Here is a 72,089-nt window from a genome sequence, read left to right on the forward strand (position 1 = left end):
TGGGCCACATCACACACGAAAGGTACGTCTAATCTGTTTAGGTGACTGTGAACGTTTCTTATCTACTCATACCTTGGTTGTAGTTCAATTTTGAGGGTTAATTATGTGGACCGATCATAGCCTTTCGTTGATTGTAAAGAAAAGGAAAGAAATATTATTGTGGACGTTTCTCCAGCTATCTCAAAACAGTATCGAACAATTGCTAGCAGTTGGATAGCTAGCTGCTTCCCCTTCAATTTTTTTTTTCTGAAACTACTGTACCTTAAATCATAGACTAATGCATTACTAAACATTCCAGTGCAGGTATTGAATGAAGGTTTTGTATCACAGCTACTTAATTTATACTAGTAATCATGCACGTGCAATACACGTTCTTCTTTTATATATTAACATGTAAAAAAAAATCAAGTAATCAACTTTGCTAATGGGAAAGGGAAATGATTTACCACCCATCAAAAGACATCTTTAAATCCTAACCGTTCATTCTCTCTCTTCCATTTAATCCAAACCCTTCATTCATTTCCCAATCCCAATCCCACCCTCTATTTCCTATTATCCAAACACACCCTTATGTCTTGTGTTTCATCAAGATGACTCTAAATCAGAAAATAACACCAGTGTAACATAGTTCCAACAGATGGTAGGCTATGAGCAAGCTATATGTTTCAAGAGAAAAGAATAGAATATGACTGTTTGGTGCAGAAAAAAAAACAACACCTACATCATATATATGGAAGCACACACAAGAGAATAAAGTAAAAAAAAAAAGACTGATTATACTGTCTGCTTACTACATGGGTCAAAAGATGACCTCAAGCATAAGATTACACTTATCTTCAGCTAAATCAAAACAAAAACCATAATTCCTAATTTGATTTCAAATCATTCACATCAGTGAATCCTAAAAAGGAAACAACAAACATGCCCCATGAGAGTAAACATAAACACATTAATTGAAAGTCTAAATTCCCAAGAAACTTGCGCATTTTCTGGATTTTCAATTGATGTGGTAAATGTGGCACACATTAATTTGGTTCTCCAAGGTCCAAATGCCTCTACATGGAGTGTTACAACATTAGCATATTGATCTATTATTCCTCCATACATGCATACTGAAAATGCAACTCTCAATGAACATATTATGTACACATGACCTAGTGGACATATTCTGTAAACATGACCTTATGAACCATAAAGGAGGACAAAGCAAATTTTCATATCCATGTAGGGGCATTTATTTCAACTGTGCATCTTCTGTGTGAACAGCAAATAACCATATAAATGAGTGAAACAAGTGTTATATAGTAGATGTATTTTACCTATAATAACATAATGAAACATGTGGTAATACTTAAAATATAGCATTCATGTTGCAAATTTTTTGAAATTTAGATTTAGCTATCTTCCAATCACTTTTGACTCTGGCTCCAGTCCCTAGAATGTGGCCCAATGTCATACTTCACTCTTTCTCCTGCATGGGCTAAAAAGAAAGAAAGAACCGGTTGTCTAAATTTTCATGGTACTCTGCATTCAATAGCACAACAACAAAAGAAATCCTCAACTATATGCCATCATCTGTATATATACTTATTGATCTTATTTCCAGCCTAGAAAAGAAAAAAATCACAAATAGGACTTCCAATCGATTAGGAAGCATTTATTAAAATTTAAAAATGGTCTAGCATGCCACCTCCAGCAGACAAGTTGACAGGAAGCTAAATGATAGATGAATAGTAATCTGGTTTGCATGCCAATATATGATCATGTTATAATAGATCGTCATAAAGGGTAGATTAATATCATGATCTATGTTGGATGTACACAGACATAAAAGATAATTATAGTTGTGATTGGAAGATAGCTGAAGACATGGAGATTAATTATGCCACAATATCAGTTCACCAAAAAAGCCCACATCCGTGAGGTTACAGTGTTACACAACAAAACAGCATTTGTGGAGCAAAAAATTTGCATTTTGTTTACCTTCAAATAGCCATTGTCAAAACATAAATGACCAACTGTCCAACTCTAACTGCTACACCAAACCAACCATCACAAGCTATAATTTGCACACCTTGACCCTTGTCCACACCTGGAAGATTGTACAGATGCCATTGTCGAAATGATGGAAGAGAAATATGAGGTTAACTTAATGACACCACAACTTGCTATATCGAATTAACCAAATACACACGGAGGGTAATTATTTCAGTTATCAAACCAGAATTTAAAATTTTGCACGAAGTGGTCCATAGGTTATACTAATTAGTTGATTAGTTCCAGCCCATTTGGGTAAGGGAAATCCCTCTGTACCTTTATATAAAGGGAAGCATACAATCATTAGATCGGATAGAAGGCTATAACCATGCATATGCTTTGCCGATAACTTAAGCTGATGTTTCAATCTTTACTTATAGCTTTAATGGACCAGGGTTCGAGGAAAACAAATTACCTTTGAAGGATGAGGTGAAATTGCTGCACATCATCCTACATAATTGTTGGTATGGCTAATGAAAGCCATCCTGCATATGAAATAATCATGCAAATGAATAAAGTATATTTTCAATCTCTGCAAGTTCGTAAGGAAAAAAGATGAAAAAAACATGAGAAAACATCTCATAGTCACATGCATGTACTGTATAGAAAAAAAGTCGTACAATGAATTCTTTCAAAATTACTCATCGCTGGATATGGTGCTCATCCACGATATCGTGTACAGATGCTGAGAAATTAGAGGAGCGAGAGTGATTGTTACCATATTCTTCAATCTGCGCCTTGACATTGCTATGCATTGTTAATACGTCAAGCATCCTTACTAAGGCATCATCAACTCATGGACTCACCTAGACAAAAGTATATATAATAAGCTGGCAGCCAGTCAAAAGACTAAAATTTCGCTTGGCTCAACTTTTTTACAGCTGGTTTTGAATTTCGCAATTTGATTTTGGAATGCCACAAAAGTGCTACCATTGACAAGAGCTGCTTCTGCCAGCAACCTGCAGCACCCTTGGACTCCGAAGACCTCTTGTCATTTTCTCTCCCCAAAAAAATCTCCTTTATTTCAACTTCTTTTTCATCGGTATTGTGTTTGCGCATGCTGAATTGCAAACATTGGTTAGAAAAATGAAGATGAACCCAGCTAGCTAGGTGCATGTACGTTAAAAAAGGGTTACATTTTTTACAAGCAAATGGTATACTTCTATATGCTGACCCGGTGGAGATATTCATATTACCGGGAAGTTCAATACAATGCACAAAATTGTTTCTCTCAGGATTTAGGAAGCTTGCTTAGCAGTACAAATCAAGCAAGCTGAATTATGTTTATGAAACACTCAAAAAATCTAGATATCAATTCAAATTGCAACTGGAGAGGCTGAAATGCAGCTCAATGGATTTACTGGAATGCGAATTACAAGCCAATTGGGAGTAGGCACTAACCTGGGACCCTCTTCACATGCAGATCCAACGGCACTGCCATCCAAAAGTGTTGAACTCCTAGCTGTGACCTCTGTGTGGCGTCCTTCCATCGAGTAAGCATTTCATCGAGCACTTTCCATGCATGCCAGCATTGCACACTTGTGGAAACAAAGAGCACAAGAAGACAGAAAGTACATGGGAAGGTAAAGCATAGGATCCTTCAATGCAATGCAGAGATAGAGCAGAATGCCACCGTTGGTCTGGAGGAGGTTCTCATCTATCCAAGGTCCAGTAAGCAACGATGGGTGGGTTTCTTGGTTTGGCCTACCTCTCGGTCTTGTAGACACCAAGTAGGCCCTTGCGCCTTCGTGTGATGGGTTTGGCAGAGTTCACCAGAGAATTGAGCACAATGCAGTGGAGGAGGCCTCTCGCCGGCACTACGGTTGAGGAAGACCAGGCGCGGGGAGGATGCGATTTGTGGTGGGAGGATGCGGTTTGCAGCGAGAGAAAGTGATTTCGCGAGAGGAGGCGCACTGCAGTGGTAGGATATGTGCGGCAATGTTGGTGGATTGGCTCATCGTGTGAATGATGGCGTGGCGGCGGGGTTAGTGCAGAGGATTTTGCGGCGGGGGTGTCATCGCGCTGATGAATTCTGCTGTGTTGGGGATTCTGCGTGTCATCATGTGGGCCGGGTTTCCGAGTTCACCGTAGGATTGGTAGGGGTAAAGATAAAGATCTCCGAATGGACGGTAGGGATTGAACATATTGATTTCACCTGTAGGATTGGAGGGGTGAACTCCTTCTTTTATATTAGTATGTAGTGGAGGAGGCCTCTCGCCGGCACTACGGTTGAGGAAGACCAGGCGAGGGGAGGATGCGATTTGTGGTGGGAGGATGCGGTTTGCAACGAGAGAAAGTGATTTCGCGAGAGCAGGCACACTGCAGTGGTAGGATATGTGCGGCAATGTTGGTGGATTGGCTCATCGTGCGGATGATGGCGTGACGACGGGGTTAGCGCGGAGGATTTTGCGGCGGCGGCGGCGTCATCGCACTAATGAATTCTGCTGCGTCGGGGATTCCGCGTGCCATCGTGTGGGCCGGGTTTCCGAGTTCACCGTAGGATTGGTAGGGATAAAAGATAAAGATCTCTGGATGGACAGTAGAGGTTGAACATATCGATTTCACCTGTAGGATTGGAGGGGTGAACTTCTCCTTTTTATATTATTATAGATGAATTTGTTCTTCCTCTTTCTTTTATACTGGTGTGTTGTGACATCAGCGCCCTTCCTCTTCGGCACCTGGAACTAGCTTGAGCGGTATCTTTTTGGTCGGTTTGGCCAAAAGACAGCCAACCGATTGCATTAAGATAGTTCGGAAGGAAAACTACAACAAAAATAATTACAAACGTGGACGTCTCAACTGAGAACAAACAAGCGTCAGCTGTCTGACACTGGATGCTACTGTTCTACAGCATGAAACAATGCAGCTGCACGCCATAGCATGATCTCAGCTCAAACTTCCCCAAGCATGACTGCTGCTGATTTCTCTCATTGTTCAAAGATTTAGCATTTCATTCCTTCCAAATCAACCAGGTCACCAACAATCAAAGTGAATAGAAAGCTTAGCTGAATTTTGCGCCAAAACGCTTTCCTTGTTATATTCCACCAGTCTTCGAAAGGACAGTCGAGATCACCTGATAAATGGAATGCCACGTTAACCCAACCAAACACGCCAAAACAGTCAGATTATGTTTGTGTAAACACACTTTACAGCCAGAATATGTTTGTGTAAACACACTTTATGGTTAGCATGCTGACCAAAGGGATTTGCTAGATGAGTTATGGTTTAATTTTTGTGAATGTGCAAAGTAGGCTAAGGGTGTGTTCGCAAGTGCAGGATGGGAACCCATCCCTCCTGCACGTAAAACGGAGTGGCCTTTTAACACATGATTAATTAAGTATTAGCTATTTTTTTTAAAAAATGGATTAATTTGATTTTTTTAAGTAACTTTCAAATAGAAATTTTTTTGCAAAAAACGCACCGTTTAGTAGTTTGAAAATCGTGCGCGCAGAAAACGAGGGAGAGGAGTTGGGAACATGGGGTTGCAAACACAGCCTAAGAGCAGGTACAATAGCAGACTATAAGCCAGCTATAAACATATTTTAAAGAGATAAAAGAAGAGAGAGAAGAGCAGCGGGATACAGATCGCACGGACTCCAAGAGGTAATGTGTGTATGACAAGTGGGACCAGGTATTAATAGTATAGTAAGCAACTATTGTATGAATTGACTATTACATTGGCTATAGATTATTTGGAGTTAGTAGTTGGCTATACTATTAAACTTGCTCTAAGTGATATGTTCTTTTCAGATTCTTAGCTGAGTTGAAGGATTTATTTGGGGTATCAATTGATGTGATAAATTCAAACTACAATTACTGAGAGCTTAGGGTGTTGTGTGGTATTTATGAGAATTTTGGTGTGATTTATTGTTGCTTCAATTATTTTTAGGATTTTTCCTAGCAAAGGGAGATAATATTGCTATGGTTAGCTTTAAGCTTAAGGCTAGACCATAATAACTAAAAAAATCATTTTATACCTTGGTAGCATATATGTGGGTCTTTGAATCTTGCATGTCAAAGGGTGAAAATATTTTTTTTCTAAGTGGGTCCGGCCTTAAAGCAAAAAAAGACTACAAGCATTGTAGCCTATGCTATTAGCAAAAGGTCATATAACTGTGGGTCTCACCTTATGTGCTATATGCATCCTAAACATTGTGGATGCTCTTAGCTTTATAGAAAGAAGAGATGGCCAGATAAATATAACCTATTATGATGCATAGCTCGGAAGTGGATGGACGGATATCGTTAGAAAGCCACAAGGGATGTGTAACACTCTTGCTATCATTTTTCTTGATCTCCTCTTGTTTTTTTCAAAGATATAAATGGAGGTGCCCCAACCTTTTGCTCCATATAGGAGCTAGTTATCACACGCAACTCAGCAGCAATCCTATCACTGTGGACAGTAAATCTTCGAATTTATCTTATGACGTGTAAATAGCCTATTTCCTCAAGCCTTAGATGGTGCAGTACAACCTTCCTAGTTCATTTTCAATCTGATCAGGGTGTTTGCCTTATCTATAACTTGATATGAAAATCTAGAAGCTAGAATCCTATTTCTACCAAACACACCAGATTGTAACTTGAATGGTATAGAGGCTGCTCCAAAAATGTTGTCAACTCAAATAAGTTATGGCAACCAATATTGTAAAGCATTAATAATTAAAGAAAATGTAAAAATGTTCATCACACTTAAAAATTCTATATTGTTTCAAAGTAGATGTGTAGAATATCAGTTGAAAGCTAAAAAAATGTGAAATACATTAATTGCTGGCATACAGTATGACAAATGATATATCTAGTACATTACAAGCATTTCCTCCTGGCGGTACAATGACATCCAATTTAACAAGTAAAACATGTAATTTCTGCTCCATAGAGAGCAAATGGAGGAGATCGTTGCAAACATGAATCGATTTATGAAGACATGGCAGCAGGGACCACTATAACACATAAACATCAATCTAAACCCCCTTATCATTGTTTTTTAAGAACCGGTTTATGTTAAGAAAACAACAATCATGCTTGAAATAACATTCCAAGTTTTTAATAAAAATCAGCAAACATAAAAATTGAATTAGATACCTCGCTCCACACAAGGCCCCCTTCCATCCTATCCTATATTTTCGTTCCTCCCCCTCTGGCCCTCCCTTCTTTCCTCCAGATGATGTACCAACTCTTCCCTTCAGTCGACCGTGCCACTAGTTCTGTCTTCCTACCACCTTCCTCCCTTCCACTCATCCTAACCCTATAAAATGCCATATCCAGCCCGCACGAGTTCTGAGGTGGCCAAATCCAGCAACTATGAGCTCGGGAGCAACCAGATCCATGGTGCCCCAAGCTAATGCCACCTGGATTGGCAGGAGGGGAAGCACTCGTAATGTAGTGTCGCATGGCATGATCTCCAAGGACCTTTGGCATCAACGGAAGCTTAGAGATTCACCGATGGCACATGATGGCGATGACTCTGAGGCCGACATGCAATGCTCCTCATCCGGGACTGCCAGATCCAATGTGGGTAGCTAGGGGCCACCGGATGCCCCTGCTTGGTGGAAGGCACCCTGCCTATTGGGTCTTCGACGAAGAGGTGGAGGTAGGATGTGCACGGTAGCTGAGGAGCGCCCTCTTCAGCGTCCACAGGACAGAGCTGTCCACACTATCAAGTACTTCATGCTCATAATTGTCAAGCTTATTTTTTTTTCCTAAAAGCTGATGACACGATCTGTTTTTGCTCTAAATAGAAATTAACCTTGCTAGTCAATACAATGTACGTCTGCATTTGGACATATGGTGTTGCAGTTAAGACAACGTTAAATCAAATAAGTGCTTATCTTGAATTCAAAGAAGTTATGGAACACGATAATAAGAGGGGCATGCATATGTGGAAACTTTATTTGAATAGCCAAGAGTAAGACAAATTATCGCACATGAAGTCCAACAACAATCCTTCGGAATATTGTTATTTTATTTTAGTTCAACATTTTTCAAACACTAGAATGAACTAAACCAGAAAGTTGCATATGTATATGTAGTAAACCGAAGTGAGCGCTATGATTGCCCTGGTAGTTAAATTCTTTTCAAGAAGCTTTAGTAATCAGTGCTGATAAAGGAGTTCCATTGTTTCTTAGAGTTTTTACAAGTTCTACCAATTCCATATCTCGATTATTCTGACCATCAGCAAAGAAGGCAAGTGAGGTCAATAACCAGCAAGGCTCTCCTCAGACACATCAACGAGAGTCCTTAGGTTACATCTAAACAAGTTCTTGACTAAATATCATATGTCATCTTTGGTGTTCCCCTCTGGAATGGTCCACCACAAATAACTCAATAACTACTGTCCCTGGCTAGACGTTGATGACCTCAAAGTGGACAGTCCCCTGGCTAGACGTTGATGACCTCAAAGTGGACAGTCAAGGTAGATGAGTAGTTTTGGTGTAATAACCCAAAAAAAAAAAGATCAACCGTCAATACCATTACAAATAAAGATCTTTGAAAATATGTGCAAATTTTGAAAAAAAAAATGATAAAATCATTATTTTTGCCCCTAAAGTTGGCATATTTCCTTATTTGCTCCCATTCACTCAACAATATGCGTGTCGAAGGCCTACAAGTCAGTGAGACATTATGGACAAGTAAGGTATCACGCAGATTTCTAGTGCAAAGGTACTTATAGAATTTTACACTTATTTCATTCTCCATAATTAAGTATATGTAACGTTCCATTATCTCAAAAGATATCTATATCATGTATCCCATAGATTACTTTTGATAGCAATAACAAAACAAAAGAAAAACATGGATAGATGATAAATATTGAATTGTACCTCTAGCATATGATCGCTACCAATAAACTTCACACGGAGGATGTGTTCATTATCATCAACGAACTGTAACCTCTCAATGCTCCTTGTGGCCAGGAACCCACTTTGAACACAAACCTCCCTAACACTTCTAGTATCAATGTTTTCTCGCATTACACACTTTCTGAGAAAAGGTTTGAAAAGTTGTGGTTGATCAAACCTCCTCACCAGTGACCTAAACCTGCATAATCATGAAGAGGTTGAATGGTATCAAATAAAAATATAAATAGTATCATGAGTAGCTTTCATAGAAGTTGCAAAAGATAATATTAGTTTGAGTGGTTTCCACAAGTATGGCAAAGGAGCATTAGCTAGCTTCAAAGTACACGCTTTTATGTGAGGGAAAAATTTAGAGTCTACGTTAGATGCAACACACACAAACTGCCTATCCAAGAGTGTGTGTGTGTGTGTGTGTGTGTGAGAGAGAGAGAGAGAGAGAGAGAGAGAGAGAGAGTGTGTGTGTGTGTGTAGGGTTTTGAAGTAAGCCAATATATAGTGTACTCTAAAATGATATTATATAATGAATAAATATTGAAAACAAATTAATCCTGCTGTTAATACTTCATGTAATTCTAAAATCAACTTAATTATTGGTATCAGTTCAAATATATCTGAAATAAAATTATACATATATTCACATGATACATACAATTTGAACATCAATGTGCATTGTACATTTGACACATTGAATTCATTAAGGTATGTTTCATGAATCCCTTTCTTTCGAATTGTATATAAAGACAAATAAGTGACGTTTTGGAATACATGTAATCAACGTGTTTATCGCTTTGAGTATTTCAAATTCAACCTTTTAATTTGATATGGGTAGATGTTTCTTTGAAAATAGATTCAGAATATTAAAACCATCCTACATTTTCCATAGATTTTTATACTAGTAATTAGTAATCAAACAATTGTCTTGTTGACCGTGTCACCATCCCAAAGATGGCTTATTTGTCATAGGAAGGAGAATTTAGACAATTTTCTTAAGATGGCAGCTTGGCATGCTAATCCGCCAACACAAAATCTACAGAGCTAAAACTCGGGCATTATCAAATTGCATGTGAATCATAATTATTCTCCTAAATTGAATTGTGCGATGAAATCGTATATATCGACCACCCAAAATAATTAATAATAAAATTCATTTATTCCATATCATGATTATATATAGCTACGTAATCACACACACAAAACCAGATGATTATTGCTATTATTATCACTACTTACAGTTTGGTGGGCGCCCTGACGTGCTTGGTGACAAAGGAGTTGTATTGGTTGCTACCGGGTTCGTGGCTGTGGAACTACTGCATGTACTCCATCTCCTCCTCCCAGATCTCACAATGCTCATCAGCCAGTCTCTCCTGCACCCGCCGGCAGCCTCCCTGCCACCGCTCCTCCTGCACCACTTGTGGCACCGATCATTACCGGTAAGCAGTAGAAAATCAGCAACACCAATAAGGAGAAGGGGAAGAGGTCAGCTGCTAGCTCATAAAGTCGATCGATTGAGGTGGAATGGAAAAGGCGAGCAAGGACAAGGGTGGTAAGCATAGCTCTTTCAGTGATCTGCTTCGTGATTGTGTGAAGCAAACCGTGTGCTTGGCTTGTCTTGAAGCCTCGGTGATAGCCACTACAAGGTCATGAGCTTTATCATTGTGATGTACTTACGTGAGGTGGTGGAGGAAGAAAGCTAGCCGGCTGGGTTGATGCGAACGTGCAAGGCATGTAAGTAACCAAATGTGTCTTGCACGCTTTTGTTATCTAACATAATATATATTTGACCAAACTGTTGGTGATCTCATGCCATCCTGGGTTGTTTATCATAATCATCTTGATATTTTTTCCTTAGATGCTATCGTATCTTTGGTTTGTTTGGTCTCGTAATTGTTAAAATGCTAAATTTGATATTACTAACCCCATTTCGAATGCAAGGATTTCATTTGTTTGCAATACTGCCTCCGATTAAAATAGCTCCCCTGGTATAATGCTCATTATCTTTTAAAAAAAGATCATTTCCTAAAAAAAATTCCAATGAAATTATTATATTCCTAACCGGTTAACTAGCCGAAAACTAGTTCAATTCTCCTAGAGCCTTATTAATAAGAACATGTTTCTAGCTAGGAATCATGTGCAAGATAAACGCTACTTCAGTTCAAACTTGAATCCTGGGTGCAAAGGCAGCTGGTGCAGGCTACGTACAAAACTGAACAATTGCTTGTTCACATGCTACATGAAATGATCGAATCATTTCACATCCTCTGAAACGGTAAAGATCGATATGGACTTTATATTTGGACATTTGAAACATGTGCTCTCATAGCAAAGGTAGTGGCACATCGTTTTTCTTTTGTACCTATGAGTTAACCCATGTCATGAGAAAACTTAATGCTTGACCCTTCACATTTTTCGTGAACCACCAACTCAGAAGGTGTATACGTCAAATAGTCATTAAGTGTCACAGTACTCATATTTGTTCAGGCATGCATCTCACTACATATCACTTAGTGTTTACATTCACAGTTAATATGGAAGCTTTAGCTATGCTGCCACACATTTCGATAAAGAAACAATTGAAAGCAAGAACAACAATATTTGTGAAATGAAGGGAGTACCTTGTGCTCATCAAAGAAAAAAGGGTTAGACAAGCCATAGATTTAGTGACCAACAAAGGTGATATCATTAATTTTTCATCTAGGAGAGAACCATTCGAGGATGTTACTAGCGCATAGAGGATAGATTAAAACTAGAACAAAGTGTTGGTTTAAAGTTGTTTTGTTTACTTCAAATTAAGACCACCATCCATCGGTTCAATTCGACTAGGAAAACCGGTGAGCTATGTTTTTTTTTTTTTGAAAACTGAACTACTATGATGGTTTTGACTGAGTCATAGAATTTTTTTTTTCACGTGAAAATATGAGGGATGATCGAGATGACATGGACATCAGTCCTCTTAGCACAATTTGACTTTATATGGCCCTCCTATGGAGACTAAAGTTTCATGACGTGAGGCTAATAGCATTCTTCACATTTTGCTTGCACTCACCCTCCCTACCTCCACCCCCATATTTGGTTTGTTGATTTCATTGCCAACTTAACTATGTCCACTATTGTTCTTCTCTCTTTATCCCAAGTGTTGTCTATAGAAACCAGGCCATGATTCAATAACCCACATCATCACTATCAGTGTTTAGATTTATGATTGTGTTGAGTCGATTGGCTCAAGATCCTTGGAATAAAAAGTATGAAAAGGTTGTCGTTCACTAAATGTTGGTGTTGGATCTGGACATATGATGTTACAATTAAGACAATGTTAAATGAGATAAGTGTTTATCTTGAACTCAAAGAAGCAATGGAAGATGACACAAAGAGGACCATATATCTATGGGAACATTATTTTCATAGCTAAGAAGAAGACATATGAATTAATGAATAGGAAATCTGAATACAATCCTTTAGAGTATCAATGTTTCATTTCAGTTCAACATTTTTTGCACGAGTGAAGTAAACAACAAAGTTGCACATATGTCTGTAGTAACTGAAGTGAGTGTCTTGATTGCTCTAAATTCTAAAAAAGAAGCTTTAGTATCCAGTGTCGACCAAGAAGCTATGTTGTTTTCTAAGAGTTTCAATACGGTCCACCAATTTTATATATGGATTATTCTGATCATTAATCAACTAAGAAAGCAGGGTGCGATCAAGGATTGGCAAGGCGCTCCTCTGACACATCAGCAAGGGTCCTAAGGTTACACCTGAGAACGTTCTCGATGAAATAGCTTATGTCATCTTTGGTGTTCCCTTCTGGAACGTCCACAATAAATGATTCGACCACCAGTGTTCCAAGCTGGCCATCGATGACCTCAGAGTGGACGGTCAGGATGGATGAGTAATTCTGTTATAATGGCAAACAAAATTATATTGTCAGTTTCACTACAATTAAAGATCTTTCAAAAAAGGATAAAATCATTATGCTCCCCTAAATGATGACATGGTTCCTCATTTGCCTCTCATTCTCTCAATGAAAAGTGAGTCTAGGGCCGAGATATTAGCGATACATCATAAACAAACAATGAATCTCGCAAATTTCTAGATGCATATAAGGAAATGGTGTCAAGCCACTACTTATGGAATTATATTGTTACTTCATTCTCTATAGTTAGGTATACATATTGTTCCATTAGCTTAAAAATATCTATATTGTATATCACAAATTCATTTCATAGGAAAGACAAAGCAAAAGAAAACCTTAGACATATTATCAAGATTAAATTTTTACCTTCAACATATGATCTCCCCCAATAAACTTGACTTTGAGGATGTGTTCATTATCATCAAGCAACTCTAACCTCTCAGTGCTCCTTGTGGCTGGAAGCCCGCTTTGAACATTGACCTCCCTAATACATCCGGTCGCAATAATGTTTTCTCGCATTACACAGTTTCTCACAAAAGGTTTGAAAAGTTGTGGCTGATCAAACCTCCTCACTAGTGACCAAACCTGAATAAATATAAAGAGACCAAACAATATTAAATACCAATATGACTATAGAACCTTTGTTTCATGAGTGCCTTTCACACAAATCACACAACATTTTGGTTTGAGTGGTTTTCACACAAATTGTGAAGTCCAAAATGTGTGTGTGCGTGTGCGTGTGTGTGTTCGTGTGTTGGGGTGTGGGGTTGGGGTATTGAAATAAATCAGTACATAATACGCCATCATTCCCAAAGTATAGGTAATTCTTGCGTTTTAGATTTATCCCAAAACAGAAGAAATTCTTGAGTACTAAATCCTCTCAATCACTCGTTTAATTTGACCCAATCTTACACAGTACAACCCTTCGACTCCCACAACCACCCTTTGTTTTCATCTTTAATCCTTTTAAGAAGTCCATACATCATTATATTTTTTGGCAGAGAGAGTACACTCAAAAATGATATTGATTAATTAACATCAATGTTAAGAATTAATCCAGGTCAAAAAAAAGTTAAGAATTAATCCTACTAGGTAGTGATCATACTTCGCGCAATTCTTGAAACAAATTATTTACTGGCATCAATTCAAATTAATATATCTAAAAAAACATTGATATGTATATTGACACAATACAAAGCCATATGTAGCACATATCATCTAGAAAACAAGCTGTTAAGCACCTAATTATTCCAAGTATCATGATCAATATATATAGTAAAATTATCACACACGCAAAAATCAGATAATCAGATAATGTTTGCTATTATCTCTACTTACGGTGTGGAGGGGCGCCTTGATATGCTTGGCGGCGAACGAGGTGCACTGGTTGCTACTAGGCTCATGGCGGTGGAACCGCCGGATATACTCCATCTCTTCCTCCCGGAGCTCACACCGCTCGTCCGCTAGCCTCCACTGCACCCGTCGGTGGCTCACCATTGGCAACTTCCCTGCCGCTGCTCCTCCCGCCCCACCAACGCCGTTCATCTCCGATACACAGTAGCAGCAGCACCAACGATTTGGAGGAAGAGAGTGAGACTGACTACTGTTGAATCCAAACAATTGATGGGATGAAACAAACCGCCAAGCACAAGGGTGGTATATACGCCAAGCACAAGGGTGGTATATATATGGCCAGCAACATAACCCTTTCGGCAATCTGCTTCGTGATTATGTGAAGCAAACTGTGTGCTTGGCTTGTCTCTTGTAATTGGAGGTAGCCGCCGGATGGAAGGTGATCATGAGCTCGATCATGGCAATGTGCTTACGTGAAGCGATGGAGGAAAGCAAACCAGCGGGCCGACTAGGTTCTTGCAATAGTGTGCAAGGCATGCAATTAACAAACGTGTTTGCGTGTATCCTTGATTATGCGGAAACCGAAGATGCCTTGCACTCTTTCTAAAATAATATTTAATTGACAAAACTATTGGCGAGGTCTGATGCTATATGAAGCTGTTTTTTTATAGTCATATTGATCTTTTTCTGTGATGTTACTGTATCTTTAGCTTGTCTGGTCTACAAAACTAATAATGGTAAAAGTGATATTATTGACACTATTTTGGATGCAAGAATTTTATTTGATTGCAATATGTACCGCCTCTGATTAAATAAGTTCATGCTAGATAGTGCCCATTGTCTTTTGAGTAAACATTTCTTAAAAAGAAAATACCAATGAAATTATTATATTCCTAACCGGTTCTTAGTAGCTTTCTAGAGCATAACAAAGTTAAACAAAAAATAAGCCCAAAACCATTTGAATTATCCTAGAGCCTTATTAATTATTGCCTCTATCCCAAAATATAAGCATTTCTATAGTTGGACATGGGTATTAAGAAAGTAGATGAAATTGATTGGGGAACATTGGAGCATAAATAAAAAACTTTTATTGACTATAGCATGGTGAAAAAGCAAACTTAAAAATAATTCTTTTATTTTAGCGGTTGCAAAGATTGCATATTTGTGAATCGGAATCATATCCTCCATTACATAGTAATGTCAGCACGTGACATTCTCTACATCCAACCCATTCATTCTAAATCAATAGCCATAGATTGATTGATCTGTAACTAATTAAACTAATCGCCAAATTATTAAGTTAAATATAAATAAACCCATAATTAGTGGGATGAAAGTAGGAAGTCATTTCTCTGTACTCATTTGTTGATGCCACCAACGGCCTACTTGTACTTTCCAGCACCAGGTGCATTGCTTATGTCCTTAAGGCACAAGCCAGAAAGAGGTAACTCGGATTTTTAGACCACGGCATAGGCTGGCAAACAAAAAACCATGCATCAAGGGAACATGTTGCATGTTCTTTTTTTTTCCCTTCTCGTCTTCACCTTGTATAAAGTGGTATAAAGTGCCAAGAGCAGTAGCGTGCACTACACAAGGACAAAAAGGCTTTAGTTCAAACTTGATGCGAATAGGAAACTTGGTGCATGCATATGCAAATCTACTACATGCCTGTACTTTTTTTTAGTGCTAAGTACATTTTTCATGCTGTGAGACATGGAACAAAAGTAACCTCTTACATTATTTTCGTTAATACGCTCCAGCCCTCTCCTGTCTTCACCTTGTATAAAGTGGGAAGGGCTCTAGCATGGATAAACGCTACTTCAGTTCAAACTTGAATCCTGGGTGCGCAAGCGGCGAGTGTAGGCTACGTACAAAACTGAACTATTGCTTATTCAGATTCTACATGACATTATCACATAATCTATCTTTCTCTGAAAAGGTAAAGATCATTAGGGGCTTCATATTTGGATGTTTGTAACATGTAGCCGTGTATACAAAGGCAGTGGCACATTGGTTTCCTTTCGTAGATATGAATTAACACATATTATTATGAGCAAACTTAATACTTGACTCTTTATATTTTTTTAATGCACGGCCGACAAAAAAAAAGAGTATAAATGACAAAAAGAAAAAGGATGTGTCCTTACAATTTAATGCAATACATACTTGATGAGTTCAACATAGTTCCACACTAGAAAATGAACGCGCACGTTGGCGCGTAGGTTAGTTATTAGCCCATGTATTTTAAGATTAGTAAATATTTTTTGGATCGAGACTATTATGTTTAACTTTGACAAATGGTTATAGATGTTATTAGAAAAAGATAAATAAGGTATGTTTTCCCAAAATTGTAGTGATTTCATAATACCTAAAAACTTTTCACATGTTTCTTGAAATTTGTAGTCTAGCAAATACAATATTATAAAATGGATGGTTCCAAATGATATAAATATTTTTTTACATTATTTATGTCATTTAGTTTTTTATTTTCTATTTTTTTTTCTTTTTCCCTTGTTTTATAGCGCTTCTGTGCACGGGATGGATTAAATAAGGCTAATTAAGGCAACATGCAAGGGCCCTAGCAATCAGGCCCAGCTGCACTGAGTTGGAGTACAGCCCAGCTAACCCAAAGCATTGCGCGGTTTCCTTTCGCCTTTTCGGCGCGACGTCTAGATTGGTCGAGACGTTCGCATTCACCAATCACCACGCGAATTCACCCATCTCCCGCAAATTATAGTGCCACGTGGACCAATAAAAAAGCTGGTCGAACAGCCAGCTTTAGAATAGTAGATTCAGGGCTGCTCAGATTGTAGCCAAAATAAACCTTACCAAAATTTAGCATTACCAAAATTTTGGCAAGTTGATAATATTGTCAAAATTTTGGCAATTTTAAAAAAAATGGTATGGTTAAAAATGACATTAATCTGAACAGCCCCTCAGTGCCTATGCAAGTGCCCAAAGTTGAAGAGATTCTACATTTGACCGAGATAAATTTTCTTGCTCTAGAAATTTGCTATTCAGTGAGGCTCTAGGATTGATTGTCAAGATGAGGCTTCAAAGACACTGCTTACTAATTTAGCTTGTAATGTTTTTAGCATTACATATACTAATTTAGTTGTTAGACGTTTTAATAGGTGGCAATGCGTTAGCACTGACATTAAATTTGATCATTAATCTCTCACTGTATAATATGTGTACATTTGTTGCTGCAACATTTTGCGTCGTACTCAATATTGAAAATATTTTTTGACCAATTTTATAGGAATGTACAGTTTGGAAAGAACTGGTAAAAATATATGTTAGTCAGAGTATATATTTCTATAAATCCAGCAAAAATTATATATATTTCCATTTTTTTTCAATGAATGTAATAGGTTCAGCTCATAGCAAATCATGTGCGTGGCACGTCGCTAGTTTGCTATAGTGCTGTTCGTGTGAGAGTAGGATGTCTACTCAGATTCTACTTGCGTAATATCGAGAAATATCTGGATTCCTTCATTGCTTCCTGCTCTCGCAAGGCTAGCTCAGTATCCACCGTTGATCTCACACGGCAACAGCGCGCGCAAGGACACAGGAATACCAAGACACGTGGCAATATTTTAGAGATGGTTAGCTCTTTTTTCCAGCCTGCCACGTGACCCAATAGCATGCTAGGATTAACACCTTGCAATCGGTTTTAGAGATTTTGGATACATTGTACATATAGAAGGCCAAGTCAAAGCAAACCAGAGTTGAGTTCCAACGAAGGCATTAAAACTAAAAAAAACAATTAATTGAAGATGTTGATATAAAAACCCATGCATGCAGACAAACCTAATACGAAACATGACAAAACTACAAGTATACATATTCTTGATATTTTAGTATATATTCATGGCTCATGCGTGCGCTTAATAGGGATGTGCGCTTGTGATAGTTGGGACATGTGTATAGATGAGTTCTTAAATTTGTCGTTTGCTAGACCTGATACATATGGATTAATGGATATTACGCCTGATACCTATTAGTAGCAGGCATGATACTTATCAATACCAATTATCGGACCTGATACCTATTGGTATCAGACCTAATACCTATTAGTACCACTATACCTATCAATTCCGACGCTGATACCTATCAGTACCGGACGTGATACCTATTAGTACTGGGCCAAATATTTAGAGTTAATTTGATTCATGCCATTGCAAAAATACCATTACTTTTATGATAACACGTACATGCTATTACAATTATGTAAAATTGGAACCATACAATTACTATCAGATTATGTCATCTTCTTAAAAAACCCATTCTTCTTCATCCCCTCTATAGTTCATCTTCCCCTCTTCTCGCTCTTGGATCTGGCGGCCGGGGCCATGGCTTACAGCTTGAAGAAGCAAATGGCAACAGTGGTGGAAGGGTCAGCGAGGCAGCGGTGCACCTTCGAGGTGGCAGTGATGGGTGGATGGGAGCAGGACTTGGATTTGTGGCCATCCATCCCCACCCAACCCAAGCTCCATCCATCCTGCTATAAACAAACGAATCAGCTTTGATTTGATGGTAGTGGAACACGAGCAACATAGAAATGGCGGGGCGGTGGAGAATGCTTATCATGCTGCTTTGGCGGCGGAGACGGGGAACACGGAAGGGGAAAGAGAGCACTTGGGGGCACCACACAGGCAGGGCATTGCAGACATCATCGCAGTGGATGCGGAATTGCGCCGGCGAGGTGGAGCCGTTCAAGGACAGGGTATTCTCCGCGCAGTTACCGGCTTTCCTGACTCCACCGGCGATGATGCTGGCCATCAACCGGGTCTCTTAATTACTCCATTTGGCAGTTCCTGTGTACATGGAGATTTAAGCTTCGGTTTTCTTTTTGTTATTTGATTTGTTCAATTTTTATTGGTGACTACTAGCGTTGATCTGTGTACAGGAGGATTTGCTCTGTGTATAGAAGGATTTGAATTGTTTTTCCTTTTGTTTTTTTTAAGCAGAGATTTTTTGGTGGAGCTTCTCCACCTTGTGGCCGATGATGAGCTTCTGCCACAGCGGCACTACAGCAGGCAAGCACCACCCATTCATTGCCACAACCGCATTCATCATCCATGCTGCCACCACAAGCTGCCATTGTGGCCGTAGTCATAGTACTACAGAAGTGCAGAGGAAGAAGAAGATAAGGAGGAAGAAAGCATGCCATTAGACAGAGATTAACACAATATTCGACAATGATAGCATGGTTCCAATTTTAACAAATTCCAGTGGCACATAGAAGGTATCATGAATAGTAATAGTATTTTTTCAATTAGACAAATTTGCACTGGCATGGATCCAATTAACCCAAATATTTTTGGGTACTAGTGTTGGTATTTCTTAACATCACAGATAAAATCCGCAAGTGTACGGAAGATACCGATATAGCACTTCACCCGGGAGTATTCCAAAGAATCGATTTCCACAGGGAACATGTATGCTCAGCTCTTCTTTAGGTTCATCCAAGGACACAAAGCAAATGTAGGCAAAAGGTAGAGAAGATTTCCTAATGAGAAACAGTGTCTACGGAAAGCTCAGTTTAATCCTAACGTGATACTTCAGGCACTAGCCAACCCGTTGTTCCCAGATATCGCTCTTCTACGTACCCGGACAGAGAGGACTTTAGGTATTTGAGGGCTGTCACCATCTCTACACCCACCTCAAATGGAATACGAAACAACAATCAGAAATTAATTACCCAGACACCGCGTCTACAGAATTAATAACTACTCTAGTGTTTATAACTCACTAAAGTAATCACTATATTTTAATGAACTATAGTGAACAATGATCTCGCACACTAATTAGGAACTAACCAAGAATAATTCTCACAAAGTAAATCTTAATTACTCAGAATGATATTTCTATTAAAGCAGAGTAATCAGCAAGGTACAAAAAGTAAGAAGAGAATTACCGACAATTCCGAAATTCCTCCGATATCTTCTACCTTACTCTCTTCATAATCTAGTACACAATAAAGTACAATAGAGCCTCTTATAATTCAGCTCATGCTTTAGTGTGTGTGACAGTGTGAGAATAAGGGAGGAGAGGGGTATTTATAGGTGGAGGTTGCTTGGGAGGATAAGGATGCTCTATGGAATCCAAGGAGCATCTTCCATCTAACTTTATCTCCTTGTGCCAAGTGTCCTCTGGTGACAGTTGGAGCGCCGAAAACGGTCACAACCATCATTGAGAGGTTAGTAGCTACCTAACTGAACTTGGGCCTGGACTATTGCCTCTGTTAGGATTCGGCCGAACCCTGGCCAGCTCCATTGGCCCCCAATTTTCGGTCTAGACACTCATTTTGGGGCTCTCAATCCATTGCCATGGTGGTTGGGCATATTTGGAGGTGTTTAATTGGGTTTTTGGGTCCAAAACTCCATAAGTTTGGATATGAGTTTGATTCTCCTCCTCCTTCATGTATATTTCCTCTCAAGTTTGGTAGTTTGTCACCTACATCCAAATATACACCAACACTCGTAGAAATTGTTAGAAATATACCATACTACTATGTTGGATGTTTTATGTAGGTATTGACGGTGTGAATTTGGTACTTAACAGCCGTCAACAACCAGGTCTAGTATTTAGGGAGTAGGTATCGTCGAAATTTTCAAGAGAATATTATCTATATACTGATCTCTTCTTCCACCTGAGCAGTTGTGCAAGTAATACATTTTCTCCCCCCCCCCCCAATTTGTTTTGGCCCTATTAATAGTAAGAAGAATATTTCTTGCTTCCTCCTCCCAAATGAATCCAATTAGTAGTATTTGTGTATTTTTTTTAGAAACATGTATTTATTTTCAAATGGAGGGATACTTATAATATTAAATGATTTTCCGTGAAATTTGTGTGTTCCGAATGTCCCCCCCCCCCCCCTCCCCCCCTCCTTTAGGAGTTCTCTAGCACCTTCCTAGATATTTGTTTGTTGGACTTTTTAGTTTTAAAAATGACCGGTTAATTTTTCCTGTAAATGTAGAAGATGACTTTGGACAAGTGCATAAATAATCTACCATAGTTATTGCGTCAAATTTAAGAGGTTATGCAAAAAATATTACAAATGGCGTTCATATAGAGGGAATTAATATTGGCTATTGAAAAATGACCTCATCCTCTCTTTTTCCCCTTTATTTTGCTTCAAAGAAAATTCAATTTAACATATCCTTCTATAGATAATATTTTTAAGGGAAAACACTGTGGGGAAGCCCCCACAGTAAAAATATATTAAATAAAAAAAGAAATTACAATAGGTTTATCCAATGTGAAAGGATAGCTCTCTCATGTACATTTAATCTATAAACCAAGAGGGGGAGATCACTCTCCAAAAGGAAACAAAAGGAATACGTTATCAAAAAAATTAGTCAATAATTGTGCTATATATCCAATTTTCTTACACACATCCCATTTGCATTCCCTTTGGCTTTTGATTAGGTTAACTTGGATTGGGTCTATTGCATTAATGGATTTGGAAAATATCATTTAGAGAGGTCGAAAAGAACCATTACGTTCACTTTAAAAGGGCTAAAAATCACTATATTAATCAAATAAAAAGATAAATACTTACACCATTAGATCGTTGCTGGTCGAAATTATAATGATTAAACAAAATTGATCGATATAACTATATATAAAATACAAAATACATTTTGTATCCATGAAAATAAAAAATGAAAGAGTTGTACATTGGATACGAAATGCAATTGTACCTATGTAGTATTAGAGCAGGTACAATACTAGACTATCCATCAGCTATAAACACATATTGAGGAGATAAAAAAGGAGAGAGAAGAACAGCAGGCTACATATTTGTAGCCAGCTAAACACGAACTGTAATACGCAATGTATATATAACAGGTGGGACCAGATATCAATAGTGTAATATATGTTTATAGGTAATTATTGTATGTATTTGCTATTAAATTAATTATAGATGATTTAGACCTAGCCGTTAACTGTAGTATTAAACTTGCTCTTATAACAGTTAAGCATATATCAAATCCAACTGTACCATAGTTTACAATCATGCAAGGACATGAATGCAATTTCTCTATATTCGAGGCGATATCCCGAGTTCTCGCCCTCATCACGGCAGCAGAAGTACCCGCGGAACTGCGGCTATTTTATACTGACCCCCCTCCTATCTTTCCAAAATTTTCTCGTGTTACTGTCGGCGCCGTTTAGACTTGAGAGCTGTAGCCGAAAGACACCAAAAGCAAATTATCCCTTATGTAAGGGTGTTTATGTAAAATTGGTGCCGCACGAGTGGACTGGGAGCTCCCTCCCTTTTCCTTGGCCTCGTCTCGTCTCGTCGTCTTCTCCCTGCTGCTGGTACTGTGCGTGGGCCGGAGGGCGAGAGTGAAGCTTGAGCCGTCTCGCCGCGGGCGCTGCTGCTGCTGCTGCTCGCGTCCGATTCCGACGAGGTTAGAGGCGAGCCCCGCCATGGGTGCACGGTGATGATGTGATAAGCTTCGTTTCTTGGATCTTTAATCTACCTACCAACTTACCGAGTTTATCTCTCCTTGGTCGTCGGTGTTCGTTTGTTTGTTTGTTTTGGGGGGATTGTTTTTCTTTCTTTTTTTGTTCAACTTTGTTCTTTAACTTTATGCTAATCGCGCCCTTTTATTGTTTTATACATAATTGTTTGCAGTATTTTGTTGATTGGATTTATGGGTTTGTTTTGGTGGCGAGGTTTTTATGGGGGAAGTTGGGGATAATCTGGGGACTCTTTGTAACAGTGATTTAATTTATTTAGGTTCGGTTCCATGTTCTGGGATAGTTATATGGGTTTTACGGATCGATTACCTCATTGATTCTTCTTTAATCGAAACGTTATTATTGAATTTTCATGTCTCTGATGATAGACTGATAATATCTTACTTTATTACTAATACATAGAAACTAAAATTGCAATACCATGAAAAACATAATGATGAATTTAGCAAAGATAGTTCTTAAATTATTTTTGTGTATGTATAGGGTAGAAGGATGATGGCCCCTAAAGCAGAGTTGCAGTGATGACATTTTCTATTCACCTTAAAAGCCTTGTGTTGAGATAGTGAAATTATTAATTCAACATATGAAAATCTTTTATTGCGTTGTACATCATAGATGTTTGGCTGAGCATGGCACTTCTTGTTTGTTTGAAAGCCATGGTTAACATGTTGCAGTAGTTAAGCAATTTGGTACTTTTGAGTCTGGGGCTCTGGGCTGCTTGCTTATAAGAGTTGTTCATGGCTGTAGCCTGAATATTTTGTTCCCTTTTCTTCATGTTGAGCCAGAGGCTGGGAACTTCAAAGCTGAAAAGGACTAATGGAGGGTGGAGGCGCAAAAGATGGTTCTGCAGCGGCAGCTCAAACAAGGGGGAGTGGGGATGATGGTTCCCACAAGCCGCTGCCGCCTTGCTGTCTCAAGGCGAAGGCTGCGGCAGCAGAGTCTGAGGCAAAATGCCATGCCACAGTGGTGTCAGGGTGGTTCACGGAACCCCGCTCGCACTCTGGTACATCACAATTGATTGCATTTCTGGGAGATATGTTATAAACATAGGAGTATCTGTGTATTTTTCTACAGATTCTGGTATCAAACCGAGTTGCTAAGACATTGTTTATTCGTATGTGCAGGTAAAACAAGCAAAGTGCAGTACTTCAACAATCCAATGTGGCCTGGTATTTCTCTTGTTCTTTTCCCAGTCCTTTTCCATCAAGATTGGTCCCAATTCAAATTCATCATGATTTTCCTGAAACAATATTTGTACTGATGTATGTGAGGCGTAACCTGATCGATTCCATGGATGTGTGGACTGAATCTATTTATTAATGAGAAGTTTAGCTGGTTAAATTAAACTCTGAAATGCTCCTGTAGTTGTTTCTGATTTAGAAATGTAAGCCTGAGTTATAGCCAATTATCTCTCAGTTAAAAAAAAATTAAAAATCTTGGTGTTGCTGCACTTAAATCATTACCCCTTAGGTTTTAGATAGTGTATTCATATCCTAAATTTGAAGGCAGCTTTGATATGTGAAGTGATATAAATCACTTTGTTCATCTTTTTTGCTGGGTGGGCCAAAGATTGGCTGGCCAATTTCATGAAGATTGGGGGGAAATAAAAGTTTTAATTACAATGACAAGTCTCAAGCAAACTTAAGCCAATGTTTTTGTCAGGAAATTTATGTTTCTAATACGAAGCATTGTCTATAAAAGTTCTCTCTTCTTTACAAAAGCACATGCTGAACTATTCTACCTCTTTGAGCCTGTCAAGAATATTACTGATGTTTTGTTTTTATACACAGGAGAAGCTCATTCTCTGAAAGTAGAGAATATTCTGTATCAAGGGAAATCACCATACCAAGAAATCTTAGTTTTTGAGGTCATTCTTCACCTGCTAGGCTAGCTGTGTGCATACTACATTACTTTTATACATAAACAACTAATTTTGTTGAACTATTTTTTGTATAACCTGTCTATTTCTGTATGCAGTCCTCAACCTATGGGAATGTTCTGGTACTTGATGGTATTGTGCAGCTGACCGAAAAGGATGAATGTGCATACCAGGAAATGGTTACTCACCTTCCACTGTGCTCGATTCCATCCCCCAAAAGTGTATGTTTCTTATCTTTGCCATACCATATGTTTGCAAACCTGAAAATAATGAAAGATTTTGCAATGCAAAATGTTTGTTAGATTATTCCAGTACTATGTTGATTTCCTATTATCTAAGAAATTTCTTATTGGATTGAAGTTATTAAATTAACTGGAGAATGTTGTGCATTTTCCATGGTGGGAACTTCCTTGTATGATATATGGGGTGGTCCTGCTCCATACATTCTGATGTATACTCGGCTACTTTGATGCAGGTTTTGGTTGTCGGAGGTGGTGATGGTGGTGTGCTACGAGAAATAGCCAGACATGCCTCAGTGGAGAACATCGATATATGTGAAATAGACCAGCTAGTTATTGATGTAAGAAGCATCACTTTATGCTTTAGAGTAGAATTGTCAAATTATTGTTATTTTAATGATTATTATGCTCTCAACCTATGCAGGTCTGTAAAGATTTCTTCCCACAACTATCTGTTGGATTCAAAGATCCCCGTGTTCAACTTCATGTTGGTGACGGTATGTTTAGAAGTTCGTGCCTTGGTGGTATTTTCTATTATCGTAGTATTCCATAGGATATGCTACTTATATTTATTAGCTGCTCATCCCTTTGCATCATCTTTGCTTCCTTTGGGACTATCCATGTGGCCTAGTTGTACGTCACAGCTGTGAGGTTGAGACCCTAGTTTCAAGACTCTACTCTTTTAAATAGATGATTTATCTTGCGTGTTCTTAATCTTTTTTGCATGCATATATGGTGGCTTTGGATTTTAAAATTGCCTTTATATCTTCATAATAGACCTGTTTTTATTTTGCAGCTGTGGATTTCTTGAGAAATGCCCCTGAAGGGAAATATGATGCTATCATTGTTGATTCATCTGACCCAATTGGTGAGATCTTGCTATTACTAAATCACCATATGTGTGTATCATGCTTCTGCTTTATCCTCTTATAATGATATATTCCAGAAAGGTTGCTTCTTTATCGAGTTCCTTTCATGCTGTTCAATGGTTCACGACACAATTATTATTTTCCTTATTAATTGATATTTGTTCCCCTCTTATTTGGATTTAGGATATTAATTTTAATTGTTTACCTTTTCTGTCTTGGAATTGTCTAGGTTTCAGTTTTGTGCTCCTTTTGTTTTTGTACGTCATGAGGATCCTTCTCACATTATAGGGCCAGCTCAGGAGCTTGTGGAGAAGCCCTTTTTTCAGACAATTGCTAGAGCTCTAAAGCCTGGTGGAGTTCTATGCAATCAAGCTGAGAGTATGTGGCTGCACACACATCTAATTCAAGATATGCTTTCTATCTGTCGTGAAACATTCAAGGGAGCTGTGCATTATGCCTGGACAAGCGTTCCTACCTATCCTAGGTCCGTTGCTTTCCCTTTTCTGTTCATAGTTTCCATGTACCTCATTGTTATCGTATATATATGTCTTAGCCCTCAATAATTTATGCACTTTCTGCTAAAGACTCAAACATGAAAGAGATAGGAATTAGGAAGTTTGGCCAACAGGGTTAGAGCATATATACCTAAATGAGTTGTTGTTTTTCGCGAACGCGCAAAAGGATTGCACGTCAATATATTAGAAGGAAATACCTAAATGAGTTGTAATTGGGATCTAAAATGTTACTAGTAGAATTTATTTTTTCTCATATTTGGTTAACTTGCTTCCAAGATAGTAAGTGCCATAATAATGTAGGAAAAATATCTTAGAAATCCGAGCATTTATCTGGAGTTTGAATCCATAACATACTCAAATAAGCAGAACCTGCAAAAATCTTTTACTCACAATGTTGAAAAATTATTGTTATATTGCTACTTCCTGTGCCAACTTTTGGCCTGTTCAGTAGGCCTAGCAGCTGCAGTGCTGCAGCTGCGCTGCAACAGCAGCTACAGCGGTTGGCCAGCTGCAGCCGTTGCACTGGGCTGTGCAGAACAGCCCTGCAGAGCCGAAAACGCTGCAGTTTAGACCTACCGAACAGGCCCTTTTATTGTGGAAATTGGTCTAGTGTACTATAGCTTTTGCTTACTGTATGTCAAAGCAATTTGTTGTTAGAGGTCCATATATGCAATCTTCAATTATTTTATACTTTTGGTGATGCAAAGCGTGACAAATATTTTTATCAATTTCATGTAGCTGTTAATGTTTGGACTTGTATTTTCGTCTTTTTTTACGCACCATAAGCTAATGAATCATGTAACTATTTGGATTTGCAGTGGTGTCATTGGTTTTTTGCTATGTGCGAAAGAAGGTCCAGCAGTGAACTTCCTTTCTCCTGTGAATCCAATTGAGAAACTGGAAGGAGCTATGGAAGCTGGAAGGGAAATCAGATTTTACAATTCAGAGGTTCACTAACGTTATTTAATTCTGCCATTCTCTTTCATAAGCTCTTATTCTGTACTTTCCCTCAAATATGTATCTATTTTCACCCTAATGCAAGATTTCCATTCAACTTTGTTGTTTAATTGTTAGTCATTGATGAACTGCTTGCTTAATAGGTTCATCGGGCTGCTTTTGTTCTGCCAACATTTGTAAGGAGAGAACTGGAATCACACAATACTTGTGCTGAAAAGGTAGGTTACTTACTGCCTGTTGCTATTTCTTTTCTTTTCTGTCTGCGAACTGCGATGCTATTTCGGATTGTTGTAATGGAATTATTGCTGATATACATAATCTTGATGCCATAACAGGATAAATCAGAAACCAAGCCAGTCGCGAAACCAAAGAAGATGAAAATAATGCCGAATAGTGCCATTCCGACTGCTTCCTAGATTCGGGCGGCCATATGCGACAACCATGTTCGACGTCCTTAGCTACAGTATATGCCAACTATAAGAGGAGAATGTCGCTGTAACTCTTCTGTCTTAAGTATGGTATGTTATGCCTGACTGAATAAAAGGGAGGAACAGATGAGATGTGAACCAAAATAATGTTCTTCCTGATCCGTGAGCACTGTTGTAGTGTTGCCTGTTGTACAAATGTATATTGTCACAGCACTGATGTGTTTATTATATGGATGTGGAGTGAATCGCATGGATAATGTGCCTTTTTATCCCCTAAAATCTGCAATCTTCCCTGGTTCAGTGGTTCCTTGCTGGGTCTGATGAAGTGTGACTGAACTTGTGACTGAGATTTTTTTGAGATTTAAATTATTCTTAATCTTGGTGCATAAACATATATTATGATTATTTTGGGATGGAGGGAGTACCACGCAAGGAGCATAAGTGCATAACCACTCAGCATCAGTCATAAATATTTGATATTTATGATAAAATTTGATCAATTTTTTAAATGAATCATTTACTATGTAATGATAATACTTTTGAACACGAATATACTCATGAATATCAAACTACGAATTGTTTTAAACTAAGGATTTGAGAAATTATACAACAAATGTTTGGAAAGTTAAATTTGACCAAATTTTATCCAAACGCGAAATATTTACGAGCCGAGCGAGCAATACACAGTGGAGTATTACGCTGAATTGATAAAGCCCAGTGGAGAGGCCACGGCCGCCTGATTGGCCTGCACCGGCTGCACGCCTTCTCCCTCGCCGTCGCCGGCGACGACGTCCTCCTGGCGCAGTGGCTCCGGCTCCGGCGCCGGCGCCAGGATCCAGCCGTGGCGGCGCAGGCCGTCGGCGACGAGGTCGGTGACGCGGAAGTCGTCGCGGAAGGACTCGAGGTCGTCGCGCATGGCGGTGATGGACGTCCATATGAGCTCCTTCTCCCACTCCTCCAGCCGCGGGAAGCCGCAGCTGCGCTCGCAGAACTCCTCGCCCAGGTCGGGCACGTCGTGCGCGCGCCGCCTCGCCACGCCTGCGGCGTCCATGGCGCGGGCGTGCTCCTCGGCGGCGCGGAGCATGTCCCCCGCCGGCGGCAGCGCCCTCCTCCCGGACAGCACCTGCGCCACCCACCTCGCCTGCGCCTCGAAGAACCTCGTCGTCACCATGTTCGGGATGCCCAGGAAGGAGAGCGACGGCGCGAGCTCCGGCGGGAACACGTGCTCGAACAGCGGGCCGACGCGGTTGTCGTCGTCGACGGTGACCTTGCCGCCGGTGTCCAGGAACGGGTAGGAGTAGGAGTACCCGGTGCAGTAGACGACGGTGTCGGCGGCGACGCGCGAGCCGTCGGCGAACGCGACGACCGCGCCGTCCTCCTCCTCGCACAGCCGCGCGATCTGCGGGCGCAGGTGGAGGTTGCCGTACCTGGCGAGCATCTTGGACATCGCCGGCGAGGCCATGGCCTCCTCCGTCGACCTGACGCTGAGGTGCACCTCCCTGGCGACGCGGCGGAGCTCCAGGGCGATGTCCTTGCCGCTGAAGCCGCAGCCAACGACCACGACCACCTCGCCGCGGAACGAGTCCGGGACGCGGTACGAGTGGCTGTGCAGCTGCCGCCCCGGCCACGCCTCCATCCCGTCGATGCTCGGGAGCCTTGGCTGGGTGTAGCTGCCGACGGCCACGACGACGGCGTCGAACACCTCCTCCGTCTCCACCTCGCCGCGCCTGCTCCGCACCGCCCACCCGTCGCGGTCGGCGGCGACGCGCAGGACCCTGGTGTTGAGCCTGACGACGTCCATGAGCCCGAACGCGTCGCAGAAGTCCCTGAGGTACCTGAGGAACTCGGCGTGGGAGGGGAACCGCCGCGCGTCGCCGCCGCCGGCGACGGTGGTGGGGCTGAAGGGGAAGTCGGAGAACCCGGTCACCTCCCTCGGGGTGATGAGGCGGAGCGAGGCGTAGACGCTGCTCTGCACGCCGGCGACGCCGAGCGGGTCGGCGCCGTCGATCGCCGCCGTGTGGTCGTACAGCCACTGCCCGCCGACGCCGCCACGCTGCTCGAGCACCGAGACGTCATGGCCCTCCCGCTGCAGCTCCCGTGCCGCCGCCAATCCCACCAGCCCGCCGCCAACCACGCACACCTTCTTCTTCATCTTCGTCTTCTTGGGGCTTCACTCGTCTAAGACTGTGTTTGAGGAGAACGAGACAGAGAAAATTGGGAAGAAACTTAAAATGAGGTAGTGAGCCATTAGCGTATTAATTAAGTATTAACTATTTTAAACTTAAAAAAAGATTAATATGATTTTTAAAGCAACTTTTCTATAGAATTTTTTTTAAATAAACGTATCGTTTAGTAGTTCGGGAAGCGTGCGCGCGGAATACGAAACAAACTCACTCTCTTCTCCAAGCGAACGCAGCCTAATGCCCGGTTTGTAGGAGCTTGTCCCATCTGCTAGAAGCTGCCCCAAACAGTCCACTGTAGTTACATATTCTAAGAAGCCAGAAGCTGGAGAAGCTGGGTTTCAGAGCTTTTTCAGATTCTCAGAAGCTGGCTACCAAACAGCTGCTTCTCAGAATTTAAAGCTCCCCAAACAGACCTAATACTCCCATATTTTTGGTGCGCGCTCGTGGTTCACTAATTTAGCTACAGGTCTGCTGCCAAGGAAAAAACAAACAAAAATATATAGACATGGCATGATGACTTCGCCCCGTTCTACTCCCTCCGTCTTAAAATAAGCACGGCCATTAGTTTTCGTTTCCAACTTTAATTGTCAATCTTATTTGAATTTTTTTATGATCAGTATTTTTATTGTTATTAGATTATAAAATATGAATGATACTTTATGTTTGACTTATTTTTTTAGTTTGTTTTTTGAAAATTTAAAATAAGACGAACGATTAAAATTGGACACGGAAACTCATGACTACGCTTATTTTAGTACGGAGAGAGTATTCTTTAACTCCAAACTTCAACTTTCTCGTTTTCTGTTAGCACGCTTTTAATTTCAAACTGTTAAGTGATGTGTTTTCTCAAAAAAAAAAAGTTTTTATATATAAGTTATTTAAAAAAAGCAAATAAATCTATTTTTCTAATTTATAATATTTAATACTTAATTAATCATGTGCTAATAAGATTTATCGTTTTACGTGCAATAAAAATCTATCTCTAAAATAGGTGATCTAACGGGGCCTTCGTGGCATTAATTGCGGATATCACAAAAATCAATGTTTGGAAAAAAGACACTATCAAACTATGGTTACACGATTACAATTCAAATATTCATTTTCTTTCTGTTGAATAGGAGACTAAGATTCTGTTTGAGAAGCTTGAGATTATTAAAATAAGTTTGTCGATAGTCGGCGACGGGCCAGCAAGAGGAGCCGGATGTTGACAAGAGAAAGGGGAAATAGGAAGGAATATGAAGAATATGACAAATACAATTAGGGACATTTCCTACATTTTCATTTCTATTCAATCAGAAATGAATATTTTAATGAACATAGCGTTTAACAAAAACTAGTTATATTTTGGGAGTATCTCCTCTGACAAATAAACTTTTACTTTGTCCAGAACTAAACCACGAAGTCACACCGTTCTACCTTCTACCCAGCAAATTTTGCTAAAGAAAGCAAAACACACACACACACACATATGCAAATGTATCTGAATCATAGTGACACTGACTGCTTTCCGATATGTACAGTAATTCAGCATGGACAATATTGGATAGCTCTCCAAATTCAACAGGGCTCACAATCAGCACACATTTATGTAGTGATGCAGACGAAAAAGGATGATGGAGACCTGAAGCTTAATGTCGACGGAGCCTTCAATACAACAAATCAGGAGGATGGTGGTTCGTTTTTCGATATTATAAAGGGGAAGGTCTCACGTATGGCAGGTGCAGGGAGGCTATCATGACCTTGATTGTTAAAATGCATGATAGCAAGCAGTTAGAACTTAGAATGGCAATTATAGAGTCGCATAAATAAAAATCGTAGAGTTCCTGTGGAGATTATGGGTATTCCATACCCACATGGCATGATTATCCGACTGTCGTAGAGGGTAACTTATATCTATGAAATATGTAATGGATCATGACTTGGGTATTACGTTTTCTTGTATATTACGGAACGGCATAAAGTTCTGGTTTGATAATATTGTAAATTAGATTTAGGAAACCGATACCGTATTGGTTAAGGTTTCTATTTTGTAATCCTGCCCCCATCCTATATAAGGTGGGCAGGAGGCCCTCTAGGGGGCATATGAGCACATAAGATCATCAGATCTATACTACACCCGGCGGATTCAAATCCCCAAACAGGAGTAGGGTATTACCTCTCATTGAGAGGGCCTGAACCTGCCTAAATCCTTGTCTCTGCATCCATCCACTTTTAGGTCTCGTGCGCTACCCCTTTTATTATTGTCGAATTCATGTTTCGACAGTTACACCAATAGTAGAATTAGAACACATTGATTAGAATAGTAAAATAATCACAGAGCATGTACTGCTGAAGCTGAAACATATCTAGCGGCACTTTCGTGCTGCGTCGACTCGAGGTGTTTCTCATGTGGAGGTCAAGAAGATTCTATGATTCAGGGCTGTCTATATGGGATTCGCATAATTTTTTAGACTTCCATCATGCAGTATTTTAACAAGTAGATAAAAAATGTATCTTTTAAAAAAAAGTTGGAACACAATCAAATCACCCCTTAAAACATTTTGCTACAACGTATAAAACAACGGTTCCGAATATATTGAAATATGAAACAAATTCGAGTACATAGAGAAAAAGTCTATATAAGATTCGCATGATTTTTAGGCTTCCATCATACAGATTTTGAAGTAATCGGGCATTGTTTCACCAAGTATATCGAAAATATTTCAATCTTTTAAAAAGCTGAAATACAATCAAATCACCTCATATGAAACATTTTGCTACAACGTATGCAACAACGGTTCTAAATATACGAAACATGAATGATTTAGCTATCAAAGATCATTCAACAGCCATTTAGCCTTTCCGTTATTTTTTTATACAACGTGCACGAGATAATGTGATGTTTCGTATTTGATATAGCAGTAAAAAAAATGCAACCACACCACACACGTATAGAACTGTAACCTGCTACTGCAGAGCAGCAAAACACCTAGATGAATGGATCTTCAAACTACACCTCTAGGGAGGATACGATGCTGAGAGTGTTCCTGCCGCCCGTCAGGGAGAGAAGACAGATTCCGTAACAATGCCCAAGGAGGAGGAGGATGAGGTGTGTAATACACCGTATATTAAAAGATATTTAGGTTTTTTTTAAGTTTGGGTTGGCTTTTTAAAATAAATATATCAACAGAAATAAATAAAAGAAAAATATCTTTAGACGTAGGCTAACATGACAAGGCCCCTAAAACCTAGAGAGAGGGGAACCAAATCCCACCTCCCCTCATGGTGCCGCCACCCCTCTCCCTAGCCGGCGCCTCCTTCCTCCCCTCCTCCTGTGTTCGCATCTCTCGTCTTTACAACAAATTGCTCTCTCTAGATCTCCGCCTTCATAGCTTGGATTAAGAAGCGAAGTAGAAAAACGGAACGAGGAGGAGGAGAGGAGTAGAAGGAGGGGTTAGACCGGAGTCTCCCCTATTGTCTCCTCACAAGTTCTCTAAAGAAACCTTAGGTGAGACTTATCCCCTTATTATATCAGTTGTTTTAGCATGGCTTTAGTGCTTTAATTCGCGGTTAGGGAAGACTAGAGAAGGAGTTTGGGTAGTTGCGGTTCGGTTTGTTGCAGTTCTGCATGTGGGCAGATTTGCAGTGCTTCAGTGTTTTGATGTTTCAGGGCTCTAAATGTTATTTTATGCAAAAGTATATTACTAGGAAGTTGTAGATAATGTTTGGATCTATCTTCTTACCAAAGGGCGCGATTATATCTCAAGTGGTTTAGGAGATATAGTTTTTTTAGTATGACTGTTGTTTTTGTGTCATAATCTGTATAGTAGTAGATTGAACTGTTTTTGGAGGGGTTAAACAGTGGAATCAGCCAGGCTGCCTATAGACGAAGTTGTAGAGGTTTTCCTTAGCTTTCCATATTGGTAAAGTACACCCTGATTGGGCAAGTAGAACTCCAGTTATGGTTGTTTAGTGTGGACAGTCTAAAATTCTGGACAGATTCTGAAACCTGCTTTCAAGCGCAAATTAGACCATTTTTATGGCAGAATAAAAATATGCTTTCTACATCAAAGTTGTAGGTATTGTTCTGTAGATTTTCAAAATGTATATATTTTCAGTCATAGCCTTTTCATATTTCAAGATATAAAGGTTTGAAGCAGCAGTCTTGTATATAGTCCAAGCGGCGTTCCTTGTTATTGAGTTTTGATGGGATGGGGCAATAGGTTCACCTTTTTCATTGTTTTATACGTCTGTTTGAATGTGTTTGCTGAGGTTTTATTTGTGATTTGGTGATGGTCCATCTGATAGTGCATGATACCAATCCTTCGTTGGAGGCAAGTGCATGACGAACTAATTGTGTGATTTATGGATTGTTTACTCTATCTATTTATTTCTGATATATTTCTACATCATAAGTAACTGCTTATGTTCATATTATTGTTCACGCCATTTAGATTTCAAGTTGATCTTATGTGTACGATGTTATTCTTGTTTTAATATTCTAGATTCTGGTTCTGCTTAAATAATTCAAGTTCCCTGCTTGCCATGGATATGCAATATGGTTTCAATTTGGTTCTTTGATTCCCGTTTCAATTATTCAAGTACCATGCGTAGTCATGGGAGTGCAATTTGGTTCTTTATTCAAGTTCCTGTGGGTAAGCGCTGATCACGCTTACTTGGCTTTGCCGACAAATGCTAGGATGTATTCACTATTGTTCGGAATGGAAACTATTATTTCAATTCATGCCTGCCCGGGATGGGAACTACTATCTTCTTTGACTTGGTGTTTGAAAATGTGTTTCCTATCAAAGAAAGAAAGCCTTTTGTTCATACTTTATTGCCAATGATGTGTATATGTGTTTTCTAGTTTCATATTGTACTTGCTGAGTATTTTTATACTCACTCTTGTGTTTTATTTGGTTTTAGGTACGTATAGAGACTGACATGCATGGGCGGGAAGTAGCACCCTTATATACACATTTATCTGCACACTATCAAACTATATTGCTTAGGTCCATAATGATACTTAAACTATATCATAGTTCGGTCTTGTAATAATCTTTTAGATTTCTAATAGTTTCTTCCCCATGGATTATAAGGATGGATCGTATTGTGGGAATGATATTGTTATTAGTTTAACTTATAATTGCCTGTCATGGATGTCCATATTTACAAGGGAGATTCTGCCGAAATTTCTAATAATTTTGGGAGTGTTGATGAAAAACACGAGGCCTGGGAGATCTGCTTAACTCCAGTGCAGGTCCAAAACTCGCCTTCGTGTATGCAAGCGTGCTAGTTGATTTGATCCTGCAATCAACAAGAAACAAAGACAAAGAAACCGTGGTTAAACCTATAAACGATAGCCGATCGGCTAAGTGCCGATGACATATCATTTATCTTTGAGCCGATGTCATGTATGTATCGATCGACAGTTATAAATAGATAATAAAGAACTAAACCTACCCGATCGGCTGTAGATATTAACAATATATAATCCTTATATCGATATATACTTAAATCAAGTGATTGGGATAGATCGGTCGCCATGCCGAGACAGTATAAATCACTTAGATTGAAATATATACTAACAACAAGACTATATATGTTCATAGCATAGCCGATCAGATAGATTTAGCATGTATTGGCTAATACTCCGATACCACTCTATGTTAAGATATTAAAGCAAGCAGAATATATCAAACAAAAGCCTAATATACTTAAATGCAATAAGATCTTAGCATAAAGGACAGATTTAACACATCAATAAAACATATAGAGTAAATATAGTTAAATCAGATAAGATCGGCTGAAACCCCGATACTACCCTAATCAGCAACCAAGAAGCAGGCTAGAGATTGAGATTCTAATCATGACTCATAAGATCAAACTTAACTGATGCAGCTATATGTATGAAAAGAAAGACAATATCTAGACAATCAAGCCGTTGGAAGTTTCATAGAGTGGTGGATACCTTATATAATCTAAGTCGATAACAATATCTAACCTAATCGGCTGCCCTCTACCGACAGATGTTAGCCGATTGTAGATTAGATAGCGATATTACCACAGAGATTATGTAAGATATATGATAACTCGACGAATTACATAAACAAGATCAGAGTATCATAAAGATGGAAGCACTAATCCCGAGAACGCAAGCCGCCATAACAAGTTTTACCTCTTGTTGAAGATCGAAACCGATGCAGCTCAACCCGAAAGCAAGAACTCGTCGAAACAAAACTAAAGCAAAAAGGGTGGCGATGCACCGAGATTGTATTGAATGTGTGTTATTTGATTACATGGGGTTGGGGGTCTATTTATACCTGAAAATTACAAACTATGTCCATATCGGACAGGACTCTTATCTCTAACAAACTCTAAGATACCATAAGTTTTTACGGCAGACTTTTGCCCAAACATATCTCTAAGAAAATTACATAAAATATCTTATTTAATAGATACAATTGCCTTCCCAGGACTCCATCCATACGCGGCAATCACCTTGAAGCATATCAACTCAACCCGATGTCGTATACCAAGTCGTATTGTCGGAATCGGCTGTAACACCTGACCCAGTCTAACTCGGACTTAGCCGATCCAATCGTAGCCGATCCGGACTCCAGCCGATTCTTACTCTGTTTCCGCGACAATCTTCATCTTTGATTCCGCTTCGATCTAATCTTCCTTTCCGATGCTGATATTACAAAATTTGGTCGTTAACAGGGAGTTAGTGGTTTGAGTGTATTTTGGTGTGGCACTATAAGTACGTGGTTACCTGGGGTGTTACAAGGTGCCTGCAAGCTTCACTGTTGTTGGCCCAAACAAGTTAGGCTTTCGCTCGTAATCCTCCTTCCGTTCCATGCCGAAGTGAAAGCATTAGCAACCATCACCATATATATTCGAAATTGCTAGAAAATTATCGCAAGTTTTTTGAGAAAAAACTGTCAAATGTAACTATATTATAGTTGTAGTTTAACTACAATGTAATTACACTATCGTTACATTATAATCTCTATATAAGTTAGATATAAAGTTGCATATATTATTTTAATACTTATATGTAAGTTATATTATAGTTATAGTATAGATATAGTGAAATTATGTTATAATTATGCTATAGTTAGATTTGAAAGTTTTTCCTAAAAAACTTGTGGCAATTTTTTAGATAGTACCTCTATATTTGAGCGCTATCAACGCGTAGCCACCCGCGCCAGCGCCTCGCCGCCAGCTAGCCATCAAGTAGAAGCGCAACATCTGGTGCACTCAACTCCATCCACGTATAATTGGGTTAGAGATGGAGAGGGTCAGAAAGAAGAGTGGATCCCCTCTCCCCTACGCTAGCTTGCTAACGTGGTCAGCTTGTGGCGGTAAGGCACCGCAACAAGAAGAATAACATTTGGAAAGAGTCTGCCATAGACCTGCGCCGATGGCAGCACCGCCACCTCGGTTAGACTACCCACGTAGTCGCTGCCTTAGGCCAACTGTCCGCCTCGCCCAGTTGCCCCATGTTGTCATCGAATCTCCCTGCAACAATGCCATGGGCCACAGACCAATAGCCTACAAAACTACCATCCCAGCTGGCGTCACCCCGTCGTTGTTGCGCTGGGCTTCGGCCTCCTATCGGCCTCCACCTACCGCCACCGTGGACGGCTTACTCCTGTGTCGCGTCGGGTTTATGCTGTCGCCGGCCTCGGCCTCCCATCAATCTCCTACTATTGTCGTCCACATCACGCCAACCAGGGGGTGCACCACCTCGCCTCCATGGCCACACCACACTGCCTCACCTCGCCTTCATGCTGCACCCCGCTCCTTCTGGTTCTAGCAGCCTCACCTCCATCGCTGCACCACATCACCTCTCCTTGCACTAATCATTTCATTGTGCTCATGATCTAGTTCATCTGAGACTTAGGTGGTAAGGATACTATTGAAAATAAGAAAACTATTGGTGTAGATTAATTGAGTATTCATTATTATAAACTTGAAAATTGGATTTATCTGATATTTTAAAGCAACTTCTATATGAAAAGCTTCCGTACAAAATACATTATTTAACAACATTATTTAATATTTTGAAAAGCGTGTTAACCAAAACCAGCTATCTTAACTTGAAAAGAACGGGGCCTTGGTAGAGGGATCCGGATCCTATCTTCTTATATAGTTGGTACCCACTAAGAGGTATTTACTCCTATAAAGTAAGACATGCAAGAAGCCACATCATTAACAATTTTAAGACATCAGATCATATTAGTACAAAGATAACAACAGTTGGATCAAGAAACTACTTATTCATCTGGATCAAGAAACTACTTATTCATCCAATTAAATCATTTATTATTAGTTATCCATTCACCTCCTTTTGCTCCATCTCATAGTCACACGTAGCACTATTACATATTTTGTGCATAACACCATGTTTTCCTAATACAACTCAAATTATTGTTTAATATGTGTGTTTTGTTTTATTATGCATGATAAGATAGCATATAATTATTAGGTATCGTTATCTGAATCCATTTTCAGAAAAAACTTAAGTGAAGTAGAGAGATGCAAATTGTCTAACTACAATGATACCCACATTACGCGAAAATAATATTCATATATTATAATAATACACAATGATGCTTGGAAAAATAAAGCATGAATTGTAATAACATAAGGCATATATAATTCCACATTATCATATGTTTGGTATATACATAGAGTTTCACCTAACCATTTAAAACTTAGTTTAAATGTTTGGTATGATTTTAAATGAATTGTTTTGTATATGTTTGGTATGATTTCATTTGACAATAAACTAAAAAACCTGCGACGAAGATGCGGGGTGCCAACTAGTTGGTCTGATGTTTGGACCCATCCCATCCCAGAGTTTGTATCTCGTTTGGTGGCTCTTGATATATCTAAGAAAAAAAATTGTGTAATAAATAGTTGAGCTTGATGATTAAAAAGAAAGTGAATACTCCCTCCGTCCCAAATCACATGGCGCCCTCTTTTTAAGGAAAATAACTTTTGGTTAATAATCATAATTAACTATATTTATGCTAAGAATTATTATGCATGTTATATCACTAGATTAATATTTTAAAGTACTTTTATGTGATGCTAATTTCATATTCATTGAAAACATAACATGAAATAAATTAATGGTCAAAATATGTCACTGAATATCGTGTAAAAAAATATGCCTTATAATTTGGGATGGTGGAAGTATTTAGGGGGTGTTTAGATCGAGGAGTGTAAAATTTTGGCGTGTCACATCGGGTATTATATAGGGTGTCGCATGGGGTGTTCGGGCACTAATAAAAAAACTAATTACAGTATCCGTCAGTAAACCGCGAGACGAATTTATTAAAACTAATTAATCTGTCATTAGCACATATTTACTGTAGCACCATATTATCAAATCATGGAGCAATTAGGCTTAAAAGATTCGTCTTGCAAAATAATTGCAATATGTGCAATTAGTTATTTATTAGCCGATATTTAATACTTCATGTAGGTGTTCAAACATTCAATGTGACAGGGTGTAAAATTTAGGGTGGGATCTAAAAGGGCCCTTAATTAAGCACGCGAAGGAGATGTAGATTAAATAAATCATCGCCAAATGTTACATCAAGCTGAACGTTTCTTCCTCTGATTTTCTGTTTGGTGCCTACTCCTACCTGCGTGCTTTTCCCGAATTTATAGCTTGACAAAACATCAGAAACGCTTGCGATCGGCCATCCGATGAAAACCAAAATATCGGACACCTAAACAATCAACGAATCAGATGAGCTCTCTCCCTATACACACTCGTAGGCACATGCGGGCTTCCTACACACACTCACACACACGCACACCTCTCTCATTCTCTCCCCTACATGCACAATCATGCATTCTCTCTCTAATTTATGTATGAGGCTATACTTGGAAACTTCAAAAATTTTGTTCTCCTAAATCATTTACCCAATTTATAATCTAATTATACCGTTGTAATCGTTCCAATTAAATCTTTACAACAAGACCACACATGATTATTTTCATATTAAATATATATGTGTTTGATGTTTCATGTGTGAGAAACATGTGTTTCACGGAGAATTCGACATTGTTGCATATTTTATATTGTTATGTTGCAATTTTTTTAAAAAAAATGCAAACGGTGTTGTTTGGATGTCTCAATAAGTTTTTTTAATGTTTCACTAGTTTATGTGTAAATGTTGCACGTGGTATTATTTGAACGTTTCAGTAAGTATTGTGTGATGTTACACTAGTTCATTCACAAATGTTGCACTTGATGTTATTTGGATGTCTCAGTAAGTATTTCGTGATGTCTCAATAGTTATAACTTGATGTTCCTTATATGAGAATATTTAGTTAGAAATATAATTATATATTTTTTATTAGAAACATAAGCATGTGAGATCTTGTTTTAAAGATTTAATTGTAACAAATATAGAGGTACAATCAAATCTCATAAAAAGATAATTAGTTTATGAAGAAAAATAGTTTAAAGTTCATTTAAAGGTTGGTCAGAGAAGAGAGAGAATATGTTTACCATGCACCTAGTTGTGTGTGTGCAGCAGCTTGCGACAGTGCATGCGGCAGGGGAGTAGTGCATGGCCCATAACAACATGCATGGGGTAGTTGTGACTTGTGAGTGATGTTAGTAAGCAGGGATGCGGGCATCCGATGTTTTGTGTATTATCGGACGTCCGATCCGTAGGTGTCTCCACAAAACATCCCGCTTATTCCCGACAACAAGATGAACAGCTATAACTTCTAGATGGTGTACCATCCATCTACTGTACCGTCTAGTGGCAAAACCCCTAGCTAGTTAGCTTCACCTTAAACAAAGTTTGATTTTTTTTATCTTTGGAATTCAATTTTCAAATAGTTTTGGGGATCTACTCCCATCAACTTATGTGAAGCTCTCATTTCATGATCACTAACAAATGTGGAAAATCTAATTGTTATATTCTGATGAATTACATCGACCCTCTCATGGGTGTGTGTATGTGTGTATAAATAAGACTACATAGGAGATAGAGGCTTCGAGTGCAATATAAGTAGGAGTAGATTTATCTCTAGGATTGTATCTTTATCTCTAACTAACTAACATCCCCCCTCAGTCGTAACGGGAGCAAAGCGAACGATTGCAACTGGATTTGAAATCTTATATTTCTTCATTTTCTTCGACTCACCATCATCGGTCGCATCTCTGATGGACGGTCCTCCACCTGGTGCATGCGTCCCCTTCGGTATCGTCCCTTGACTCTCCTCTATTCCCTCCCGCAGTCATAGCGGGAGTGTCATAGACGATAGCGATGACACGAATGCTTTGACTAGAATTTCCGTCAATGATTTTTGTTATAGACATTCCTCGATGTAGCCGATCATGAAGTAGCCGTGGTTGTAGGTGTAGCCACAAATAGCCGAAGGCGAAAAAAATATTTACGCCATGGTGTGAAGACGAAACTGCAATTGTTAACATCTTGCAACTTGTAGATGTCAGAGAATGCCATTGGAGACGTCTTGTGAATGTCATAGGACGTCGTTGGCAATGAGGCCACCACTTTGGTTGGTCCTTCTGCACCGTGTAGCGGTCATCACAATAGCGTTGCCGAGTTGACACTACTACAGAAACCTTTTTGCAAACGGGCCGGAGCGATTCTCGCATGCGCCAAATCGTCTGCGAAAATGTAAATCTTTGCATGCGGCCAGGGCACCCGCATGCGAAAATCCAATTTTCACATGCGGGCGCTTAAGCCGACCGTATGCAAAGAGAAAAAATCGCAATAAACAATAAATTCCAAAAATAAAAAAATGAAAAAAAACCTAGTGCCGCCCCCCGCCCGAGCTCGTCTCAGCCGCCGCTTCCGCTCCCGTCGTCACCGTCGCCGCCGCTATCGCCCGAGACCGCCGCTGCCACCGCCACCCCCAGATCCGCCGCCGAGCGCCGAGCGCCGAGCTCCACCGTAGGGCGGCAGATCCGGCCCTCTCGAGGATGGCGCTGCCCGATCCACCGCAACGTCGCCGTGCCCGCCGCCGAGCGCAGAGCTCCACCGTAGGGCGGCAGATCCGGCCCTCTCGAGGACACCGCCGCCCGATCCGCCGCCGCAAGGCATCGCCATGCCCGCCGCCCGCCGCCTAGCACCGAGCTCCTCCCTAGGGCGGCGGATCCGGCCCTCCCGAGGACGGCATCGCCGGATCCGCTGCCGCAGGCTATCGCCGTGCCCGCTGTCCGCCGTCGAGCGCCGAACTCCTCCCTAGGGCGACGAATCCAGCCCTCCCGAGGACAGCGCTGCCGGATCCGCTGCCCTCGCCGCCCGCCGACGCCATCGCCATGCACCCATGCCCGCTGTCGGCGAGAAGAGAGGAGAGAACAAAGAGAGAGGAGAGGAGAGGAGATAAAGAGAGAGAGAAATAAATGGGGTGGTTGTTGATGGTCCTTAAATCATAATATTTGACCGTCAATACCTGCATATAATGAAATAAAACATGGTATCCAACTTAGTGGTAGGGATTATTACTAATCAATTCCACTAGTGTTGGTGAAATATGTGTATGCAGGTATTTTAAGGATAAAACACACCTGTCATGCGAGGAAACACACTTCCGGCCAATCAGACGCAAGTACACGGATTGAAGGGCCCACAAGTCAGGTGAAACCACCATGGAACGGGTCATAACTGCCATAACCGTCACCATGGCTCACCAGTCAGTGACCCTGCCAAAGGAGAAGCCAGGAGATGGGGCCCAGGGTTCGGTCGACCAGGACACCACAAGCTCCTCTCATCCTGGCCTTCCACGTGTACGATGCTGATGCATTCCCAATGACGGATAAGGGCGTTTTGGTCGCTTCCCATACCTGTAACCATTATATGGAGGCTATAAATAGAGCTCCTCTCCCTTACTTCACGCACACACAACTTTGAGTTGAATTACAATAGGCACTATTGTATCTTTTCTACATTAGAATTAGGTAGAGAGTGAGGGGAAGCTCTGGAGGAGTGCCCGAAAGTTTGGCGCTCATCCGACTTCTACCTCGACGAGTGTAGCTTCCTAGGAGGAATTCTGGAGGAGTACCGAAGTTGTCAGTACACTCTGCTCCGGGTTCAGAGAAAATTCTTCTATAAAGTAAGCATTCGTGTTCCTTTCTTATGTTATTTAATTACTTTGTCTAAGTAAGATAGATTTCCATCTTCTACTCCAAGAATTTGACATAGAAGTTAAGGATAAAAAGGGAGTAGAAAATTCTGTTGCAGATCATTTGTCGCGTATGCAAATCACTAACATGCAGGAGCTACCGATAAATGACTATCTGCGAGACGACATGCTGTTGAAAGTCACAGACTCTGACCCGTGGTATGCAGCCATCGTCAACTTTATCCTTGTGGGGCATGTACCACCGGGAGAAAATAAGAAGAGGTTGATCTACGAGAGCCGCAGGCACTTGTGGGATGCACCTTACTTGTACAGAGTCTGTTCAGATGGTCTACTACGGAGATGCGTTCCGGTAGATGAAGGCATGAGGTTCGGTGAGAAGTGTCATGCTGCCCCATATGGAGGTCACTATGGAGCATTTAGGACACACGCAAAGATCTGGTAGAGTGGATTCTTTTGGTCATCAATCTATGATGACACAAAGGAATTCGTTCGGAGATGCACAAGGTGCCAGAAGCATGGAGGGATCACTGATCTGGATGCGATGCCACTGACACACAACCTTCAAGTCGAGCTTTTTGATGTATGGGGCATCGACTTCATGGGACCTTTCCCAAAGTCCTATGACTGCGAGTATATTCTGGTGGCCGTTGACTATGTGTCCAAGTGGGTAGAGGCAATGCCATGCAGGGCCGCAGACGCCAAGCACGCCCGCCGGATGTTCCATGAGATTATCTTCCCTCGTTTTGGAACTCTGGGGATGGTGATAAGTGACGGAGGGTCTCATTTCATCAATAAGACCTTCCGAAAATTTTTGCAAAAACTTGGGGCTCAGCACAATATTGCCACTCCATATCATCCCCAGACAAGTAGATAGGTAGAAACGAGCAACAGACAAATCAAGAATATTCTACAGAAGACTGTCAATGAGATGGGGAAGGCATGGAAGAAAAGGCTACCTAATGCACTTTGGGCATATAGGACTGCTTATAAGACACCCATCGGCATGTCACCATACTAACTTGTCTACGGGAAGACTTGTCACCTTCTAGTAGAGTTGGAACACAAGGTGCACTGGGCTATCCGGACTTGGAATATGGATTTAAAGGGAGCCGGACAGCACAGGAAGATGCAGCTCTTTGAGCTGGAGGAATGGAGGGACAAGGCCTATCATAATGCCCAGATCTACAAGCACAGAACCAAAAGATGGCATGATAAGCGGATCAAGCACAAAGAATTCAAGGCAGGGGACACGGTGCTGCTGTTCAACTCACGGGTGAAACTTTTCGGACATGGAAAACTTCGAAGTAAATGGATGGGTCCATATACCGTCGTCGAGGCTTCATCACATAGAGCCATCACGCTGCGCGACAACAAAGGTAACATCTTTAAGGTAAATGGTAATGGCCATCGTTTAAAAGTTTTTATTGATCCGTTAGAAGTTGATCGTGACTTAGATGTTGTGAATCTAGTTGCTTCTAGCTTTTACTCGGAATCCTTAGGTACCCCTTGATCCGTTAATTTTCAATGCCCCAAGTCCTTAGGCCTTCCTCTAGCTATCTTAGGTCTAGATACCATGAATAAAATAAAATAAAATATAAGTTGGCTCCTTGGTCTTCCAACCAAGTGGGTCCCTTTTTGCTTCACTCTTGTCTTTCTTTTTTCTTTTTGTGTCCAATAAAGTACTCTAGGTACAAAGACAAGTGTGGGGGGGGTGATCTTGTACATCAACGCCATAACCAAGGCAAGATCACCCAGAAGTGATGAGCTATGACAAACCAAACAAGGTAAATTGATGCAGTCAGACCCAATGAGGGGTCAGCCAAACCTCCAGTTCGGATGAACCACCTCAACCATGAATCGTCCTTTGTTATATACAGAGCGCAGGTTTGCACAATTTTTCCTTTGGACATCCATTCTATCTTGAGTTTAATTTGATTATCAATTCTAAAATATCAAAGTAAATTAAACTCAAGCTACGGATTGTACAATTAGAGTTCATGGTCTCCCTGAAAATAGCATGCATGCCTATTATTCATAGCTCTTTACTTGTTGCTTGTGGTGATATATCCAATAGGGACCCCATGTTATCTAGGTAATTGATGAATGAGATATAGTCTGATGATAGAAATCCTGCTCTTCATGTTGCACACTTGGGAATCTTATAAAAAGAAAAAATATAACGATGCTAAACTCATCATTGATATTTTCATTCCCACTAGAGCCATAGGTTGATCATTCATGATTAGCTTGCTACATACGTTGCTTGTCATTACATTGAGCGTTGTCAAGTTTTGTGACCCTAGTGAAATGCTTTTCATACTTTCATGGTCAAGATCACACACATTCTACATACACGCACTTATGCTAAACTTCTACACTGGAAGTTAGCATTTCTCATTTTTCATTAATTTTGTCCATCTTCCACAAAATAAATACTCCATGTCATTTATGCCTCTTCCTCCAAAATTCTTTCCAAGAGAGAGAGAGAGGCATGGCTATGAAAAATAAAGAAAAAAAGTGCTCACACAAGTATGGAGCACGATGATGAAAAAAAAAGAAAGAAAGAAAAAAAGTAGCCATGCACTCTCCAAAATTTCAAAGGAAAAATAAATGGGGGAGGAGGTATAAAAAAGAGTTATCATTAGCAATTTTCTCTTTCCACCCACAAATTTACCATACACATACACATGCACATTCTTGACCAGAAAGTATGACTTGATGTGGGGACCCAAAATAGGACCTCCTGTGTATAAGTGCTAGTCCAGGATCAAGCTAGCACACACAGACACAAAGATAATATCACAGCCAACATCACAAAGGAAACTTAATATTTAATATTAATAATGACTGTGATAAGCCTTATGGCTAAAGTATGGCTAAAGTTTACATTTATTCTGCCACGAAGGGCCTAAGGAAAATATTAAAGTAGCAGCGGAAATATGATAAATGCGTAGTAGCTCCATTCAACTTGCCACAGGTAGTCAACTGGGACTCACGACCTATTCCTCGTCTTCAGCAGCAAACTCCTCAGGAAACAGCAGGAACCTTTCTTCTGGAATTGGGGGAATTGCAAGGTGAGTACATGGAATACTCAGCAAGCACACAGAAATATGCATATGCAAAGCTGACAACAAAGGTAATGGCTATTTTGCATAACACAGCAATTTGTAGTTATAAACAATTTATAAACAGGTTTAAAACAATAGTTATAAATAACGGGTATTACCAACTATCCATCCACACAGGACCACATAGCTATATTCATTAACCTGCACACAGTTCATTCCCAGTTTTCACAAACTACCCCTCATGAGATATCACCGAGCATGTCCATGACCGCGGACGCGGCTATTCGAATAGATTAATTAACACTCTGCAGAGGTTGTACAGCTTGACCTACAAGATACATCGTCCTTTTAACGGCCATGCGCAAGTGTCACACTTCAGGTTGTGTGTGGCCAAGGAGTCTGTAACAAGGCTTTTTAGAAACTCCGTCCCAACATTGCCTTCCCACATGAGACACCTTTCCCACACAAAGACAAGAAAGTCCCCATGGCGAACCTAAACTCCTATCATCTAGCCACCTGGGCCGACAATGCCAAGACTCGGAATCCTACTGGGCTAGGTTCTTCCCATGAGAACATGTGGTTGCATGTTAGGCTCAAATCCATAACTTATGGAGTGAAGTCCTTAATTGACCAAGGCAACTTGCCAAACTACAATAGCACACAGCTCAATAGTAGGCTCACACAGAGACCATACCCGGCAACGATCACACAGACACATTACCACCTAACCAGGTTCACACAGAACCACCCATCACCCTGGTCAAAAATGTTTTATCTGCCCGTTTTTTTACACGGTGCAACACATGCTACCGAAAAGATAGCACACAGCCACACAGTTCATATAAAAGTGATTATAAGTATATGATTAATCAAAATTATATTTTGCTTGTAAAACAACCTTGAGCGGGCTAAGCATAACTACTCTACCATGAGTTGAGCCCAATGTTCAACTCACAAAGACTAGGGTGACATGGAATCATGGGCAATCAATAATTATGAAAGGTAGGATAATAATAACAATTAGGTCACGCTACCCATCGATAGTTTATAAACAAAACAATGCATGTATTCAAAACAAAACATTTCACAAATGGGTTCAATATGTTCAAAGAGTGCACTTGCCTTGATCCCAGTATTGTCCTTGCACAGCGTCTTCTGGAGCAAACTGCTCTTCCGCTCCAACGTCTACACGATTGCAAACGAAAAACAAATAAACACACAGAAAAACTAACTAAATAACATCAAATGAAATAACCAATTAAACCAGGAGGTAGAGCTCGATTTTAGAAGAATTTAGGAAGAAGAATGGGTCGAATCGGAGTTCAAACGGAAAAGTTATAGCCTCCGGAAGTTTGAATTCAGGAAAAATCCGAGGATAAAAGAAAAAGGAATATTCCGAGAATATTCTCTGGATATTTAATTTCGGAAATTGAATTATTTTTAGATAAGGAAAATATATGTGGGCCCACTGTCAGTGGCATAGAGTGTATGGGTGAACTCGGTGTATGTAGACTCGATGACGTGGAACGACACGTGGCGACATAAGGCGATGAGGTGGCACTGACATGGATGGATCTAGGGCTGAGGTGGCATAGGTTAGGGATTATGTAGATCCAACGGTTGGGATTTGATCCAGGGATTTGGACGGCTGTGATTATTTGGAGTTTCTGGATGGCAAGTCCCATACGTCAGTGTCATAGGGAAGAGGACAAGGAGCAGCTACTCCACCACAGGCCTGGGCGTGCTCGGCCATGGCGGCATGGTGACTCCGGCACAGCGACGTCGGCGGCGTTCTCCGGCGACGGCGCGCAGCTGCAGTGACGAGCAGTGGCGTCGGCAAGAGGAGGCGGAGGCGAATCCGGTGGCGCAGCACCGAGCTCCGGGACGACGTGGAGATGACCCATCAACGACGAGCGGCGGACGCCGGAGTTGAGGAGAGAGGAAAACGGCGCGGAAGGAAAAGAGGCTCGGCCTCAGGGCTTTACCAGCGGCTGCGGTGCGGTAGGAAGAAGGTGACGATGACGGCGCGGCTCCCGGCGGCGGCTGCTCACGGTGGAGATGGCGGCGGCTTTGGAAAAAAGGGGGAAAAGGGGGCGGTGGCCGACGGTATTTATAGAGGAGGGAGTAGCTAGGGTTAGGGCGCACGGCGCAAGCTTTGGAAAGGCGGCGGCTCCGAATTTGGCGGCGCGGCTAGCGGGATTTGGTGGCGGCCGTGTGGGCTTGCGGCGCGGCTGGCGCGGGCTCGGTCGGCGGCGGCTAGGCCAGGCCGAGGCGGCACGTGGGCTTGGGGCTTGGCTTCCCCAGGCTTGCAGCTCAAGAAGGAGAGAGAGAGCTGGAGGTAGAAGAAGGTGGAGGAAAAAAGAAAAAAGGAAGAAGAATAAGGGCTAAACTGCAAAAGGGCAGAATAGAGAAAAAGAGAGGAAGGAAAAAGGGAAAAAGACAGGGACTTTTATGGAAAATTCCAAATATAAAGTATTTGGAATTTTTGGGAAGGATTTAGGATTTGAAAAGGAATATTGGATTTGGATGGAATTTGAATTAGGGATTGAGCTCCACTTCCAAAATACAAATTAAATCCAACTAACTCCAATTAAGAATCACAAAGCGAACAACGTAATTAATTAATTAATCACTTTAAAACCGTTTGATTTAACGAAATTTTCATTAAGCTATTTTAGACGAATAAACCAAATGTGAATTTTCGCAAATAGGCAAGAAGAACAGAAAGCGAAAAAAATCAGGACGTGACACTTGTATTTCCGTGGATCCTTTATTTGACTTTGCAATATATGTGATGCAAGTAATGCTCTACTCTTTTCCATACCCTAAGCTCCACATAAGCCTTATTAGATGGTAGGAAAATAAAAGGCACAATCATATGCATTTGTGAGGAATCATACACCTTGAGTGATTGAGAGAATTAATTGAGGAGCAAAGTAAAGTTATAATTTTGTGTTACATGAAAAACCCCAAGTTATTCTTCTTGAAAAGTTAGGGTGACTTGAGTAAGGATTGTTCCATTTCTCAATTGCTCAGGACTGCATGGTATTTCACAAGTACATGTATGACTTTGAATAATTTGTTTGCATGATTATTAGTAAGGAAGTCGTAACTCTTGTCAGGGTTATGGATACCACATACCTAATAGTAGTTGACTAAATCTCAGCAGGACCCACCACATACCATGTCTTATACGGAAACAACCTTCGGATATAGGAGGAGTTCCGCATAAGGAAGGATGAATAGAGTTCTACATGGAAACAACAAGGACTACTCGGATTGTATCCATATTAGTTTTCCTAATTCTACTTAGACAAGGAGACACCTATGGGTATAAATACAAGGCCCCCTAGGAGGAGAGGGGACACGGAACAATAGATCAAGACACAAGATCAACATACAAGCCAACATGCACCAAGACAAGACGCCGGATATCGACTTCAGAGATAAGCATGGCTAGTCCCCTACGGTGTCTACGGATACTGTCAGGAGAGACATAGCGTTGTCTTTGATCTCGCTGGATGCGGATTCGAGGAGGAAGGCTATCCTGTTGTCGACTACGAGTCAGCACTTCAGACCGTCAAGTCGACAACAGTTAAATAGGCTACCCCAAATATTGTACTGGTGTGATTATGGTGAATAAGAGCAATGACCGGCTTCGGCCAACAGGAGTAGGGTTATTACCTGACAATTTAGGGGCCCGAACCTGTATAAAAATCCTCGTCCCCATCTTTTTTATTACAATCTCGCATATATCCTAGTACCAACGATTCTCATACTATGCAAATACCGGAATCGCGACATCAAACTTCGACAACTCTATTGTAGAGTCCATTGCCTTCACTCGGGATGAGCAAAGGTTAAGTGTGGGGGTGTTGTTGACGGTCCTTAAATCATAATATTTGACCGTCAATACCTGCATATAATGAAATAAAACATGGTATCCAACTTAGTGGTAGGGATTATTACTAATCAATTCCACTAGTGTTGGTGAAATATGTGTATGCAGGTATGTTAAGGAGAAAACACACATGTCATGCGAGGAAACACACTTCCAGCCAATCAGACGCAAGTACACGGATTGAAGGGCCCACAAGTCAGGTGAAACCACCATGAAACGGGTCATAACTGCCATAACTGTCACCAGGGCTCACCAGTCAGTGACCCTGCCAAAGGAGAAGCCAGGAGATGGGGCCCAGGGTTCGGCCGAACCACCACAAGCTCCTCTCATCCTGGCCTTCCACGTGTACGCTGCTGATGCATTCCCAATGACGGTTAAGGGCGTTTTGGTCGTTTCCCATACCTGTAATCGTCATATGGAGGCTATAAATAGAGCTCCTCTCCCTCCCTTCACTCACACACAACTTTGAGCTGAATTACAAGAGGCTCTATTTTATCTTTTGTACATTAGAATTAGGTAGAGAGTGAGGGGAAGCTCTGGAGGAGTGCCCGAAAGTTTGCCGCTCATCCAACTTCTACCTCGACGAGTGTAGCTTCCTAGGAGGAATTCTGGAGTTGTACCGGAGCTGTCGGTACACTCTGCTCTGGGTTCGGAGAAACTTCTTCTATAAAGTAAGCATTCGTGTTCCTTTCTTATGTTATTTAATTACTTTGTCCAAGTAAGATAGATTTCCATCTTCTACTCCAAGAATTTGACATAGAAGTTAAGGATAAAAAGGGAGTAGAAAATTCTGTTGCAAATCATTTGTCGCGTATGCAAATCACTAACATGCAGGAGCTACCGATAAATGACTATCTGCGAGACTTAGCTTAGATAATTAATACACATAGGAAGTCCTCTTTATCCTAGTCTACCTATCATTAGTTGTCCTTGGATAGTCTTAGCCTTAGGTAGATTACACACGTTCCCTGAATTCGATATCCTTTTAGGGTCACCCGAAGGTGAAGTGCTACAACGGTATTCCGTGCGCTTGCGGATTTATCTGTGGTCGTAAGAAATACCAACAGTGGTTGAAAAATTTTGAAATGATGAGGAGGGAAACTGAGAGAGGAGGACTAAAAAATACGGGCATTTTTACATACGGACCACTTAACCGTCCGCATGCAAAAATAGATTTTTGCATGCGGCTCTTTAAGAGGACCGCATGCGAAAATAATTATTAAAAATATTAATTTTATACTAAATGAATTTTGAGTCGAATTTTAAGTTGCTAAATAAACTCATGTGAAAAGGTTGTCAAAAGCAAAGTTGTACAACTCATTGAGACCTACCATTTTTCTTTTGGTCATTTTGCCATCCGAGTTTGATTTAACTATATAAAATTTGAATTTTAAAATATAATAAATTCAAATAATTTTCCGGGTAGTAAATGATTTGAAATGAAAAAAATTGTCAACAAAAAAGTTGAATAGCTCATCAAGATCTACAACTTTTGTTTTGGTCATTTTTCTATATGACTTTGTTTCGACAGTTTGAATTTGGATTTCAAACTATGACAACTCCAAACAACATTTTTCAAATATTAAATGATTTCAAATAGAAAATTCATCAATAACTCATCGAGATCTATAACTTTTATTTTCGTCATTTCTTAATCCGACAAAGTGATTTGTAAGATTGTTTACAAAATGTACATATCTCTTATATAGTTTTATAAACTATAAGAGAGATGTTACCATCACTTTGTTGGTTAAAGAAATGATCAAAATAGAAGTTATAGATCTTCATGAGTTATACAACTTTGTTATTGATGACTTTTTCAGCTAAAATCATTTAGTATTTGAAAATGTTGTTTGAAGTTTTGAAATTCAATTTTTTGATTGATAAAACAAAGTCACCAGAAAAAATGGCCAAAATAATAGCAGGAAGAACACAATGACATGATAGAGCATGATTTTAGAAACATTTAGGAAAAAGAATCATCCAATTTGAAGTTCATATGAGTGAGATATACTAGTTTCAAATTTTTCAAATTTATTTTTGCATACGGCTCCTTAAGACGCCCGTATGGAAAAATCAATTTTTCCATGCGGACGCTTAAGTGAGCCACATGCAAAAATGTTTTTGCATACGGACCTCTTAAGAGGCCCGTATGGGAAAATCGATTTTTCCATACGGGCGTATTAAGAAGCCATATGCGAAAATGCCGCTCGATTTTTGTGGACGCCACTAGTTATGGTCCGTTTGTAAAAATGAATGGGTATCATACAGAAAAATCACTTTTGAAGTAATGTGATGCAATTATTATCATCGTAGATGACGTAGTCGATGCCGTCGACGGTGCATTGCCGTTGTAGAGGACACGATCGATGTCGTCGAAGAAGCGTATTGCAGATGTATCTGTTAGAGGATGCGAGGTGTTCATCTATGTAGATAAGTCGGTGGCGGCAAGTTGATGAAGACGATCGCGTAGTCGTACAGGCTATAGATGCAGCGGCTGGCCCGATCTGGTGTCACAGTTGCAGCGCACGTCGTTGGCGACCACGTGTGGGAGTTCGGTGAAGACGTTCGTCGCAGCTGTAGATTGGCTTTGGTTGATTATGCACGTATACATTGGACATGCACATGTCTTGCCGTAGAGGTGGTGATGATCGCTAGATGACGTCGACGTTGATCTTGAAGCAGATCAGTAGATGTACATGCACTTAAGTTTTTTTTTGACCGGATACATGCACTTAAGTTGATTGGATGAATAGCTCCATGCCACCGGGGCCACGCTGCTGCTTCTAGTGCTTGGCCGGTTGGTGGCGTGGTGTGGTCGGCTTGTTGCAGATTGATCTCCGCGACAGTGTTTTGGAAAACGGCCGTATATACTTAAACGGTAGTAAAATTGTTCCGTTAACGTGGGTATACATTTATTGTTCGTCAACGTCAAATCTCCGTTTTTAGTGATTAGTTGGTCGTTTTCCGTTTAATCACCCAAATAATCATCCGTATGTTCTATTAGATGATGCTTTAGAGTAGTTTTTAATTTAATTTAGAATTATTTATTACTTAATTTAGAATTGTTTATGTTTTACTTATATAATGCAACCAATTCTACCACCACCATGTGATGTATAAATACGGTTTTAGAAGATTTAATGTTTCACTTATCTGTTTAATTAGAAAAACAACATGAACATATTTGACTTACATAGTTGTACCCATCTAAATCTTTAAATAAGTACATAATATTATAAAATTTGTACATATATTTGCAAACGTTAAACTTTCGCATAATTTATTAATTGTCTGCATTTCGATTAATCGGTGAACGGTATCTTCTTCGTCCGACAACCGTCTTCCACAATACTGTTCCGTGATGAGAAGTTGATCGGCGAGCTCCCGCTGCTCTGGCTCTGCGTGCTCCCGCGCTGCAGCAGCTTGCACCCACGCGCGCGGCGAGCACGTTGATGGCCTCGTCTGTGCAGATTGGTGGACGCCGGTGTATTGATCTGCTAGGTGAGATTAATTCCTGCATTGCTTTCTTTTTCTCCTGTTTGCTCATACTGGCGTGGCTTCCGCTGCTTCTCTTCTCTCGAGGATCATAGGGCTTTTATGTGGCTAATGAAGGAATTGATCTGATGCTAATTATTAGCTAATCTACAGATTTTTGTTGTGGGTGATTAATGCGGCGGTGCCCTAGGAAGATTATGGAGATCTCATCTCCGCGAGACAACGCGCGTGCGGAAGGTAGGAATGGATCAAATGACGTTGGTCTTCGGCTCTGATACCATGTAAAAATTCTAATTGTTGTATTATGATATATTACATCGGAAACTGCCTATCTATTTGGTGATTTCTAAAGAAAAACACTTAGATTTTTTCTACCCTTAGATTTATATCCAACGGACTATACAAAAGAAAATAACAAAAACATATTTACTTACACAACATTTTTATCAAAATTACAGTACACTTACATGTTATATCAACTGAATTTACAAAGTATAATTTTAGTTATATAGGACTGTAATTTTATATTTTAAATAAAATAACTAATACATATTTACTTATCAAAATTACAGTGTACTTACATGTCATATCAACTGATTTTACAAACGTAATTTTAGTTATATAGAACTATAGTTTTATATTTTATATTTTCTTTTAGTTTCAAATGTCTTAATTTTTCAACCGTTAAAGAAATCAAATTTTATTTAGAAAAGAACCGGGCCTAAGCATCCAATGCATGGCCTTATCCACGCATGCAGCCTCCACCACCAATTCTTGCACAAATCTTAGCGCACATATCATGCGGCCAAAAAAAAGGTGGAATAGCTAGAAAAAAAATCACGCGACAGATATCTAGCAAAAAGTTACATCGACCCTCTCATAGGGTATATACAGGAGTGCATAGGAGATAGAGACTTGTAGTACAATATAAGTAAGAGTAGATTTATCTCTAGGATTCTATCTTTAGAACTCTATTTTACCTCTAGGATTGTATCTTATCTTTATATTCGTATTTAATTCTTATCTTTAACTAACATATGTGTACTTTTAACAAGAATATGGTAAAAGCACTTCATAAAAAAAGAAGACAAGTAAAAGTCTACCTAAATTTATTCTTAAAAAAACGAACTTTAAATTTGAATACTGGTTTGGATTTTACGTAGTCCATAGAAAATTAAGCAAGCTGGACCGGAGAGATAGAAAATAAAAAGAGCGAGGCAGTTTCAACTCAGACAGTGGTGAGCAGAGCAGGGAGCCACAACAATCAGATAATTAGGCCCATGGGTATCCCCTACCCCAATCACATAATTACGCCCAACGATCATATCAAGTATCCAAGATTAGCCCACTAGCCCAGTACGTGCAGCTGCCGGCTGCCGGAGCGTGGCTTCCGATTCTTTGCCTGCAGGCAGCAGCAAGAGTGAGCCCTTTTTTTTTTTTTTAATTGGATCTATATCACCCTAGACGGTAAAACTAACTGGAGAGGGCTCTTCAATTAGTCTTAACCAGAGACACCCACGTACTAGTATTTTAGAAATTTTGGTTGCTATTAATATATCCAATAGTGCATATCTTGTTTTTCTTCTTATAAAATTCTCTCTTAAACTAGTAATCCAATCTACAATCTGATTACACCATTACTTCGTTGCAATTAAATCTTTACAACAAGATCTTACATGATTATATTACGATGAAAAAATAGGGGCTGTCTACGGCTCGGGCGCCCGACGATTTCGAGAAAAATATGTGGGTTTTTTTGTTGCAATGGAATGTTTCGTTCACTGCAACATTAGATCTATACATAGTGAAACATTGTGAGTACACTAGGTGAAACATTTTTCGGTGGAACAAGAAATAAACCAAATTCCCTTAATAGGGGGTTTCCAAAATATGTGGGTTTTTTGTTACAATGGATTATTTCAGTTTACTGCAACATTAGATCTATACATAGTGAAACATTGTAAGTACACTAGGTGAAACATCTTTTGTGGAATAAGGGGAGGGATAAGTGGGTGGGTCTAGATGGGGAGAGGGGAGCGCGCGCATGGGGGAGGGGGGAGCGACCGATTTTTCCCACCTCCCTCCGGTCGCCCGATTTTAATCAATTTCCAAAAATATTTATATTTATAAATTACTTTTATTATATACGTAAGTTACTTTTATCTTATATATAAGTTACTTTTAGATTTGACTAAATTACTTCTATACATTCATAATGCTCTAAGTTGATTATTTTTATTATTTTTTTTAGTTAATTCTATATTTTGTGGACTTTATAAATCTTCTCTACACTTTACTTGTGAATTTACTTTACATAGTTTCTTATTTTAGCTCACTCACACTATAATTATTTCTACTATAGAGAGTTACTTCTATTGCATAACTAAGTTACTTCTGTTGTATATAATTATTTCTACTACAGAAAGTTACTTCTATTGCATAGCTAAGTTACTTCTATAATTTAAATACATTACTTTTAAATTAATAAAATATTTAAATATATCCAATATGGATCTTGCATTGTCACATATTTTATGTAGAGTATAATGATGCAAATAGATCTTGAAAATAATATGTGATTAAAAATATATAAGTTATTAAAGAGCTTAAATCTAAAAGTAATTTATGTATATGATAAAAGTAACTTACATATATAATAAAAGTAACTTACATATATAATAAAATTAATTTACAATATACATATATATATATGTATATACATCAGAATATAATCATGTAAGATCTTGTTGTAAAGATTTAATTGCAACGAACGCAACGGTATAATTGGATTATAAATCAGATAAGTAATTTAAGAGAAACTTCTCTAAGAAGAAAAATACATAGATATTGAGTGTACTAGTAGCATTTTTTTTGAAAGAATAGTGTCTCTCTTTAGCACTATTCAGCTAGCACTTTCGGTGTAGTTGTGTCCCATCGTAAATATGCCATATTGAAAAAAAAATGGCACTACTATTTATGAAATCGGGTAGATGCCACTATAATCTTCTAGAATTAGAACCATGCCACTCTATCACGAGTTCCTCTCCCCTCAACGAGTGAAATCATGATTACATAGTAACAGGTAAGTGGCATCCGTAAATCATGATTAGCTCACTTCCAACCAATATAAAGCAGTAACATGTGGCAGGAAACATGGAAGGGAATAGGAAGTCGGAACAGGTAAGTCGCATCCATAAGATTAGGGGATGAAACTTTGAATCCGGTGATTACGTAGACTAATTCCGTTAAAAAAATAGTGCAAATATATAAATAATGGAAGCGACTACATCGAGATGGGTAGTGCGATAGCGCTATCCAGCGACAGGGGGGTTTTCCTCCCTCCCCGCGCGCGTCCTGGCAAAAAAAAAAAAGAAACGCCCACGCCCTAGCCCAAAAAAGGAAAACACGCACGAAGAGAAGGAGCGGGAGAAGGAAAAATTAGCAAACAAATCGACGGAGAGGAAACAAACAGAAAGAGCATATCCAAAAAAATAAAGAAAAAACTATATTAACTAAAGTTACTTCCTCTCAACACCAAGTTACTTTTTAAAACATATGAAAGTTACTTCCTTATAACATACAAGTTATTTCTAAGAATCGTTAAACTAAAAAGAGTGTTTCTATCGTTACCGTTGCCTCCTTAATAATGAAATGCAAAAAGACTCATGAGTGATCTAATCAATAAAACACACAAGTCAAGAAACATTAAAGTTACTTCTCAGTAATAATAAAGTTACTTATCAGAAACAAGGGCGTTACTTTTACGACATATAAAAGTTACTTCCTACGAAGATGCAACATTTATCGAGCCTAGGAAAAGCCAAGAGCTAGGAAGGTCGAGACACACAGAACATTTATCACCCCACACATCATATCAAAGCCAAAGAGAAAAAAAAGTTACTTCTAACAAACACTAAAGTTACTTCTCATAAATAAGTATGTTACTTTTATGACATATAAAAGTTACTTCATATAAACATTCAATATTTATCAAAGCCAAGAGAAGCCAAGAGCTAAGGAGATCGAGACAGACACAACATTCATCACCCCGCACATCATATCAAAGCCAAAGAGAAACCAAGAGCTGGGGAGATCGAGATACACACAAAGAGCGATGTCATGCCGTACGAACCCCAGCGCAACTGCAGGCTCCTGGCGGTTGTGGAAGAGGAGGAGCGGCCACATGCATCGCCGACGCCCATAGTGACGGAATCGAATCGAAACCCCAGTGGCGCTTCCTTCTTTTCTCCCCTCGATGACTCGCTTGCTTGGCGGCAGCGGCGGCGACGACTGGAAGGTCTACTTCTACGTATCCCCTACCGCCGCACGCTGGAGACGCCGCGCGGGCTAGGGCACGCCTTCGAGGCTAGCTGCATCGCCGGCATCCGGGAGAAGCCATGGCTCAAGGAGCAGAACTTCAGCAACTTTCAAGATAGGGACAAGATGCGCCTGGAAGTTCTCTCTGCTGCTCTGCAATGTGTGCGTGCTTGTATGGCTTAGAAGCAGCCACGTCGATTCAAGAGGGAGGAGATTAAAAGAGAGAGAAGATCAGTTGGCTCGGACACCCGTCGCGCTATAAGACTATGTCGAGAGGCCTCTCGACATAGATTTTACCATAAATAATATAAGTCATGTTGAGAATACCTTTAATGATAAAAATCATAACAACATAAATACACTCACAAAGTTCTTTTAATGAGATGAATCTCAAACATAATGTCCAAAAGTAAACAATGCTATCAATTTATAAAATCAGCTATTTTATAAAACCCAGATCATGCATGAGTTACTCACGAGCAAAATACAAAACCCGGCTATACTCGCCAGAGTCTCATCTTTAGGGTAAGACGTGCCCACGAGTGAAAAATCGAACCAACCCACGCTCACACCCATCCAACAAGTGTGCGTGGCTGTTTTGTGCAACAAACGAGCCACACACATCAAGACATCAAAAGCCAACAAAGGCAGGCACTGCAGAATGCAGATGCGCCAGCGGCCTCCGTCTGATGCGACCGCCGTGGCGGGAAACCAAAAGTGGCAAAACCTCCCGCCCCCTCAAAAACGAACTGATTCCCCCTAGCCTAGCCGCACCCCCACTGACTCCAGGGCCCCACTTCCCATGGCCCACATGTCAGTCCCCAACCCATTCCTCCGCGGCCACGCATTAATCCCCCCCCTCTCCTCTTCTCTCCCCCACCCCCCCCCCCCCACCCCCCACAATTTTTTCTCCTTTTCCACTCTCACACCCCGCCTCCTCTTCCTCATCACTTCCCAATCCAAAATCCAATCGCGGGGTTGCCAAACCCTAACCCTAGGCACCGCGCGAGGGAGGCGCGCGGCGATGGCCGGCGAGGGGAGCGGCGGCGGGGGCGGTGCGGGCGCCTTCGAGGACGAGGCGGAGCCGACGGTCACCATCGGGGAGTACATCGAGGGGATCGAGGCCGAGGAGCTGGTAAAAAAAAAAAAACCGCGCCCCCAAAACCCTAGCTAGCTGATTTCGACCCCGAGGTGGTGGCTGCGTTGCTCACGCTTGATTTTGATGTTCCGTTTTGTTATTGGGGGGCGTGAACCCTAGGAGGCGGATTTGGTGCTGGGCGGGGACGACGGCAAGGAGTGCACCTACGGCGGCGGCTACCTCAAGCGCCAGGCCGTCTTCTCCTGCCTCACCTGCGTGCCAGCGGGTGTCGCTGGAGTCTGCACCGCCTGCAGCCTCGCCTGCCACGACGGCCATGAGGTGAGCTGATCGATCCCCCATCGGTGCTCCGCTGCAATTTTTAGTTGTAAACATCCTATACTTGCTTGTATAGTTGTGTGGATTAGTATGTTTGTTCAAGTTGCAGCTGGGATTAGTGTCAATGTTTATATGGGTGAGAAGGATGAGCGCTACAAGAGTTATTTTAGGTGAGATCTTGATCCAAGTTTCTTAGCGGGGTGATTAAGTTTGTGCTGTAACTGCGGATTGGCTTGCCGGCTGTAGAACAAGTGGTTCACAATGCTGTAATGGTGTTGTGAGCTGTGACTTTAGATTTCTAGATTATTCATGGTTTCAGCTTATTATGCTTGGTGAGCAGAGCCATGCATTCTTCCATGAATTGAATGCTTAAAACTTGTTGCCCACTGTCTCTGGCTGTGCATTAGGAGCGTTATTGTTTAATGGCAAAGTGGTTTATGTTGTGCTCTAGGATTGAGCGTCATCTACTGTGACATTTGTGATACCGTTGAGATTATATCTAGAACAGGGTCTGTGTAGCAGAGCTGTTTGGTCAGGAAAATAAAGACCTATTTCACGGATTGTTTAGTGCTTTCTGATGAATATAGAATGCCACATTGTAGATGAGACGCGTTTGTTCAAGGCTGAAATGCGTATTGAGAAATTGATGCACATGCATTGGTATTAAGTGATTCATGCAATGCTAGGCGTTGCATTAGCAGTTGCCAAATTATCTATGGCCATCTTCTGTATTAAGTATCTATATGACTGGGTGATGGTAATTCTGTTATCAAAGAAATTGAATCATGTCATTTATTTGTACTAACACACTTACCGGTAGATAGAAGCTTTGGTATACTGACTGGTAGAAATATGTGAATATTCAGTGCCCAATGGGGGCTTTCAGTGTATGACTCCGATGTACGTATGTGGTTTTCTTTATATGATGGTTGATCTACATTGAAAATAGATGGTAGCCAACCATGAAGTGTATCTTACTATCTTTTACAAATTTGCCTATTTGGTTGAAACAGTGGTTTGAATGATTTGCAGTCCAATGCTTTCCTTTTTGAGGGAAATCTTTTGTAATAAAAGTTTGCGTGGTGTGAAAGGGGGCGCGGGGGGGGGGGGGGGATAGGTCATGGTACAATGCAGGGCAGCACGATGAGAAGTTATCAACTGAATTGACTGTTAGGGCACGACAAGCATGTTGTCTCTTAGGCTGTTTCTAAGCCTCCACATCATTTCATGACATTGTTTAACATTATGGTTTGAGCATGCCTGTAAGAGCAAGAATATTTTCTTGGTCGGTTTACTCTAATTTATTTTAGTTAGTAAACTCCTTTAAGATACTCCTACCTGCAAGGTAGTAACTAGTAACAATTGGATGCTCCTCCCAACATGTAGTGACAGCATAAAAAGGGAAGGAGGAATGCACATAAGCGCCCTTCCAAAAAACTGAATCACGGGACAATTCCTCATTCATGTCGGTTGTAATTTTGAATCTCAAATCATAATACATGACCAAATAGATAAAATCACTGTCCAATTATTCAAAATTTCTGTTATATTGTGAAATTAAAACAAGCATGTTTGCTTTATAGTACATGTATTTGCATTTAGATATAACACTGGAAATTTGTTTGCAAGTTTTGATCTGAGTGTTTAAGTATATTCAAATATACTCTTAGATAATATTTTTACTTATGAGTTTTTTATATTGCAATGCAAATTTATAATATAGCATATGAGATTACTTTTTGTGTGCAATTACTTGCCTAACAGACAACATGTTTGTACTGGCAGGCAAATAGAGATTATTTTTCTGTATGTATAGCGTATTAAATGAGATAGCCTAACATACTTGTATGGGGATTGCTTCTTTACAATGAAAGATGAAGTTTCCTTGATGGTCTAGTATTGTTTTTATAGTCTATGAATCATTTTGAGACTCTTGATTATATCTCTTGGACTATAGTGTCTTGTATGTGCACTGCTACTTCTCAACTCCTTTTTATTATTGCCTGCTCTATTGGAGCATTAGTTTTGGTGGTGAAATTATGTGTGTGTATTTATTTTAATTGGTGATATTCTATTCAGTGGATTGAGTACATCAGGTCGTGTGGTGTGACCACAAAGTCATGATTCATTCTTGGTGATATATGTTGGTAGACTGCGGCTATGTAGTGTATCTGGGGCACCTAGGAGCATAAATATTATTATATTACAGCCGCACAGTATTAGATGTTATAAAACTTCATGGTGGATGCAGTTAATGATATTTTATAATATTATCTTTTTGTTTCGATATTTAATCCTGGTCAGTATAGATTCTCATCTGCATCATAGGAAATTAGGAAATACAGCATTATAATTAGTTACTATGTTCTGCTATTTTTTGTCTTTACTAGTGCACACAACTGATGCTTGGATGGTTCTTTTTGCTAAAGGTCGTTGAACTATGGACAAAGCGAAAGTTTCGTTGTGATTGTGGCAACTCAAAGTTTGGAAGTCATGTTTGCAAACTTTGCCCTGAGAAAGATCCAGAGAATCCAGCGAATTCTTATAACCATAACTTCAAAGGGTCCTATTGCACATGTGGCAGGCCTTATCCTGATCCAGAAGCTGAAAAGCAAGTTGAAATGATACAATGCTGTATTTGTGAGGATTGGTTCCACGAGGATCATATTGGTCTTAACTCCATTGAAGAGGTTACTTTTACTTGCAGCACGCCCTTCCTTAATTGCATCATATTTGTTAACTTCTCCTTTTTTCTAATCCTTATGTGAGTTTTGCATGGCTGTACAACCTGTATCTGCAATATTGCAATTGTGTCCTTTTTGCCAATAAACATACTGTTTATATTTATGAAAGCATAGCATTGCATACAATGTGATATTTTCTGGTTTCTTCTGACTTCCGAGCTTTCATGCTCGATGAAACTAGAAACAAATTCATTGCATGATCAATGCCTTCAAGTATTGTTCATATAAATTTTGTTCTTCAGAAGACAATTGCCCATGTGATAATTATGATACTTCAAACCTAGCATTTTTTCCTGGCCATCGAAGCATATATATATTGATGTAGCACATTTTGCTGTGAATTTGATACCTACTTGTTGTAGCCTCATTCTTTTCGTTTAGTCAAACCAACTTTTGTCCATGGTATACATGTGGCATCTTCAATTTACTTATGTACTTTATTGCACATCGTAATTTCATAATTGCTTTTTTTTTTTACCTTGCAGATACCACGAGATGAGGAAGAGGAGCCACTCTACGAGGATTTCATATGCCCCAAATGCTCACCTAAGTGCTATTTCTTGAAATTATATCCGGATACTATTTGGGCATCTAATAAGCAGAGTTCTGCACCACAAGCTGAGACTACCAATTCAACTGTTATGAATGGAAATTCAAGCCTTGGTGACATAGAGAAAAGTGAAAATGGTGCTCTTATAAATCATTTGAATTGTGAAAAGACCTCTGACAATGAGAATTGCCCAAAAGACAGTGTAGCTCCAGAAAAGGCCAGTCTGGATGACAGTTCTGATGGCAAATGTAAGCTAGGAATGAACATTAGTTCAAATACACCATCAGCTGATTCAGAGAAAAAGATGCCGTTTTTTATGTCAAAAAGCTGGAGAGAGGTTATCTGTAGATGTGAAACTTGCACCGACTTCTATGCACAACAAGGTGTTGCGTACCTCATAGACAAGGAAGACTCTATTGAGGAGTATGAGAAGATTGCTAAGCAGAAGAGGGAAAAGAAGTTGGAGCAGCAGGAAGGAGTTGAAGCAAACTTTCTTAATTCACTCGACCATGTACAGAAGATTGAGATTTTGAGTGGCATCAATGACATGAAGAATGAGCTTCAGTCTTTTCTGGTAAAGTTATCTTATTTGGTTGTTTACTTTTTGGGTGCCATACAAATTTGCATATGTTTGGTACCTGTAGCTAACTCGCAATCACCAAAGGGCATAGAAAAATTAAATGTTTGTTCAAATGCATTGAAAATGGCACATGGCTAGTCTAGAATAATTATACCTATGCTGAGGCACTGTAGGTAGTACTAACTACTGAGTATTATGGGAAATAGAAAATAGAAGCTGTTGTGCATTGACAAAAAAATTGGCTTTTATTCAAATAGCAATCTGATCAAAATCACTAGAGCAACATTAAAGTAGTAAACCAACCACCATTTTAAAGATAATGGTGATTTCATTAAGCAAATGAAAGCGTTTGACTTTTGCACCATCTTGCACTTGGCCAAAAACATAACCACATGGAAAAAAAAAGAAAAAAAGAAAAAGAGTACCACAGGGACCTCCTATTGCATATTGTGTTAAAACATCTCTATAACTAAGCCTATGGTTGCTAAACCACCTAATGTGGGATAAAAGAACCTTGGCTAATGCGTTAGTATACCGACCTTCCGGTAAAAGGAGTCAATTGGTAGATAACCTGCATAGGTGAGTGAAATAATTTTTCAATAAACTACGTCATTATGTGTGCACTGTGCCACTGCACCTCGTAGCCTAACCTAATGCACTAGTTCCATGCATAAGTAACTTCACTTAAGGATTAGACATTCCCTGTAACCAATCCCCAAACATTTGTTTATCCAGTTAAAATTATGCTGCGTGTAAATTACCAGCTTTATTTAAGACATTCTCTTCACTGGGGATTAAGTATCAGACTAATGTTTACCAACTTGGTAAACTGTGCCTGGAAATTAAATTAAGTACAAGGGGGGGGGGGGGGGGGTTGATGGATTATCCATCACGCATTTTGCATAAAAAAATGTCAACAACCAGAACATGGATCATTTTCCAGCACTTGTATAACTTGTATGATGAATTATCAGAGTATTTCGCAAATAAATGGTGATACTTCCCATGTTTCAGTATCAGGGTTTGAGTTCTAAACACGATCAACGCATTCTAAACATGCAGTGCCAAAATTGCATGCATGTCTAACCAGTATGTTATGCTGATATACAGCGAAGTTTCATTGTTTTCAGCTGCATATGCATTTAACTTGTTTCTATTTTGAGCTCCATCATTTGCGCTTTAGCTTATTAGCCACAACAAAATTTTAAACTTCAAAACTTTTTAAGAGTTGATTTTGATGGTTTTTCATCGTGGTTTATTTTTCCACCATTGGCTTTAAGTTGCTAAGAACACATATATAAAAGTTTTACCCACATTATTTTTTGGTCGCTATTAGCTATGACTTATAAGCGTTGTGTCAAAAAATTCTTCTGTGGTGTATATCTGCATCACCATGTTAGTTTCTTTAAAAGGAAATGACCATTTGTCAATGTTATCCGTTTCAACACCAATCCATTCTCTTGATAATCCCCATATATTTTTTTTATGGGGATACCTGTATTATCTATCTGGTTTGTCACCTGACTGGTCCTTTCCCTCTCGTTGGCACTTCGATCAGGAAACTTTTGATTCATCAAAACCGGTCACATCTGAAGATATACGAGCTGTTTTTGAGAATCTTGCTAAGAAGAAAAAACAGAGGTTGTCATGAAACTCAGCTGCTTGGGGTTCTGTTTGAGACTAATATATCCCACTGCCGGTCGATCGAGCAGTTTTTCTGGCCACTCCCCCGTGAATTTATCGTTCGCTATGTCATGGCTATTGTGTCCTGTTACCTAGCTTGTACTCGACTTCTAATGTAGTTAGCAGAGGTAGTAATGCTAAATGCTCCGAACTGAGCTTCTGGTAGATGCTCCAGGGCAGCAGAACAAAATGTTTGCTCCTTTGTATCAAATCAAAAGAACTTTGTGCCGCTCCTTTAATCATCTGTTGCCTATGTGCTATTTGTGCTTACAGATGGTAAGGTGGAAACGGTTGCAACTTGGAACTACTGCTTTTGGGTCTCAGCGTGAAGGGCATTTGGGCATTTGGCTAGTTTAGTTGGAGCAGATTACTGACCTGGCCATTCCAATGTCTATTCAGTTCATGCATTGCTGCAATATACTGCAATTTTTTTTGCGTTGTGAGGCAAGTTCAAGCCTGGTTTTGCAATGGTGGTTCCAAAGGGCTCGTCAGGATTGTGAAAGAGCTTTGCATTAGTCACTAATATTTTGAGATAGCTCTTAGAGAACCTGTGGTTAAGTTGGCCAAATCGGTTCATGATTGTCCCACTGTTTTTGCTTGCGTTTTATTAGCATGATAGTCCAGTTGAAGGGCTATCAAATCTGTCATTAGTAACATGGTCACATTTAAGCAGCATAAAACCTTGAGAGACGCCCAAACATGACCTGGTGATGATGATGCCATTGGATCCGATTCGGGTGCACCTCCAAATCTATTCATAACAACTCTTGCCAGCGATGGCGATGCCCCAGCTGCCATTCTTGTCCATGGCAGCAGCTAGTAAGCAAAGGATGCTATGGATGCAAAATCGGATGAGATCAACGAGACAGATAGAACCAAGATGGTCCCCTTTGCCATGACGCTGGTGAGATCACTCACAAACCATCACCATTACCTGTCTTAAATTCTGCTATTATATGTAAATGATCAGTCACAAATGATCACCATTACCTGTCTTTGATTAATTGCTCTTGTAGTTTGCCGCTTAGCTAGCTAATAATCATATCAATCGTCTTTGTCGTTGCTCTTGGACATCTTGTACCGTAGTATCAGGTGTATATGCATGTCATTGTTCTTTTGCCATGATTGATTTGATTTGGACGCATCGTTTCTCCGTCACATTAAAATTCCATCTCATCTCCACCCTCGTGGCCTCGTGGCTTGTCTCGGTCGCTTCTGTCTCCTCTCTGATGATATATTCCCTTCAATCCTGTGGAATGGTCATCCATTAGTTGCTCCAAACTCATCAACCATGGACTCCTGTTACCATGGCAAAAAATAAAATAAAAATGTTCCGAAAAGATATCCCCTTTCTGTAAGATAGAGAGATGCACATTTTAGGGCATGTACAGTGGTATCTAATAACGGGTTCTCTTCGTCATCATGCAAGTAAATTTGGTGACGTGGAAGAAAGAGAGGGAAGAAATGAGAAACATCGTTGCTACGCATGATAACGGCTCAGAGTCAGACTCTTAGCATTTATTAAAGGAAAGTTTATTGTGTGAGGATGTAGAAAAGGAAAGAAGTATAATAAAAAAATATTTAGTGCATTAATGGTTTAGAAATCTTATTGTCTCTACTATTGTAGGAGTATAGTCTCTAGTGACATTAATTAATATAGAGAGCTCATATTAGACTCTACCTTTGTACATGCCCTTATACCTTGGTATCAATTAGACATATTCTCTGGCGTAAAATTAGAGGGCAATAGTCACTTACACGTGGACCCATAAGTGATAGGTTCACATATAAGTGATCACGTAAGGAAAGAAGTTATGTTAGAGAATCATAATCCGGTATCAACAGAGGGTTCACACAACCATCCTGCTCCAACAATCATCCAAATCGACGCTTCAAGATGCAATATCTTGAAACTAAAAAAAAAAAAAATTCCGCGACAAGCTTCACACTGAATGACATGACATGTTGAACATCCATGAAGATTATTGTTGGGGTTTTAGGGCAGTTGCATGATTGAGAATGTGAGAAGATACATAGGCTGCCCTGACAACGAAACCTCCTCTTGCCTGCTGCTGCAACGGTGGGCTCATATATTCTTGTTTTGTCTCATGCAGTGGCTGCATGAACTTCGCACCACTTTGTGTGGTTACTGTACATTTTTAATCCCTTAAAATGGCAACATGTTCCATGAAAATATATTTGGTCCTTCACTTGATGACTTCATGTCCTCCGTATATTCTAGGAGCAGTTGGATGCATGCAAATACAAGTGCAGAGGATGTGTGACCCTGCAGTGACGGCTGAACTAATGCTGCTACAGATTCTAGTACGGTTGCATCATCCAGATGGCATGCTCATGTCACCTTTAAACACTTGTGACCTTGATCCATCTTTCAACAGAGTTAATCCCAAATTCCTAATAAGCTATGAGAATGAGAGTATATATATATGGTACTCCTCAAGTTCTATCCGAGTTTAAAATAAACCCTTAATTCTAAGACTGAATATTTGACATCCTTGAACTCGGCCTCAAAATTTTCAGCTAAGTAATAATTAAAGTGTTATTTGGATGGCATGGGTACATCATGGATAATAGTCTGGCACCTTCACTTGTGTGTTTTCTGCTTCACATCAACGGGACCTCGCTGCACTAATTCATCCGTTTCCACACCCTGGTCCCTGGAGCTAGGGAAAATATCTGCACACAGGAGTACAAGCTACAAACATTCTCATCATCTAAGAACTATTGCAAAATAGCAAATTGTTTGCATTGTAGTAGAAACATTAGAAGTGCCGAATTACAAAATTAGAGATTTTACTATTTTTAAGAGGTACCAAAAATACAAGCTTTTATTGTAAAATTTGATACCGCCTAGGTACGTTCTACATTGTAAGACACTTTGACTTTTTTTGGTAAAGCATCTCATGAAACGGAGAGAGTAGGAGATTATCAAATTTTACAATATAAAATACGATACTTCTCCGTATCTCCTTAAGTACCATATATATGATATATCCTCTTACAAAATATGTGTCGTGCATGCGTGACACAAAACAAATCATATAACACAAGCTAGCTTAGTAATATTGTGCCAAAAAATATTAAAAATCTGTAAGGTATCAATAGCAATCTGGCCACCAAATATTTCCGGATTCAACAAAATTGCACAAGATAGACTCCTGTAACTGAAAGAAAAGGGTGGCTAGTAAAGGGTAGCAGCTAAGATGTCAATTTCCTAGTACGACATTGGCCAACACATATAACTTCCAGGCAAATGAGCATGCACATGCGCATATTTAGCTTAATTATATTAAAAAAAACCTATATTAAATAACACTAAATAAATTAATAATCAGCCTGTCACCACGAACCACACCAAGTCTAGTTTGCACTCCTTTATATGTTTAATTATGTGCTAATTAATTAGCTCTGATTGAGAATACAATACTACCAAATGGCCAATCTCCCCAAAATAATGTCTAACGGTTCTACCAGAGTCGCTCTAACGGTTCCAAACGGCAAACTCGTGAGATTTGGCTTGAAGCCATAAACTGTTGAAGATTTTCACCAATCTCTAACCGTTCAGATTAATCCCTAGCAATTCTAAAATCTAAGAACCATGAGAATTACCTTTAATGTCTGTAGGGTCGGAATAACGTCGATCAGGTCATCAGGAGGGGTAGAACAATTGTTTGTTTTTTAAACAACGGAATGGTAGACATTGCGCTGGTTCCGTTTTTCTCAAAGAAACATAGACACAGGACGAAATTGATGAGAACTAAGAAAACTGAATCCGAACTTTCTTATCTTCAAAATTCTTCATCGTAAACAATTGAATCCATGTAGATAAGATATTTGCCGACTTATGGAGAGTCCTGGAATTAATAGAAGGGAACCATATAGCCATGGTGTAGAACCTACAAACTCTCTAAACATAGCAACCATATGTAGGGACGGATTCACAATGGGGGCGGAGGGGTCTTGAGACCCCACTACCGCCCCCGGGACAGTGGAGACCCCCCTAAGCCCCCACTACTATATTTTTCTAGATCTGCCCCTGACCATATGTAATATAATCATATAGCACATATTCTTGATTTAGATATTACAGAGATTGAATATACTTCCTCCATTCCTAATTGATCTTCATATATGGTTTGTGCATTAATACCAAGACAATCCTACGGAACACTTAATCAGCATCGAAAACATGCATTAGCGTTTCGTATCCGTGAATGTAGAGCCATCAGTTTTGCATGTCGCGCGCATAGCCTGACCAATCAGATGCATGCAGTATTGCTAATAGTGAAATTTGGTAAGCCCGGAGTAGTCATCGGCTTAGAGTCAGCATCGGCTTCGAAGTCCTGAGATTAGCCGATGAGAGTTGTCAAGTCGTCAGTTGTCGGATTCTTGCTATATTTGGTTAAGGAAATTGATCTACTAAAGGAAACTTATCCAGAAGAGACCGAGTTCAAAAAGAATGCGGCATGGCAAGTTATCTATTAATTAGGAATAGTTTGTTAGTTTCCTTTTATCTTTAGGAAAGTGTGTTTAGTGTCCTATAAGGACTTTTATCTTTTCCTTTTATCTTTAGGAAAGTTTCTTTCTTGTCCGACAAGGACTTGTATCAACCCATGGGTATAAATATGTACACCTAGGGTCTATGTAATCTATCTTCACGATCAATACAATTCGGCGCATCGCCACCTTTTACCATTTCTACTTTATTTTATCATCCGGCGGGACTTGGCACCTGACGCGGGGCTGCATCGGTGTTCGATCTCCAGCTAAGGGGTAAGTCCAATGTTCTACCGGCCCGGGCAATTGTATCGTTTATGTCGGCGTCGTTCAAGGCTGCATCAGTACATTCGACTTCTTGGATTGCTCTGGTTTGGATGATATATTTGCCTACCTATTTATCATATGTCTCTGTTAATCTAGTCTTAGCATACCAATTTAGCTCTATCGGCTGCTTCTCGTTTTAGGGTTTCTACCGGTATCGGCTAAATCGCCTTGCTAGATTAGATTAGCTTAGACATCTACCACCCTGAAAACTCAGTCAACGGCTTGATTGTCTAGATATTATGTTTCTTTTCATACTTGGTGCTACATCAGTTAAGTTTGATCTACTAAGTCGTGCTTAGAACCATAATCTCTAGCCTACTTCTTGATTGCCAATAAGGGTTTCATCAGGGTTTCAGCCGGTGAGTTATCTGGACGTTGCATCGGCTCATAAGGATTGCATATACATATAAGTTGGATTTAGCCGATGACAACAAAGGTTTCAACCACCCTGAAAACTCAATCAACGGCTTGATTTTCTAGATATTTTGTTTCTTTTCATACTTAGTGCGGCATCAGTTAAGTTTGATCTACTAAGTCATGCTTAGAACCATAATCTCTAGCCTGCTTCTTGATTGCCAATAAGGATTTCATCGGGGTTTCAGCCGGTGGGTTATCTGGATGTTGCATCGGCTCATAAAGATTATATATACATATAAGTTGAATTTAGCCGATGACAACAAAGGTTTCACTGTTTAATCTAATCTTGTGGATTTCATGACATCGGACCTCCAGCCGATGTGTGCTTTACCCTTCGGATCAATGCTAGCCGATTGGTTTATACTGGACTATATTGTTATTTTCATCATCAGCCGATTGCCTTTATATCATTATCTACATTGGACATATAGCCGATTGCTTAAACCCTATCGCTATCGACTAGTATCGGCATCGGCTATTATCGGCTATCGGCTGGAACTACTCGATCTTGTCAGCCGATCGGCTATTTTGATCTACTGTTTGTATATCTTGTGTCACGCCCGGAATTTCTATCCAAAATTCCAAACGCTTACATGTGCGCGAACCCTCGTCCAGGAATCAGCCGAGGCACACAATAACAAATTGATAATAGAGTACAATTATTACTCTAATTAATAAGCGAATAAAATGTCATTACAGAGGTAGATAGTTCCTCTCAATCAATAAAGATCTAAGCAGCGGAAAATAAGATAAACGGCGCAGACGATTCCACTCCACAGGCAGCTTGACCAGGGCTACACCTAATCCTCCACACCATCAGCATCACTGTAGAACTCCTCCTCTGATGAATGATTGCAAGGTGAGTATATGACATACTCAGCAAGCCACGCAGCAAATATGCAAGTGCACAAGATAACAAAGGATGGCATAATAGGGTTTCATTTGCATAAACAGCATTTAATAAACATTTCAGAATTTAGTAAAACAGTTGAGTAATAATTAAACCATATTAATCCAACGCTATACAACATACCCTGTTGCATAGGCCCAACCATTCTGAACAACCAATCCCGGCTGCACAGTTCTATCTCCAAACCAGGAATATACCATTCCAAACCAGGAGCTAATCAAATTATTACCAGTCATAGTATCTTTTATTATGATGAGAGGTATGAGACTAATCACGAAAGACATTGTTAAACCCGCCCATAACCGCGGGCACGGCTATTCGAATAGCTTTACTCTGGCCAGAGGTGTACCACTGTACCCACAAGACACAGCCCCACGACATGTCACCATGCGCCTTGATACCACCACGGTACCTCAGAAAGGAGCTGTGATAGTACCCCTCGCACAACACAATCCACCACAGCGCACCGTTCCTGGATCATAATCACCCCCTTATAAACAAGGCATGGACTCCCCAGCGACCCCCGTGGGCTTATCTCCGCCACTTCTCAGTCTGGTGCCCCGCAATGAACCATGCTATACAAAAGGTAAAGCCGTTGCCCACGCTGGCTTGTGGTTGGCACGGTTAATGTTTCACAACCGAAACTCGTGAACCGGTCCTTAATTGTCATGAGCACGACCATCAAAACCATGTGCTCACAACCCACCATTAACAGGTTTTAGTAGGCAAATTAATTAATTAACCAATCATGATTAACCATCATGAGTTATCATTAAGCCATCATTGAATAATAGGGAGTCATAAGTTATCCCAATAGTGTGCTAATGTTTCTAAGCATGGCTAAGCAATCACATCTAATATCTAGCTGAACCAATATATAAAGCTCAACTAGTCAATTTATAAGAACCCAAGGTATCAAGGAATAAAGTAATCAAGAACAAAAGGGCTATAACAAACAATAGGTTAATTCCACCCAATGACATTCGAAAATAAATGCAATAGTTGAATAGAAACAATAGCTTTAAATGGGATCAACATGCTCAAAGGGGTTGTTTGGGATCTGTGTGACTTGCCTTGCTGGCCTTGGAACTCTTCAAATTCTTCTCCTGCGAAAACGGACTCTCCGGAAACGTCGGAATCTAAACAGAAAAGAGCAAAACACCAAAACAGCACATAAACAAGTATGAACAGTACATGTGGATATTTTTAACATGTAGATCTCAATTTTAGAAAAATTTAGAGACTTGAACCAACTAAATCCGAGCTAAGATGAATTAGTTATGAATTTTTAAAGATTAAAACGGATTAAAA

General features: G+C 40.0%; 4 protein-coding genes, 1 long non-coding RNA gene and 2 pseudogenes across 6 annotated transcripts; 3 read left to right on the top strand and 4 right to left on the bottom strand.

Moving 5' to 3' along the window:
* Positions 1-1,826: 1,826 nt before the first annotated feature.
* Positions 1,827-3,939, bottom strand: LOC127777969 (uncharacterized). The gene is made up of 4 exons (XR_008018389.1): positions 3,439-3,939; positions 2,968-3,097; positions 2,756-2,843; positions 1,827-2,522 (listed from the first exon to the last, which is right to left on the bottom strand). It is a non-coding gene; the product is annotated as an uncharacterized LOC127777969 (long non-coding RNA).
* A 4,291-nt stretch (positions 3,940-8,230) lies between these two features.
* On the bottom strand, positions 8,231-10,319 carry LOC127776972 (abscisic acid receptor PYL3-like; annotated as a pseudogene).
* A 2,090-nt stretch (positions 10,320-12,409) lies between these two features.
* LOC127777231 (abscisic acid receptor PYL3-like) lies at positions 12,410-14,346 on the bottom strand. The gene is made up of 3 exons (XM_052303791.1): positions 14,140-14,346; positions 13,168-13,386; positions 12,410-12,783 (listed from the first exon to the last, which is right to left on the bottom strand). Exons 1-3 carry the CDS (start codon positions 14,344-14,346, stop codon positions 12,589-12,591), a joined length of 621 nt encoding a protein of 206 aa, XP_052159751.1. The 3' UTR covers positions 12,410-12,588.
* An 8,076-nt stretch (positions 14,347-22,422) lies between these two features.
* LOC127777119 (spermine synthase-like) lies at positions 22,423-27,790 on the top strand. 2 transcript variants are annotated; one of them, XM_052303634.1, is made up of 12 exons: positions 22,423-22,580; positions 23,439-23,656; positions 23,778-23,822; positions 24,444-24,520; positions 24,631-24,753; positions 25,008-25,112; positions 25,196-25,268; positions 25,568-25,639; positions 25,929-26,124; positions 26,974-27,103; positions 27,256-27,330; positions 27,448-27,790. In XM_052303634.1, the coding sequence occupies exons 2-12, from the start codon at positions 23,470-23,472 to the stop codon at positions 27,526-27,528; spliced, it is 1,164 nt and encodes a 387-aa protein (XP_052159594.1). In that variant the 5' UTR covers positions 22,423-22,580; positions 23,439-23,469; the 3' UTR covers positions 27,529-27,790. The 2 variants fall into 2 exon arrangements, with proteins under 2 accessions (XP_052159594.1, XP_052159595.1); XM_052303635.1 differs by having other exon boundaries at positions 22,451-22,610.
* Positions 27,791-27,828: 38 nt separating this feature from the next.
* On the bottom strand, positions 27,829-29,743 carry LOC127777118 (flavin-containing monooxygenase FMO GS-OX-like 9). The gene has a single exon (XM_052303633.1). It carries the CDS (start codon positions 29,690-29,692, stop codon positions 28,235-28,237), a length of 1,458 nt encoding a protein of 485 aa, XP_052159593.1. The 5' UTR covers positions 29,693-29,743; the 3' UTR covers positions 27,829-28,234.
* Positions 29,744-42,433: 12,690 nt separating this feature from the next.
* Positions 42,434-44,361, top strand: LOC127776973 (uncharacterized; annotated as a pseudogene).
* Positions 44,362-58,531: 14,170 nt separating this feature from the next.
* LOC127777083 (uncharacterized) lies at positions 58,532-65,728 on the top strand. The gene is made up of 5 exons (XM_052303586.1): positions 58,532-58,770; positions 58,894-59,052; positions 61,479-61,739; positions 62,279-62,917; positions 64,482-65,728. The coding sequence occupies exons 1-5, from the start codon at positions 58,660-58,662 to the stop codon at positions 64,572-64,574; spliced, it is 1,263 nt and encodes a 420-aa protein (XP_052159546.1). The 5' UTR covers positions 58,532-58,659; the 3' UTR covers positions 64,575-65,728.
* The last annotated feature ends 6,361 nt before the right edge of the window (positions 65,729-72,089 follow it).

Source organism: Oryza glaberrima, chromosome 6 (genome assembly GCF_000147395.1).
Source record: "Oryza glaberrima chromosome 6, OglaRS2, whole genome shotgun sequence".
NCBI lineage: Eukaryota > Viridiplantae > Streptophyta > Magnoliopsida > Poales > Poaceae > Oryza > Oryza glaberrima.

Bases quoted from the DNA above. Each gene is read 5' to 3' on its own strand.
- LOC127777231 (XM_052303791.1), bottom strand. From the start codon at position 14,346: ATGAACGGCGTTGGTGGGGCGGGAGGAGCAGCGGCAGGGAAGTTGCCA. The intron at 13,387-14,139 runs GTAAGTAGAGAT...ATATTTATTCAG, and splicing joins TCAAGGCGCCCCTCCACACC to GTTTGGTCACTAGTGAGGAG. The intron at 12,784-13,167 runs GTAAAAATTTAA...CCATTATAACAG, and splicing joins GGGGAGATCATATGTTGAAG to AATTACTCATCCATCCTGAC.
- LOC127777119 (XM_052303634.1), top strand. From the start codon at position 23,470: ATGGAGGGTGGAGGCGCAAAAGATGGTTCTGCAGCGGCAGCTCAAACA. The intron at 25,269-25,567 runs GTATGTTTAGAA...TTTATTTTGCAG, and splicing joins TCAACTTCATGTTGGTGACG to CTGTGGATTTCTTGAGAAAT. The intron at 27,104-27,255 runs GTTCACTAACGT...CTTGCTTAATAG, and splicing joins TCAGATTTTACAATTCAGAG to GTTCATCGGGCTGCTTTTGT.
- LOC127777118 (XM_052303633.1), bottom strand. From the start codon at position 29,692: ATGAAGAAGAAGGTGTGCGTGGTTGGCGGCGGGCTGGTGGGATTGGCG.
- LOC127777083 (XM_052303586.1), top strand. From the start codon at position 58,660: ATGGCCGGCGAGGGGAGCGGCGGCGGGGGCGGTGCGGGCGCCTTCGAG. The intron at 59,053-61,478 runs GTGAGCTGATCG...TTTTTGCTAAAG, and splicing joins CCTGCCACGACGGCCATGAG to GTCGTTGAACTATGGACAAA. The intron at 62,918-64,481 runs GTAAAGTTATCT...CACTTCGATCAG, and splicing joins ATGAGCTTCAGTCTTTTCTG to GAAACTTTTGATTCATCAAA.